This window comes from Oryza sativa, chromosome 3 (assembly GCF_034140825.1).
Source record: "Oryza sativa Japonica Group chromosome 3, ASM3414082v1".
NCBI lineage: Eukaryota > Viridiplantae > Streptophyta > Magnoliopsida > Poales > Poaceae > Oryza > Oryza sativa.
The window spans coordinates 2,127,361-2,194,758 of NC_089037.1; the positions used below are offsets into that span (position 1 = coordinate 2,127,361).

Consider the following 67,398-nt stretch of genomic DNA (forward strand, 5'->3'; position numbering starts at 1 on the left):
GTGTCTGGATTATGGCTTGATTTCGTGCGGATTTGGTTCTGTTTTGGTGTTTTATCAGCTGGGTGTTTGGAGATTCTCGGGCTCGTCGATTGCATGACGGATTGAATTGAGTCAGCGGGGGGGGGGGGGGGGGGGGATCGAAGTTGGGGGACGAGGAGTTTGATGCCACCCGGCGATGGATCGCCGCAGCTTCAGGAGTGTGTCTTGTAACGGCAGCGGTAAGAATCTGGCCTCTCCCTCGCCGGCGGCGGGATCCCGAGCACCCGCGGCCGCGCCAGCCGGCTCGAAGGGGGACGCTGTGGTCTCCGTCGAGCGCCGGGCGCTGCTTTCGGCGCATCCCGCGGGCGGCACGGCGCGGAAGGGCATGAGGGGATCGAAACGGCGCGTGCAGTGGAAGGATAGGCATGGAAAGAAGCTCATCGAGGTCAGGGAATTCCAGCCTAGGTAAATAAGCTGCCTCAATTAAATTTGTTTTGTGCATCCTTTCGTTGTGCTTTGAGAAATTTTTTCATTCTGTTGTCTGGATGAAATATTGAAATGTGACCACATGTTAACGAGACATCGAAAGAGAGATCCCAAAGCACCAATTTATTTGCACTGACAAATTATCCCCTTATATGATTGCATAGTATCAGTAGCTAGCGATACATTCTGGTGAATGTTTTCCTGTTTGGCTAGACAAATTAGCTGCACAGGGTTGTTCAGATAGGTAAATGACATGTGAGGATGTCGTCTAGGGCTAGCCAAGCCGGAAAGTGGACAAATGTTAGTTTCGGTTATTTTTCTGTATTTTGCTAGAAGAGGTTAAGCTATCAATTCACTACTCAGCAAAAGTAGGTGTTCGGCAAGATACATGACATTAGAACATGGGATCTGTTAGGAACATCTCAAACTCTAGTATGCCACCCAGCAAGATGAGCTGAATTGTTTGGCTGTAGCTTTCGATCATCTAATTTGAGTTAGTGGCATAAATCTTCGAGGCATTTGCAAATTTGCCACCGGTTTTTTCAATATTGCAAGAATGCCACTCAAATGACAGTTCTAGTGGCATTTTTGCAATTTTCTAGTGGCAGTTTTGCAATAACGATTCAAAGTAGTGGTAAATTTGCAATCGCCCCTAAATCTTTAAGTCCTTTTCCTGGTCTTTTCTGAAGTAACCTGTAGCTAGAAATTAGCTTAAGCTTATTGTGACCAGTTTACTAGCATTTTATAATTGTAGGCGTGGTCTTCAAATTATTTAAGTAAAAAGGAGCCAAGTACATTATCATAGAGATGATATCTATTCACCATTGTACATTGATGAAAACCTTTATATGAAATGATTGCATAGGACCTCTTAGAGGACTGACCTATGATTGGCATTTACGCCTTAATGTTCTTATTTCAATGTCAACTGTCAAGGATAGTCGATGGTGGCATATCCAGAATTCCAGATGAAATTATATACTGAAATAAGCATGTAAGGAGGGAACAACGCAAATGAATTAATAGTTGGAATATGCTGCATTTTCTAGTGCTGGACTGGCATTATTAACTACAGGCCTCTTTACCTGTTAAGGAAAAGTCTGCACTGTTTAGTTTGGACATAAAAGGGTTATTTGTTGATGTTGTATGTGAACTTTAGTTTAGAAATCTTTGCCCATCGGTGTGATGAAAAAAAGCAGTAGCTTTTCTAATCAAATGGTGGTGGTATATCTTTTGCGATTTCTGGATTTATTGCCAGGCTATGATCATTTGAGTTTAGTTATTCTAGATGGTTATTAAATTTTACTTATTTAGTTTAACTGAACATTAGTGGCGCATGTGAAGCTGCACATGTTAATTAACAATACATGATTGACAATCTGATACCCCCCAAAACCATTATTAAATGTAGCTCAAAAGAAGTGGTACTTAAAGCAAGTAATGCAGGTTGACATGTTACATATGTACAGTCAACTGGGCAGCTGGACATGTTGATTTAGTCACATGTACATACAATAACAAAACATTGATCAAGTGACATAATTATTGCGCTATCTGGAATTGCACAACCTGGCCTACAACTGAAGATGTACTCTGCTACTCAAAGGGGTTTTTAAATGTTTAGTGTTTCTGTCTGTGTTTTTCTTTCTAGTGGATGTATGACATAATAGATTAGTCTCTTCTGGGCTTCCAGCTCCATCCCAATCTGATTAACAGCCAACCAGAACTATGATATGATCACATCTCCAGCCTGAAGGTGGTTTAGTGGTACAAGATAGCAGGAAAATTTTGATTGTATGGTCGAACTTTAAGGAGATTGACTGCGCTGATAAACAGTACTGTCAGAAATTTATAATCCTCGCGCTACTATGTGGATGACAGAGGAAAATTTCCTACATGGGACAACATTCCCATTCCTAGACTTTGTGTATTCTCTAACATGTGTAATCCGTGGCATCAGCCCAGTTGGGACTTGAGGCCCCATTTGTAATGTAGGAGGTTCATAGATTTTTTGCAGAAATTTGATAGGAATCAGGAAACATTCACGTGCTCCAAAGGAGTGACCACATAAATTGTCAATTATTTAACTTCTTTTTACATGGGAATGTCGATTATTAAGTAACTTTGCAATTCCGGGGTTACAGTCTTGTTAATTGTACGAGCTAATTGAACCTTTGTTAATCTGAGATAAAGCCTACCATGTGCAGCTCATGTGCTGTTGGCTGCCTGTGGGGTTGATCCTGCTTGGTTCCAATTCCAGGGCCATCTAGTCTTAGTCCATGAAAAAGTTGGGAGCTAAATTAGATATCCCACCAAAATGTAAACTAAAGAATTACAGACAATTTGGCAGTATGAAGTTATGCTTATGAGCACATTTACTGTGCATAGTCACAGCTTTGCTTTTAGGAGAACCTTAGTAGTTATTTTTCCTCAAAAAATCTTTAGTAATTGATCAGTATTACATATGTGGGATTCAATCGAATAGGTTGTAGGAGGCTTCATCACAGTTGCTTGGGCAATGACAAGGGGAGCATCTCAAGTCCACTTTATATGAAGTTGGTTTAAACTAGGGAGTATTTTTGGTGGTACACTTATGTTGTTCAAGATGTTTGCTTTACCTGTTTATAGGCTTCCATGCTCGGTAACTTATCGTTCTTGTTTATTCTAAAAAAATATTTCTAAATGATGAGGACCTTTATTGGCAGAGCCATAATTTTATTGGGGGTTAGCTGACTGAGTTTTGCGCATAGAATTACAAAAGACCATCCTTGTATGCTTGTGCAAAAACTATTAGTTGACTCAAGCTGATTTTCTGCCTGGTGGCATCATTTCAATTGGAGTCAAAACACACAGATAAATGACTATGCCTAGTATCATATTTTCTTTCTGGGTGTTTGTATGGGGTTGGATGGTATAGACTTGGACGTTAGTTTTGTCTCTGTAAATGATATGCATTTTGAAATAGCGCCCTGCCTTTAATTACTCCATTTGAAGTATCAGAATTGTGCCGATCTTTGACTATATTTCAAAATCGATTTGAGAATTCAAGTTTATCTTTGCTGCAGTGCATCTATTTTTCCCTCTAACTATGGATCCTCGTTTTAATATTTTGCAGCGATACGGATGACTCTGATGATGAATACTTGGACACTTGCATATGTTCAATAATGTAAATACCGTGAAGCTTAATCTCCGGCACATCTTGCACCATGTGGAGTCTGTTGCTCTATGCATGTGTAGCAAGAGCTGTAGTGTGTCAATTTTGCTGGCTTCTGCGTACCCCTAACAGTGATGTATACATAAGCTCACTCCAGCAGACTCAAGCCATCTCTGTTCAGGAGGTACTGCAAATGTAGCTAACCTTGCAATGGAGGAAGAACTGGTGATAAACAAATGGCCTTGACGTGGAGTTTTTGGTCAGAGCCCTAAGAAAGCTACTATACCACTGGGTACAGGCGTACAGCATGTAGAAAGGAGAAGGGAAAGATACCGAAAGGTTTAATTTTTGACCCATTTTGCCGAGTATGGTCAGCAATGTGCTTGTAGAAATTATACACAGTAGCATTTATTATTTCAACTGCCAGAATTCAGACCGATTTTGTCAATAGTAATTGATATGGCAATACGATGGGTTACCATCAGCTACTAACATCCAATGGTTTTCTTCTGATTCTTAGTTTCATCTTCATGCAACTCTCATCAACTATTAAGACAGGGATTCAGTAGACGCAGTCACAGGTAAGTTCAATCTTCTGGGCAGAGAGCCCACATAGTCCATAGAGGGCGTCGCGGCCCATTTCAGCCCAGCGCGAAGTTGTCACTGCAGCCCTCGGATTCCATGCCCCTCTTGGCGGGTGGACCCCGCAAAAGGCGCTCGTCACGGTAGCCATCGGTTCCATCCATCCAACGGTCACATGCCAGCTGGGTCAACCTGACCGTTACCGCGCGCCGCTTGCCTTTTTCCCCAACGGCTTCCTCTTTCGCCTCCGTTTGCTTGCGTTGCGCCCCAAATTCCGCCTCCTCTTCTTCACTAGCTCTTCCACCCTCTCCAATCCCCTCTCCCTTTCTCTCCCTCTCCCTCTTGCCTTCGCCATGGGCTGCTTCCTTGGCTGCTTCGGGGGGGCCAAGGAGCGCCGCCGCCGCCGGAAACGCTCCCCTGCGCACTCCCCCTCCGGCCGCGCCCGGGTACGTGGCGTCAATCCCTTTCCTCTCTCTGCTCTGTTCCGCCATATCCGTCTGTTCGTTTCGGAGTTCTCCTCTAAATTGTGGTTTTGGAATTTGAATTTGAACAGGCCACGCCGCGGCTTTCCCCGAAGAAGGCTGCCGCTGCCGCCGCGTTGGATGGAGACGTTGTTTCCGCCGCCGCGCCGCTGCTGGCGACGCTCCTGGAGTTGAGGTGTGTGTTCGTGTGTGGGCATTGTGGCTGATCTGATCAGCGGGATGGCTTGATTTGGTGCGGGAATTCGCTTGATCTGGTGTGCTGATTTGTGGGGGTGTTGATGTGTGTGTATCTGTTTAGGGATTCCACTGATGACTTGTGCTTGACCGTCATCAAGAAGAAGGTGACGTTTGATCCCAACGTCACCACTTACGAGGCGGCTGCGATCCCGGAGGCGGAGGAGGAGGATGATGAGGAGGCCGAGCCGGCGGCGGGTGACGACAAGGATGAGGCGAGGTGGATGCTGGCACCGGATTGCGCGAAATCCGAGGCTTTCCCGCTGAACCACAGGTACAGCAACTGCGCCTACGGCGACAATGACAGCGAGTACGACGAGGACGAGGACGAGGACGAGGAGGAAGACGAGGACGAAGAGGAAGAGGCGGATGGGCTCGACGAGTGCGCGATCGACGACGAGGACGACGACGGCCTTCTCGGCATCGGGCGCGGCGAGGACGAGGCGTGCGAGTCGCTCTTCCTGCTTCCAATGAGCAAGACTAAGGAGAGCGGCGGCGGCCATGAAGCGGCTTCCGGCGTCACCTCGCCGGAGGCGCCGCCCGCGCCTCAACAGACGCGCGACGCGAATCCGGTGCTCAGCTCGGTGGAGAATCTCACCCAGTGGAAGGACGCCAAGGCCCGCGCCGCCACCGCCACCGCCGCGCCGAATGCTTCGGACAAGGAGAACAGAACGACGGCGAACTTGCTCCCCGAGCCGGCGATCCCAGCCAAGAAGAGAGAGTGGCAGGTGGTCTGCTCCGACTACAGCCCCAGCACGCCAAGCAAGCAAGAAGTCTCGGTGGACGCGAGCCTCTCGACATGGCTGGGCTCTTCGGGGACGCCGGAGAGCAACTCCGTCCGGTCCTTCTCGCCGATCAGCCGAGAAGACCGGCCGATCCTTGGGGCCCTGACCGTGGAGGACATCAAGATATCCTCTGCCAACTCGTCTCCGAGGAGGTCGAGGTCTCCGAGCCCGAGCCCTGACGACATGCCCATCCTGGGAACCGTGGGGGCTTACTGGAATTGCAGCTCCAAGGCTGGTGATCCGGTGACAAGAGGAGGGTTTATGAGGACTAGAACAAGGTTTGGGCAGGTAAGCTTAGTGTCACTGTCACACCTAGTTTCGATGTTGATTCTGAATTTGTCATGTACTGGAGCTTCAGTTTTACATTTTGAGCTGATGATGAATATCTTGTAGAACTTTGCAGGATGAAGTGGTGAATTGCTACTGAAAGCTTCCAAGCTGGAAGCTGGAAGAGTTTGGTTTCAGGAGGAAAATTGCAGAAGATGCATACATGCTTTTGTGAGAAGAACATACATATAGAGTCAGTGAGATTGTGGAAGTAGTGGCATGCTTTATTCAAAGATGTTGCTTGTCAAATTCTTTTATTTGTTGTAAACAATGTCCATCCATATTCTATTATGGTGATCTTTTTTTTTTTGGCGCTGTCGATATGGTGTATTGTTTCGATGTTACATTGTCAATATGGTGTATTGCACTTATGCCTTTCTACCTCCTTTCTACCTCTCTGGTTTGACTTGTTTCTTCCTTTTTTGTTCATAACTTCATATGTTGAACACAATTTAACAAGTGTTTAGTATCATGGGCAGCTGATCCTTGTGCTAAGTATCCTATACACACTAGTCATGTTATCCTGTATGAGTATCTTCATGTTGCAACAGAAGAGAAACGAGAGTTACACTTGCTTGGATAGCAGAGTTCTGAAGTTTTGTAATGGAAGCTAAATCAGATTTTTCAGATGTTTTAAATTTATTTGCTTCCAACATGAGTTCACGCACCCCACGTAATTTGAATTTGCAAATCGAAGTGTGCAACAAAGCCTAGCACTCGATCGTCACCGCCTCTTGGGAAGCTGAAACGCGCGCTTCAAGTAGTGGCTCGCCACCTCGTCGTCACGGTGGCAGAGCACGCGGAGGATCGTGTCCGGGTCCGTGCGGCTCCACCGCCATGTCGTCTCCGGCAACGGCATCCTCTGGCCGGCGGAGCTCGCCGTGCCGTTCAACTCGCACGCGATGCTCAGCTCCTCCACGAGCTGCTCCGCCGTTTGCCCCATGAGCGCCACGACGCTCTCTGCCGCCTCCGCCTCGCCGTCGACCACCTCCTCGGTCACCACTCCCTCGCCGCGCGTGCAGAAGGCGCGCTTCAGGCTCCGGAAGTCCTCCTCCACCATGCCGTGGTCCTCCTTCGTGAAGCTCCTGTCGCCGCCGCCGGCGACGAGGACGAGCAAGAACGCCTGGAACGAGGCCTTCATCACCTCCCGCACCGCCACCGGCTGCGCGCGGTCGACGAGGACGGAGAGGAGCAGCGACAGGTTCTGCTTCAGCGTGCGGAGCGCCGGGCGGATGCGGGCGTCGGCGACGCCGCCCACGTAGAGCCCGTCGTAGAACGAGTGGTGCGAGTCGAGGAAGATGAGGCGGTACGCGGCGACCTCGGCGACGTGCCCGACCGCGGACTGCGCCGCGGCGCGCGCGCGGTCGAAGTGGGAGCACGGCGCGAGGAGGCGGGCGGTGGCGGCGGACGACGGCGACGACGAGCACCTGCCGCGGGAGAAGAAGGAGAGCGACTTGTCGAGCGCGTGGACGTGGCTGAGGATGAAGTGGAGCGTGTTGAGGCGGACGTAGAGGCGCTGCGTGCCGCGGCTGGTCGACGGCCGCGGGTTCTGGCCGCCGGACGCCATGCCGCCCTGGCCTTGGTGGTGCCCGTGGGCGCGCGGGCTCGACACGGGCGCCCGGCACGGCGTCGCCGCCTTCTTCCACAGCCTGATGATCTTCGAGTCCTGGTTGCACCTCGTCAGCGGCGGCAGCGACGGGAGGTAGCTCTGCTTGCTACCTGCTCGATCGACGCACCAAAATCAAGATAAATTTCGGATTCGTGCGAGGAATGTTGTTGTAATTTGTAACATCGACTACGAACCGCAAGACGTGAGGAAGGAGATGTACTCCAAAAAGATCGCCTCCATGCCGTCGGCGAGGTCCTGGACCAAGTCATCCCTCACGGCCACCGGTATGCCAAAGAACTCGTCGACGGTCGCCTTAGCCAGCTTCATCAGCTCCACCGCCGACTGCGCGTAAGGCTCGTTCTTGGATCTCGGCATCCAGCTCTACACAAAATATGCAATTCTTGAGACTGCACCGTGCAGAACACGTGTTCGACGAAAAGAAACACGCAACAAAAAACCTCGGTTTCTTTGGCTCGGAGCATGCACTCCCTGCAAATCTTGAGCCTCTCCTCGACCCACGTCCTGAGGAACCCGAACACGATGGACTCCACGTCGTACGGCACCACCTCCCTCACCACCGACTTGCCGCCGTCGTCGCTGTCCGCCACGTCCTCCACCACCATCTGCACCAGCGCCTTCTCCAGCCTCCCCGCCGCGTGCAGCACGTGCACGAGCTCGTTGCTCAGCACGGTGGCCTTGCCCAGGTACTGCTTCAGCACGACGCCGAAGCAGCCGTGCAGCGTCACCGCGGCGATGGCGCCCGGGAACGGGTGCCACCGCCTCAGCACCGGCCCGAAGGCGTCGCGCTCGGATAGCGCGATGTGCTCCGTGTCGCCGGCGAGCCGCGCCAGGATGTCGCCCGGGTCTTCGTCGTCGTGGCGATCGATGATCAGGCTGTCCCCTTGCCCGAGTCCGTTCTCCAGTATCTGGCACACGTTTCCGCGGCAGATCAACACAAGACGCTCGCCATGGCGTGGCCAAACGCGTAGGAAGCTAACCTTCGTGAAGGCGCTTCTCGTGGAACACCTCACGTAGTAATCCACACGGTCGCCGGCGAAGCTTCCGACGCTGCAGTCTTCGTGTTCGGTTTCCGCGGTGCTGATGCTCGTGAAGATCGCGTTGTCGGAGATGATCTGGGTGGTGGCGAGCGCCAGTGACAGAGCGCCCTCCATGGCCATGGCGCCGCCGGCGCCGCAGTTGCCGTTGCCGAACCACTCGTGGTAGCCAAGCATCCTCTTCTCCGACCAGTCGTGTATCGTGGCAAGGATGCTCGAGAGCACCCGTGCGTACACGGGGTCGCGGCTCTCCTGCTTGGCGTCGGCCGCCACCTCCGTGAGCATGGCGAGCGCCGCGCCGGCGAGGTCCGGCTCGATCTGCCCGGTGACCACGTACTGCTGGAAGAGGACCCATGCAAAGCACACGTTGTGCAGCATCTTGGTGATGCCCAGCGTTGGCCATGTCCTCCTCATGAGCTCCAGGAGCTCATCGACTTCGTCGAGCACGACGGTCTCCTCCTTGAGGTCAAAGATGGCCTGGAGGAGCGACACGTAGAGGAGCACGTTGAGAGGGTAGCCGTCGGCCCAGTGGCAGGCGTCGCCGCCGGCGGCCTTGCTTCCGGGGGCGGAGCGCCAGGCAAGGGCGTGCACGGCGTTGCAGAGGGCTTGCATGGCGTCCGACGTCTTGCCGGTGTCGATGGCGCGGGTGTCCGCCGCCTGCATGACCTCGCGGAACCTGAGCACCACCGCGTTGAGGCGGTCATGCGGCAGGGACGGGTGCGCGATGAGCCCGGCCTCGAGGAGCTTCAGCTGCCGGCGCTGCCACTGGTGGTGCTCGCCGCTGTCGGCGAAGTCGGTGAGCTTGACCTGCCGGAGCAGTTCCAGGGGCAAGACGATCGTCTCGGCTTTTCTTCCCACCTGCACAAAGTGGATCACCAAATCGAACAACGTGGAGTGCGTATCAATGGCGGCGACGCGTCACGACGCAATGCAATGCAATGCGGGCACGGACCTGGCCGATGAGGGTGCGCATGAGCGTCTTGCGGAGGCGGGCGTCGTTCTGCTCCGTGACACGCATCTGCTGCCGCATGATCTCGGCGGAGGTCATCGGCCGCCTCCCTTTCCCGGGCGACACGGGCGTCGACGGCTGGCTCATCGCCCACATGGCGCGGCCGGGGGAGCCGGGCGCCGACGACGCGTTCATGGAGCTCACCCGCGCCGTGGTCGGCTGCGACGACCTCCGCGCCTTGAGCCCCAGCGCCCTCTTGACCCTGCTGTTGACGACGCTCATCCCCGTGCCACCCCGGGGGCCGGCGCCGATGGTCGGCGACACGTCGCCGCCGCCGCTCTCCCCGGCCGGGAAGTAGTTGAGCCGGCCGCCACCGGCGGCGCGGCAGGACATGAAGAAGACCTCGTAGGCGGCCTCCCGGAGGTCGGAGCGGGTGAGGCCATTGACGTGGCCGAAGGGGCAGTCGACGGTGGCGTCCGCGGCGAGGCTGCGGGCGTCGGCGTCGGTGGCGGCGGTGTCGGAGGAGCGCGCGAAGGAGGAGGAGGAGGCGGAGCGGGAGCGGTGGTGGTGCTGGAGGCGCCCCATCTCTCCGTTCCGGCCGATCGAGCGAGCGGCTCTTTCGGCCCGAGGGAGAGGTGGGGTGGTGGGCGCCACAAACGATCCCGGGGGGTGGTGGGGCCCGGCTGTCTCGCTGCCATATGGCCCCACCCGCTTCCCGCGCCGAAGTCGCGGGCGACCGCGACACGTCAGCGCGCGCAGGTTGTACTATGGGCTTCTTCGGCCCAACTCAATCCATACCCCCCGGCCGAAATGTCAGCTTCCAGCCTAATATGGCCCATCTAAACGATGTGGAAATATAGTCCAATTAAACTCCTTCATTGTCAGCTCCAGCCTAACGTGGGAATAAGCGAAACAGTGTATTTACAAACGAAAAATAATTTATGAATAAAAATTTTATATACGTGTTCTTAGCGACCTAAAAGCAAATGCTGAAAAATAAACTTAAAAAAACCCAAAATCTACTCTAAATTTAAAATTGAAAATTCAAATTTTGGCCGAGAAACATAAGTATAAGCGAAAATAAGCGAAAATATGAGGTCAGGGGTGCGTGTCGACGAAGGGGACTGGACTTAGATTAAAAAAAGGTTAGACTTTAGATGGCCATAAAACGAAACACACCCTAAGATATGGGAGATAAGAAGAGCTCGATATGAATCAATCCAATCCTAATTTCTCTCCAACTTGTTTTCTTTATCTTTAATGTCTCTCCAACTATACTCTAACAAAATCATAACGTGCGTAACAACATCACAATCTCTCTAAATAAAAAGTTCCACTGAAAGAGAAGTGATGATGCCTGAAAGTTCCGTATCAGCATGCTTTTGTAATTTGCATGTTACCGACATGCCAGTTTTCCATCGAAAGGAACTGGGATAAATCTATCAGTGAAGCCAAAAATAATGCTTGCCGCAAAAACAAAATCAGGGGGTCAAAGATAATGATTCTTCATTGGCCCAGTGCGCTCATCCACTATACCAAGTTACAACCATATCCAATAATTTGCGAATGGTCCCGTAGGAACTCACTAAAACATGAACCATACCTTGTAGAAATGGACAAGATCTTAGGTTTTCCAAGTCAATCAACTTGGCGACATTCGACGGCATCGTCGATGATAAGTAGGCTGTGTTTAGATCCAAACTTTCAACTTTTTCCATCACATCAACATGTCATACACACAACTTTTCAGTCACATCGTACCAATTTCAACCCAAACTTTCAACTTTGGAAGGAATAAACACAACCGTAGTCATCTTTTGACTAGTGGATAAGGAGGTTTCGGAGAAGTACAATGGATTCTTCTGCTCATTTGAAAATCGTGTGCTCGTTTGATCACATTACATGGGATGATGGGAATGGGCTTATTCAGACTTCAGTTCAGTGACAGTCGTTGAATCTTGAGGAATGCTCCCAGCGAGAGCCTGTCTCGTCACTTCACTTCAGGCCAATTCGCCAATGGAAAATTTGTAATGCAATATCATACTTTTCAGACTTCTTCTTTTGACCATTTAAATGATGATTGGTTCACTTGTTTAGTTGTTTCTCAGTTTCCCACTTGAGCTTTCGGGGTGTTTCTTAGCTACATGCATTGTTGCTAGAAGATGACAGCGGTATCGTTTGCAGAATTTTTCTCTGAACAACCATTGCAAAGTTATCTATTGAAGGAATCTTTCATTTTTCATGTGCGGCATCTTAGAATTCCTAAAATTATACCATTTATCCTCTTGAATGTGCTCCAAATTCTTGCTTTCAAACGCCAGGCCAATGTTGTCAAGATATTTTAAACCCGTTTGTTTATGATGTTTAGCTGAGTTAATTGGTTACACGCAAAACGATGTGGACTATTAAGCATGATTAATTATGTTTTAATATTGGAGAGTTGGAAAATGAGCTCATTTTATTTGATAAAGGCACTTCTATATAACACGTTATCTCGAAAAAATATTTAACAATTTAAAAAATATGGTCGCAAATATCTAGAAGAGTACCTAGCCCGAACCTGGCAAAAGAACGGTGCCCAAATAGGTACTCCGTAGTGCGAGCTCCCTTCTTTTGGGGCAGCACGTTTTCTTTTAGACGCCTATTGCGGCACTTCGCATCTCTGCATGCACATTGGATAAAGATGCCATCCTGTAGTGCCAGTTACAGTCATGATCTTGTTGATGTGTTCTTACTGAGATATCAACCAATTTCCAGTCAGTAAGTCTATGCAAACAACTTGACAAGTAGCTAATACTATTTGCAAACCTTGTAGAGTTGTATTTATCCTCACTGAGCGTTTTACTGAGTAAAATTAGTACTCTTAACTAAGATAAGATTGGTCATTATCCGCTCCAGTCCACTGATGACTGATCGATGCGTCGAGCTGTTGTCTACGATTCCCGTTCTGAAGAAAATTCTGCCAGTCAAACATGTCACTGAGCTAAGGAGGTCAATATCACGAAATTTATGCGCCACAAAGATCAGCTATCCGTGGACCATCAGGCCATGTGGCCATCATGTCCACTAATCCCATCCAACTATTCAAAAATCCATGAAGCAAATCTCCAACATATACGTACTATCATGTTATAAATATATTTGATACCGATTTACACCTTTTCCCCAAGAAATGATACTGACTGGAGATATATTTTTCTCCTTTCTAGAAAGGTTAACAAATTTCATGCAGATGAAGAATATTACTACCTTTCCCCTTTCAAGATTAATATTCTTGGGTATATTTTTTCATCAGGATGACTGCATGACAGAATTAACCTGAAAAGTTTATAGTCCGGACCAATCTAACTGTACTGCATGCGAGTTGCATTGTTCATAGTTGAGCTGATTTTTTTTTTACAGAGTATAATCAGTTCTGAATCTTTTTGGCTGTGTCACCCTTCACGTCCACGGCGATGTCGATCGTCTCCGTCGACTCGACCTTGTACCTGTACCTGCTGCTGAGCGCGACGAAGACGACGGCGTTGATGGCGCCGAGGACAGTGAGGAAGCCGTAGTAGTAGTCGAGGTGCGAGGCGTTGAGGTTGTTGGTGACCCAGGCGTCGCCCCGCTCCCGCGTGACGCGCGACACGAGCGAGAGGAGGAAGCTGCTGAGCACGTTGCCGACGCCGTACGCCGTCAGCGACATGGCCGTGCCGAGGCTCTTCATGCTCTCCGGCGCCTGGTCGTAGAAGAACTCGATCTTGCCCACCACCAGGAACGCGTCCGCCACCCCCATCAGCACGTACTGCGGCAGCAGCTCGAAGATGGTGAGCGGCACGGGAACCTCCGCGGCGGCGGCGTCCAGCCCGTGCCGCCGCGCGTACCCCAGCCGCCGGCTCTCCATCAGCGACGCCGTCGCCATCGCCACCACCTGCAGCAGCAGCCCGACGCCCATCCGCTTCAGCAGCGTGATGCCCCTCGGGTTCTTGGTGTACTTCCGGATGGCCGGGACGAACAGCCGGTCGTACACCACGACGGCGACGAGCATGCTCAGGGTGACGAACGCGCCGAGGCTGGCCGGAGGGATCTGGAAGTGGCGCCCGATGTGGCGGTCCATCGTCCTGCCCTGCTTCACGAATAGGGTGTTCGTCTGCGCGATGAGCGTGCACGGCACGAACATGGTCGCCAGCAGAGGGATCACCTTGACGATCTGCTTCGTCTCCTCCACCTGGGTCACCGTGCACAGGCTCCACCTCGCCGCCGGCGAGCCGTCCTCCTTCACGGCGGCCTTGTTTAGGAACCTCATGGCGTTGGTGGAGTCCATCCTGAACTTGCGCTTCCTCGTGTACTCCTCGAGCTCCAGCTCGTGCAGCTCCTTGGCGTCCGCCGGCACGGCCACGCGCCACTTCCAGACGGCGGCGGCGACGACCTTGCCCATGCGGGTGAACGGGCTGCCCTGCGGCACCTTGTGGCGGTACAGCGGCGTGCCGGCGAGGAAGATGGAGATGGAGACGAGGAGGCCCAGCGTGGGGATGCCATAGCCGACGGACCAGCTGACATTGTCCTGGAGGTAGACGAGGACGGTGGAGGAGAAGAGGATGCCGACGAAGATGGTGAACATCCACCAGTTGAAGAAGGACATCTTGTGCATCTTCTCCCGGGGGTCGAACTCGTCGAACTGGTCGGTGCCGATGGTCGAGATGTTGGGCTTGGTGCCGCCATTGCCGAACGCGATGATGTACAGGCCGCCGAAGTAGACGCCCAGCTGCAGGGCCGACGCCGGCGGGCACACGCCGCCGGCGCACGGCGGTGGCTTCAGCGACGGAATGGTCACGGCCAGCGTCAGCAAACACATCCCCTGCATCAGCGTTCAACTTATCATCTCCAGTAGCATGTGATTTTGCACAAATTGGTAGCCATACTACCATGCTTTACATCGTTAACTTTAATCATCCTTGTACATCTTCTCTTCTGCTTTGTAATTACTACTCCCTCCATTCCATAATATAGCAATCTAGTACCGGATGGGACATATCGTAGTGTCCAGATTCATTGTACTATAAGATCTGTCCAGATTCATTATACTATGAGATGTCTCATCCGGTACTAGATTGCTATATTACGGAACGGAGGGAGTAATTGCTAATATCGGTTGTACTCCCTATGTGTCAATGACGATTTGAGCAATATATTCAGATGGGAATCTCTCCTCTCCGTTATCTTGTTAAAAAAACTTTAATCATCCTTCTTATTAAAAAAACATAATTATTTTTTATTGTGTTGTGATTTATTTTATTATTAAATGTACTATAAGCATAGTCATAACAAAATAGGTGAAAATTACCAAAAAGATCCAAATATAACGAATAGTCACACACACGTCTAAAAGCTTATGGTGTCAAATTTTAAAAACCAGATAGAAGTAGCGCGATTTTGACATTACAGAAAGAAATGGTAGCGGAGGATACACGATAATCAGATCGTAATACACACGTCTTTATTTATACGTGACGTGCCATTTCACAATAGTATATATAATACTGAAGAAATTAACACCTTGATTGATACTTGTTAAATCTTGACTCATCCACATGTGTAGGCATTTTTCTAACAGTGAGTCCATCGGGGTGATACTATATTTATTACTACAAAATTTAGTATCTCTTGTTAACTCTATTAACCTCAATTATTAAATTTCGCACTATAAATATGATACCTATAGCTATCTCTCTTAACTAGTGTATGTGTATATATTGCTAGGGATGTGCTGGGCTTGGAGGCCATTCACACAAGGCACAATTGCCGATTCCCCATTTTCCATAATTTATTTCGATAGAAAAGTTGTATCTAATTTATCTATATTGAAAGTAGACCGTGCTCAATAATAAGAACTTTTGTTGAACCTAAGTGTTAATAAAAAGTTTCCAATCATTGTGATGACACATGCTTCTTCTAATCCATACATATCGGGGCCCACAGTGTCTCGTGCATTGACTTGTAGAAATGTAGAGTAAGACAACACAGCATTTCACACCCGTGGAATTGCACGTTAACATCAAACTGTACGTTAAGTCTGGCCCCCTACTAATTAACGAAAATTAAGCACGATAAGCCTTACTATAGACTTAAAGCTGCATGACAGCTATATATTTCCTACCGAATATGGCTCACAGAAGACATGCCTTAATTAGTGAAATTTCAGGCTTCTAGATTAGATAAAGTTGCTCTGTATGAAGTACATATATAACATGACGTCTAAGTGGAATCGTAATGTTGCAATCTGAATTAGCTTTACAGTGTAACTTAAAGCCCTAATAATGGACCTCGAACGAATGGTCGGCCCCAAATTCCACCAAGCTGGGAAAACATACAAAACGTGTAACTAGTACTCGCTCCGTTTCAGAATGTAAATCATTTTAGCATTTCCCACATTCATAGTGATGTTAATGAATCTAGATAGATATATATATATCTAGATTCATTAACATCAATATAAATATAGAAAATGTTAGAATGACTTGTATTGTAAAACGGAGGAAGTAGAGTTTTTGCAGGTAAGCAGTAATCACGTGAGCTACTAATCATTAGTTTGGGAGAAGCAGCGTGGTTTAATTTCTGCGTAAGTGAAACGTGCTAATTGTAAGGTGCAGCGCAGGGCAGTCTCTGACTTGGCCCACTAGTGAGTCAAACAAAAACTGCAGATCGATTTGCTTACCAAGTCCACTCTCTAGTCTAGTAACTCCATGCAAATACGACAATTCGTCCATCCATTGATGCTAATCATCTAATCTAACGATTGAGGAGACTAAAATTCAAATCATCGGAAAATCATTGAGTAATATCTGCACGGGCTACTTACCAAACATATCTTGCTAGCTAAATAGCTTCTCAATACGATGATTAAAGGCATTTTAGATTAATTTGGAATGGCAAATGATAAATGGCAAAAGTTTTGGCAGTAAAAGTTTTGGCATTGCAAAAGTAATAGTTGGTGTTTAGATGTATCCTAAACTTTTGTTATTCTAGTACTTTTTGGTGTGGGGAGAGAGTGGTTCCAAATCACTTTTTGGCACAATTTACTACTATGGACTAGCAAATGTCAAAAAGCAAATTGCCAACTTTTACTATTAGTGTTTAGATAAAAATAACAAAAAAGTGCTTCAAAATGGTACATTTTTGCCATTTTAGAGAATCTAAACAGGGCCTAATTAAGAAAATTAAAAAAAGGGTGAAGTTAGACGGTGATACCAAGAAGTATATGGCGGAGCCGGCGACGAAGGTCCAGTAGCGGCCGAGGTAGGCGTCGGCGGCGTAGGCTCCGAGCAAGGGCATGATGAAGACGGCGCCGGACCAGTTCGTGACGTTGTTGGACGCCTCCACCGTCCCCTGGTGGAGCTTGTCCGTCAGGTATATCACCAGGTTCGACGCTATCCCGTAGTACGCCATCCTCTCGAACAACTCGTACACTGCACAGTACAGTACGTTATCCATCAGCTCAGATCACAGTAATGATCAGTTTCATCTATCACTGCATCGTCCATGGCGCCATGCCACATACGGCAGCTAGCTGAGGTCGCCGGAGACATGGAAGAAGCAACTAACCTACGATGAAGGAGCAGGCGGTCCAGCCGCCTCTCTTGGAACGGAGCACGGGGTTTCCCCGGAGATCCACCGACCCGTCCTGCGTGTACTCGCCGCCTCCCTTACCCTCGCCGTTCTCCATGGCCGGCAACGGCAAGCTCTCGGTCACCGCCATTACTAGCTATAGCTAGCTGACTGACTGTCCAGCTTGCTGCTCACTCTCGGCAGCAGCTTTGCCTGAAGCTCTCACACTGATGTGCTAGCTAGAGAGAGCTGTTCCGATAGGTAGCTAGCGATACTGGGACCTGCATTTATAGACTTGTTGCCCCCCTTGCACAGTACCAATACTCGTGTGTGTACGCAGTGACGAATGTAGGATGAAAATATAGGTGGGGCTTTATTTAACGTCATAATACAAAATAATCATGTCTTTGACCTATATCAATAATATTTCAAAATCCTATATGGATAGAAAAAAATGTAGTGGATTAAAGAATGAAAGAAACTGAAGAGTGAAGAAGATTGAAAGATTATAGGTATGGGCTACACACTGACAACTACTAGAACACGAGAGTAAAAGAAATCCACATCATTTCTTTCACCCTAAACGTCTCCAGCCAATAGCCATGCATCATTGGTTGGCTGTCTGCTGTAATTAATTTTGGTGGCACTATAAACTCACTGCGCATAGATATCTGGGGTTAATCCTTGTCAGCCAGAGCTGGGGCTGGAGCCCCAACAGTGGATTCGCCACTGTGTGTACGTCGTCGATCAGTAGGCGCGCAGTCCCCACCACTGCACGGTCTACTAACTTCCAACATGACATCGGCAAGTTTTACGGGACACCGTTAGTTACCACTCTTATCAGCATAGTGGTATCAGCTTGACTATTATAGCTTGTGGAACTAAATGATATCAGGATTGAGACAGCAAGGAGAAAAAAGAAAAAGAAAAGCTAGCGATCGACGACGCATGCAGCTCTCTCTTGCTTGCCCACTGCTTGCTCTAGCTAGCTTTGCTATATGTGACATGTGACATACTAGTGCATACGCGGGAACACGGAACAGTATACCCATGTAATACTAGTGCATCGATCACTGCATCTATCTACCCGTGTAAAGCTCCACAGATCTAGCACGAGATCGGGATAATATAGTCAATTATACGGATGGTGATCTGACTATCTGAGCCATAGTGCCACACGAAGCTGGCTTGTTACAGGCCAGCCACACTAGCAGGTGGGCGGGCACGCGTGTACGCGCGTGGCTGTCGGGCTTTCGCCGTCGAGGGCGCAATACCGATCGATGGAATCGGAGTCGTACATAGCCTTCTCCGTGGCCGTATTCGCTTCCGATACGGCGGTGCACGCGTCGCGTCCGCCGTGAAGAGCTCCGCGCGGCGAGATTAGCCAACCACACCCATCGAAAGCAACACGCACGCACGCACGCGCGCGCACAGCTCGAGCGCCGTGCGTGCGTCGTGGGAGGTGAGAAGTGAGATCGTTGCCGACTCGACTCCGCGGGCTCGTGGCGTCCCCAATGCGGACACGAAAGACCGCGGCCGAAACGTGCCGAGACCCACGGTTTCTCGATCGAGTTGGCGGCTTGGCGCTAGCTCCGGTCCAAGCCCAACACGCGCGAACGCCGTGGTAGCAGCAGCATACGTGCACGCACGCGCGTACATGCATGTACGTCTTCCACTGGCATATGCATCTGCAGATCTGTAGCCTGCTTGGGGTTCAGTGGCATGGCATCGCTGGTACGTTTTCGCAGCATCAATCATCAAACAGTGCCAAACCGACGAGATGGGCACTGGTAATGTGCTTCTTTGCAATAATCCTCGGTACATATCCTTCTGATCGATCGAGGAGCAGAGCTATCTACTGTTCTACGGATTACGGCCGGGCGTGCGTGTTCACATGGATCGCGACCGGTTTCTAGCTCTAGATACTGGCAACGCATCTACCACGCGATCTCTACCTCTCTAGGTGAGCCGAACACAAATCCGGACCTGCAGTGTACTAGTAGCTGGAGTAGCTACTACCTTCCAATCCCCTCTTTATTCCGCTTGTTTTGCTGTCTGTACTCCATCATCAGACGATCGATCGATCGATCGATCACTGCTGCTTCCATCACCACCGGCTTTGTACATGTTTTTGGGTAGCGACGAGCAGAGACATATCTAGAAAAATATAATAGTAAGGGTTGAATAAACTACATCAGTATAAATCGAACCTCCAATTCTCACATCCTATGGATCCATAGAAAAAAAATTAGTGGAGGCTTAGGGGTCTCCACTGTCCGAGGGTGGTAGTGGGGTCTCAAGACCCCTCCATCTCCATTGTGAATCCGCCCCTGGCGACAAGCCCGTAGGGCCGGAGCAAGTAGCCGCGTCACCGCCGCTAGCTGCCGCGTCCGTGAGATGGGGGGGACGAAGGTGACAAGCGCCCGCAGGAAAGGGAGACCTCCCGCCGATGGATCTACCGTCGCGTCGCATACGTCGGCCGGGCACAAATCGATCGGCCATCGGTTTCGTCAGCGCAACGCGGAGCAGTGAGGGGAAACATCGTCTCGTTCCTTGGTATTCTCCCTCGTGGTGTAAATGTACGTATATCTGCTCTTTCGCTGTACGTCGGCTGACGGAAATGGGGGCACCGAAAGTCCGGAAGATTTGGTGAGGGCTCGTTTTGTTTCTTGAGATCAGTTGGTATTTCTGGAAGTAGTTGAACAGCTTTGCTTTTCCATGTCAAGAAGAAGCTCAGCTGCTCAGTTGGTGCGGCCGTTCATAGAAAGATTCGAGATTCAGGTAGGTTGTATAGTTCACGGGAGCAATCAGCAGTGTGGAAATTTTTATCACGAAACTACCAGACATCAAGAGTCATATTCTGTTTTCCAGGTTGTAAAGAAATGATATTAATTTTTCTGTCGACTTATCAGCATAAGCGCACCAGTGGTCTAGTGGTAGAATAGTACCCTGCCACGGTACAGACCCGGGTTCGATTCCCGGCTGGTGCAATTTTCGTTTTTGTCACCTGAACACATTGATCATTTTGCTGGTTTAAACATCATGGGCTAACTTTCGATCAAACCGATTTACCACGTTTCATTCCTTTTGTGATGTTACCACACTAGGCTTCTAGTACCTGTGAAATTTACTTTGGTTCCATTTTTTTTGTAAAATCTTATCAACAGTTCAACATACTGGCCAAATACGAAATATTCAGTCGTAGCAATCTCATTTGTCTTTAACCCTACGGATATTCAGCGAAATTCCCAAATTTTAGAACTACGGCTTCACCTCGGAATGGGTTTCATGGGCTCTTTCCTTCGGAATGCTCATCCATATGTATGGGCCACAAGTTTAAAGTGAAGCAACCATCAATTTTGGCCCATAGAAGCAAGGCAATATTAGGCTTTGGTACGGCCCATCTTGTGGGCGAGTGGATAATTTCACCCGCCGCGAATGCGAATAACGCAGCGGCGCCTCTCCACCGGGAACCGCTCACCGGCCGCCACACACGAGTGCAGGATGCTCCCCCTCGCCGCCGGCGCCGGCGCCGCGAGACCCTGCCTCTCCTCCTCACCGGCGCCGCCGGTATCCTCGCCCGGGGCGATTCCTCTCCTTCGCCACACTCCTATCCCTCACCACCGCAGGCGCCCCCTCGCGGCGCTCCGAACCCGCATCATGCTCCTCCGGCCTCTCAGAGCCGCCGCCTCGCCGGGGCCGGCGGCGTCCTCGCGCCCGGCAAGGGACCGCGTGATTGACTTCGGGAAGCACAAGGGGCAGATGCTGGGCACGCTCCCGCCGTCCTACCTGCGGTGGGTCGTCGCCGAGCTCGACTACGGGGACACCGCGGCATGGGCGAGCCTCGCGCGGGAGGTGCTCGACGACCCGGTCTACGTCGACCGCGTCGAGTGGGAGCACGCGCACCGCTTCCTCCGCGGGGACACCGACTACGACGGCGACGGCGAGGATGGGCCGCTCCATGAGATGGCCGACCGCTTCGGCTGGGACCTCTCCGACGAGGAGGGGTGGAGCCGCCTCGACTTCCGCCTCCTCGGCACCTCCTACGGTGGCCGCATCCCGCGAAAGGGCGGCCGGAGGCAAACCACCACCAGCTCCCTGTTCGACATCGGGGCTGAAACGGACGGCCCGCGAGGGAAGCGGGACGAGAGGAGGGAGCGGATGCGGCTGAGGAGGGAGACGCAGGTGAGGGGTGCCAAGTTGGATATGCTCGGGGTGAACGCCGGCGTCAAGGACGGCGGTGTTCTAGGGACGCCGAGGAAGGCCCGTACTAGGACGACGGCCAAGACGGACATTTTGGGATTGGGTCGGCGCAGGAGCCGCGGCGGTGAGGTGCTCGGCGAGAAGGTGTTGCCTGGTTCCGGCGGTCAGGGAGGGAACCCGTTCCCCGGCCGGCAAGCATTCCTCGACAAGGTCAGGAAGCTGAAAGATGATAGCTAGTTTGGCGACTTCAGGAGATCAGAACAATAGGGTGAATTGTACATGTAAATCTTGATTTTGGCTGAGGATTATTAGTTTACGATTGACTGAACGATTTGTGAGAGGTTGGTTATGCTGAATTTGTGCAGTTGGTTGCGAGTTTGCAATTGTGTATCATTGCGCCCTGTAATTGTGATTCACATTTCTTACAGAGTTTGAGGCTGAGGGACAAAGGAACAATTGAACTGTAGAAGTGTAGATGTTATGTGGCCTCTTGATGATAGATCATGCTCTCTGCATTACTGTAGGCTGTTGCTCCGCAAAGCAATGTGAACAGACCGTCTGCTAGTTGCTATGCATTGTGAGCTTAGCAATGTACATGCTGCCTGCTGGCTAGCAGGCAGGAGGCAGCACAGCTCTTATTTATAAATGACTTGCCAATCTGAAACACACTGACAGGAAGTCATATGTTCTTCTGATTACCTTCAAGTCTATGCTTTGATGATAACTTGTTTCTTTATCTTTCTGTTCAGAACCAAGGCTAGAGTTGGAATGATCTGTTTAGTAATGTTTCGTTTCGTTGAATATTCTGTGTTCGTGTTTTCTGGATATCATATTCAGCTCTATTTCTGGTTTTATGGATGATGCCGTTAATGGTTTATTACTTCTCTTTTGAGACCAATGTGATGCGTAATTGATTTAGATTTTACTACCTGCAGCACAAATGTGCTTTTGTACATGGCATTTACATATGTTCATATGGGGAGGATAACCAGGTAACAGAGTACTATTCCACTTCCTTTTGCTGACTTGCTGAGTTCAAAAATCAGAAGTTCAATGTGAAAACTGGCCAGACTAAGATCTGTGAGCTTTCTGCTGAATTTCTGCATCAACTGCGAATTTGTCATTCTGGATAAATTCCACCATGCAACTGTGAATGTGCATTTTCTATATGGCCAATGTGTTGTCAGCTTGAGTGAAAAAAAATGGAACAGTTGACAATGAGGGGATCATGCTACTGAACTGAGGCTATGATTTATCCTCTTGGTGACAAACAAGCTATCGGTAGTGTGCTATGGTAATTTGTGCTATTTGCAGTGAAAGGGTAGTTTTCTTACGTATACATTGTAGTCTCATGGATCATGTCGTTATTTTTTTTCTCCTTTTTGGCCGTTCAGAACTTGAGAAGTTTAGGCCGTGTTTAGTTTCAAATCTTCAAACTTCCAACTTTTCCATCACATCAAAACTTTCCTACACACATAAACTTTCAACTTTTCCGTCACACCGTTCCAATTTCAACAAAACTTCCAATTTTGGCATGAAATAAACACAACCTTATTCTTATTCTGGTTTCTGGTCACCTAAGAAATGTCATGTCATGCCTCAGTATATGACTGAAAACTTGTACTGTACGACACGAAATCTGGTTCATACAGCGATTCATATTTGCACGAACATCTTCCTTCGGTTGCCAATAAGGCTCCGATTTGAAAACAACACATTAAATTAGGTCAAACTCTCGAACATTTCTCTTGCTCCCGCGCCCCGAGTCCGGAGCTCGCCGACTCACTCACACGGGCCTTCAATTGTGGCCATAACCAGACATTACGTGGGCCAGGAAGCCCTTTTGTTCTTTTCTCTTTCCCGGTCCACTAAACCAAGCACAGAGCCGCCGCCACCTTGAAGCCTCCTCGCCCTCGGTATTGAAAGACCGTGATACCCTTACCCCGCAGCCCGCACTGCAGTGCCCTAGCTTGTACAGGGGCATTTTAGTCTTTTCGGGTGCCCCAAAACCCTAATCCTCGGATCTATAAGTAGCGACTCAAGCCAAGCCCTAGCAATCGGATCCCACCCCAGCCGCCACCATGTCGAAGCGAGGTAAACCATTCTTCCTCTTCGTTCCCACTCGATCCGTGGAATATTTTTCCATTCGATTCAACCACTGTGCTTGCAAATCTTGCGCTCTAATCTGTTTGTTTCGTGTTGCGATCTGATGGTGATGCAGGGAGGGGAGGGTCGGCGGGGAACAAGTTCCGGATGTCGCTGGGTCTGCCTGTGGCGGCGACGGTGAACTGCGCGGACAACACCGGGGCCAAGAACCTCTACATCATCTCCGTGAAGGGCATCAAGGGCCGCCTCAACCGCCTCCCGTCCGCCTGCGTCGGCGACATGGTCATGGCCACCGTCAAGAAGGGCAAGCCCGATCTCCGTAAGAAGGTCATGCCCGCCGTCATCGTCCGCCAGCGCAAGCCGTGGCGCCGCAAGGACGGTGTCTACATGTACTTCGAAGGTATTATTCACAGATGACCTCTTACACCTCTTACACCTGTTGTTTTGTTGTTGTAATTATCATGTGATGCGAAATTTGAACCCTATATTATACTTGTGTGCTTTGCTACTGTGTCTACATGTACTTCGAAGGTATTATTCACAGATCACCTCTTACACCTGTTGTTTTCTTCTTGCAATAATCGTGTGCTGCGAAATTTGAACCCTATATTATACCTGTGTCCTTTGCTACTGTTAGTTTAGATGTTTGGTTAGAGTGTGGATGACGGGAGGGCCGCCGGGCTCTCCAGCTTAAACTGGAGCAGATATTACAGTATCTGTATATTCCAAAGTAAACGTCAGAGATTAAGCCCTCGGGTGTTGAGGTTTTTGCATGAAAGATTTTTCCTTTATCCATGTCCTCCATCTGTGGGCTGCCTCATATTCCATTGCCTTGTGTAGCGGCGTTGCTGCCTTGAAAATTTGGGATTGGCCATGAGGCGAATATTCCCCCAACCTAAAATTCAAATATGCCCTATTTTTCTTGTGCTGTATTTAATTCTCTGTAATATTCATGGTAATTTTTATCTTACGTTATATCAGTGAATATCATTCTAGATGAGATCATTTTAAAATAGACATTTCTTTGCAACGTATTTATTATATATATTTGTATACTGAACTTTACATTCTGTATTATATCCCATATCCCAGGTTATCTGTGATTTAGCATTGCTGCATAGAAATATTGTGTCTAGGCCATGAGTCATCATTTTTATTGCACACAGTTACACCATTTCTCATTTTTTTTATTTTGTACTTTTTATTTCTACAAATGTATTTTGTTATTTCCATATCCAATCCTAGAGTTGTACTTTGTATGACAAATTTATAATTGTTCAGCACTCTGTTTTTGTTGTGATTAACTTGTACACTTTACTGCTTGACGGGGGGACATCCGAGTCCTTCAGCCTTTAAGGAGCAAACCTCACATGTTTGCATATTCCTAGGCAAACGTCATAAAGTAAGCCTTTGGGTGTTGAGGTTTTCCTTGTGACTTCCTCCATCTGATGGCAGACTCATATTCCATGGCCCTTGTTAGCGGCGTTGCTGCAATTAAACATTGGGTCTAGGCCATGAGGCAATCATTTTAAATGCTTCCTAACAATCATATTTTGTTCTCTGTTAGATATCTTACATTTTATTTGGAACTTCTTTTGTTATCCCATGCAACATTTCTTCTATTGACGGGGGGACATCCGAGTCCTTCAGCATTTTTTTGGAGCAAACCTTACATGTTTGCATAGTCCTAATCTAACGTCATAAAGTAAGCCTGTGGATGTTGAGGTTTTTTCAGAATTCCTCCATCTGTTGGCAGACTCATATTCCATGGCCCTTGTTAGTGGCGTTGTTGCAATTAAACATTGGGTCTAGGCCATGAGGCAGTCATTTTAACAGCTCACCTTCAATTTTCTCATTTGTATTTGTAATGCCTAAAGTTGTTGCTATTTGATGGAGGGACATCTGAGTCCCTCAACCTTTTTGGAGCAAACCTCATGTTTGCATAGTCCCAGGTAGACGTCATAAAGTAAACATTTGGATGTTGAGGTTTTCCCTAGGAATTGCTCCATCTGAATGTAGACTCATATTCCATGGCCCTTGTTAGTGGCGTTGCCGCAATTAAACATTCGGTCTAGGCCATGAGGCAGTCATTTTTACTCAGTTCATTCAATTTGGAAAATCAATTATTCCATATTTTCATATAAGTTGTTCTTGGACTGGTAGTTATTATTAGTTTGCTTGGTTTATTTTGCTACTCCTATGATAAACTCCAAAACCATTTAGCTGATTGTTGTTGTGATTCATTTGCAGATAATGCTGGAGTGATTGTGAATCCTAAGGGTGAGATGAAAGGTAACAATGCAGAACTTGACTTTCTTGATGCTGAATAATCTAAATTGGACATGTTAACTGATTATATATGGTCTATATGTTCTATCAGGTTCTGCTATCACTGGACCCATCGGGAAGGAGTGTGCTGACCTTTGGCCTAGGATAGCTAGTGCAGCAAATGCTATTGTCTGAGCTTGTTTGAATGAATTGTAAGACAGCTATATGACCTCAGGATCGTCTGCAAATGGTTTACTAGGACAACTGTGGAACTTTGTGATGCTATCGTTTGTTTGCCCGTTGCAGTTTTGTAGTGAACAGAAGTTGCCATCCATATGATATTTTATTTGCCATCTATCTTTCTGCTGTTCTCGTGTATGATTGAAATGTGTGGTGTTGTCAAATGATGCCTGCAGTTGATTTTACGTTTTGCTGTAATTATCTAGAAAAAACGTTATTTAGTTTGCTTGGGTTGTCTATTTCAATTGTGCAGCTGGCAATTTTCTTGAATTTTATTTGTACATACTACTACTGTATGGTTTCTAATGCTCCTCTATGATGTCGGTTTGATCGATTTTATGTTCCTCGGTTATCGGTTTTGACGGACTGGCCTGCGCCCTGTAGGAAGGTATCGTATAGAACTGTGTTGCAACATTGAGAATTGGTTTTTAGAGTTGTGATCTGCACTTGTAAATCTGACAAATTTGAGAAAAAGAGAATTGGTATTTAGCAAAACGGAGCTGTGTAAAGATTTATTTATGCGCTTCTCTCGTTTTGGCCGAATCAGTTTTAACAGGAGGGAACCTGTCTTTCCCCCTCCAATTCATTGAAACAAAATTTACATTAGTAAGATATATCCTAATATCCTACTCCTTCCAGCTTATAAAACATTATAGCGTTAAACAAGATTAACAATGGATATTAACAATTTAACATGAGGATAACCTGCACCTTTTCTTTATGAAACCAAAGCGAAAGGAAATATGCAAGATCAAGACATGTTTCAAATCTTCTATATATTAGACAAGACCAACAATGTGTCTTCAGAGTTTTGGATAGAGGTGAGGCGCCTGGCTGTGGATAATCGCTATTCCTGCCGAGAAGCATTGCAAAGGCGAAAGACTGGAGTCGAAGTATATGATGTGCAGGTCATCTGTGATGTTCACAAGCCTGAACATTGGTCCCTTCTTCGCACCCTGACAAACAGTAGGAAGAAGGATCAGAAAGCTATTCTATTGCATCAACACTAGATTCTAAAATCTTCAAGAAATCACAAAAAATCTACTGAAGAGCCTAGTGTTACCTTGACTGAGAGCTCTACTGATTTCCTGTCCTGTGACTGGGACTCTGCCTGAGGCGAAGTACCACAGCCATCATTCTGCAGTACTCTGATTGGGCAACCAATATCCCATCCGCCACAATCACAGCGCCCACCGGACCTCCATCTTCCGATGAGGCTGGCAGGGCTGCCGTTCTTGGAAGCCGCGCCGCCATGGTAGCCTCGGGGAAATATGGCACTTACACTCCCTGCATTATTTTTCTTGTTCTGAACATCACCATCTTCAGTGCTCCCTGGATGAGTAGCTCCAGCTTTCTCAAGGAACTTGAGCCCCCATCCACCAAGAACAGGTGATTTCCGACGTTCGCGCCGCTGTTTTCGTACTACAATTGCTGCTATCTCCTGGTTGGTAGGCAAATCATCAGCGACGAGGTTCTTGAGGACTGATTCTTTGGCACTGCACTGTTCACCTTCAGGTATTTCAGTCATCTCATCAATCTGTTGGGAGGACGATTTGCCAAACTTCCACACATGTTTCGGACTAGAGTTCAAATTGGATGGCTTCATAATGTCTGCCACTCTCTTGGCTAGCCCCTTGCCTTTTGTAACACCATATGAACTTTGCATTTGCCTCAGGTAGTCATCCGGAGAACCATACAGGACAAACTCTGTCTCCATAGAAGTAGACTTGTCTGGGTTCAGAACCAAAGAACTTGACACCTTCATCTTGCCGACAAGCCGTGATACACTGCTTGAGTTGCCTAACCAATCTTTTCTCCCTTGCTCTCCTGAATGGAACAAATAGACATAGTCAAGGGGCTTGTCATTGTCATGGGCCTTTGTAGGATTGGCAGTGTATACTGCCATAGGATTGTCCAGTGACAGTTCAAAGTGTGGAAGCCCATCCTTCCATATGCATTGTAGAAGCCCTGCACTTAAAGAAGATGGACATGAGGACAGAACAGGTTGATTTGAACTCATGGATGGTGTATCTGAGGACACCATCTTCTCATGCATGCTCAACTCAGCTGTGCTCTTCTTCAACGGCGACACGCCAGGGGAGGAGATCTCCCATGTCTCAGGAGATATCAGCTTCAGTATCTCTGACTGTGTTATGATGTGGGATTTTGACCGAGCTTTTCTCATCTTGGTTCCTGAGTGGAAGAATGAAGGACTTTTTGGCCTCGTTTTCGCATCAACAAGTGAATGCAAAGAATCCAACATCATTTTCTCCGAAGGACCAAGAACTACACTCCCTGTGCTAGCTCCATTGCTGATCATGTCATCAAGATCACTCACATTGTGGGTTCTTCTTGGGTGCCTCAGGCTTCTGATGAGGAATTCCAGTATCATCATCTTCGCAGGAAGTGTCGGGTACAAATCTGAATGGAATACTTCGCTCCTGCAAGAACATGGTGACTTGTGACATGACTGGCAGCTCCTGCTTTTCTTCTCATCTGATGGCAATGGCTGCTTGTAGATTGTCTGTCCCAAATCAGACTCAACCTCAGGTGTAGCAATGGACAGCTGTTGATGGTCAATTGCTGACCTTCCACTGAACTCTGGAGAGGTGCTATCTTCATCGAATCCATTTCTCCTTTCCAAGTAGACAAGTTCCATCTTTAGCTCTGGTAATGGGAACTCTACTACTCGTCGTGAAACGAGACCTTGATCACCTGCACAACAAAAGAGTTGCAAGCTTGCTCAGTTGACTGAACAAAAAAAAGACCACCGAAACTGAAAATCTAGGTTCAGATATAGCAATTTCTGAACACCAATGCCAGATTAGAAAGTAATTGAAAAATAGGCATGGAGTCAAGGACTTTGGGTAAATTGCAATAAAATGCCAAAACGAAATGGAATCAGCATTTGTACCACGTAACAAAATTTTGCCCATCGATCATGGAAGAAACGTGCATACGATTTTGTGGCTGGCCAATAAACTACAAAACAACTGAAATTATTGACAACTATGAAGAGAGAATGCCATGTTACTTCTTTCTTATGGAACATCCCCTCTTGCTCAAAACAAAGTCGTGGAAGAAACATGCACACTGCAGCTGGTGCAGAAATGTTTATACACACAAAATGCTTGGTATCAGTAGGATCTAACCATGAAAGGAATCTCTCTTATTCCTAATGGAAACAACCAATGATTGTTGCCAGCGATAATATTGTACCATCTCATCAGCAATAAGCTAATAACAGCACACAATTAATACTTTCTCCGTAAGATCATCTCGTACACTCCACCCAGGCACCCATAAATATAGTACTTTTGTAGTATCAGAACTCTGAATGCTTTCCTTCCAGTAGAAACAAAAGAGAGCAAGCTAGTACTAAGTGTACTTCATTGCTTAAAATGCACTGCTGAAACTGAAAGCAAGTAGCCTACTGAAGCATTAGATGTTGGATTCTAGCAAAATTAGTATCAGTACTTGAAAAACACAAGCCGTACAGGCACGGGAAACCTGATCAAGACTGCACGAGATGTACATAGGAAAAAAGGCAATACCGAACCAAATGAATTTACAAGTGTTGAATTATGCTTGAGAAACCAGAAAACTGACCTCTGGGATATTCTCAACTCTCAGTCTCTCTCACTTAATTCAGACCAAGAGAAGAAAGGGTGTGAGTGCCAAAAAGATCAAAGGAAAAAAAATAACCAAGAAGTTCTTGCTGCATCAACTATTGTGTATCAAGTCAACCGGAGAAAAGAGAAGTTGGTTAGAAATAAAACCAAAAGTTGCAGCGGCGCCCACGCTGCAAAAAGCACTACTACACTCCTAGCCCAACCAAAAAAGATGACCTTAAATGCATTCATCAACGGCTTAAAGAACGCATTCACCAGCACAACGCTTTGTTGCACCTTTTAACACGGCCAAAATGGAAGCCTAGGCACAAGAACACGTACAAAGGAAACAAGAAAGTTGAAACCATCTTTTCTCAAAGACTCAAGCAAGAGGCAAGCACAAAACAAACTTTACAACATAAACCCAAAGCTGTCAATTAAAACCAAGTGAACCTATGCTCGTTTCGTTTGCATGGTCACTCGAAGGCTGAAAAGAACAAAAGTGAACTAAAGATGATTCATCATTGAGTAGAAGTGGAGAGGGCATCAGATTCCTCACCTCAGAGCTCACCACGCAGCATCCAACGCCGGCCTGCAAGCTAAGCACTGTCTCCTGACCTCCCAACACAGAGCAGAACACCTCTTGTTGATGAGAAGAGTGTGCACTTGCAACAAAAACCTTGGGAAACAGAAGGAAAATGGACTAATGTGAAGTGTACAAGAACAGGTTAAAGAGCAAGAGGACTGGAAGGTTATATAAGAACCGGAGGCAACACTGAGATAGCCTATGACTCACCAACCGAAGGAACAAAAGAAAAACAAGATTAGGTGAAGAGGACTTAGGACCTAAACCAAGATATCAAAGGGACCAAGGAAGAATCAAGCCGATGGCACAAGAGTACCACTTACTAGAATGGATAAGAAGAGACAAAACAGTCAGCTTTTCTGCACTAGTAACAATCCCCCAAAACTAGCAATCAGAGTATCAGACGATCAGACACCACCAAAACCCAAAGGGCTCCAGGAGAAGGAAGAAGAAGAAGACGATGGAGATGGAGATGGCTGGCCGCTTGATCGATTTCCAGAACGGAGAGGAGCACACGGAGAGGCGTTAAGGAAAAAGCTGTCCTCTTTACTACTCACGCTCTCTTTTCCATCAATTCGACGGCAAATGAGCTGCCTCTCTCTCGGCAACGCGTGAGGCGTAGGCTACAGTTTCCATCCCTGCCTGCCTGCAAGCCAAGGAACAACCGGCTCGCGAAAGGATCGAAACGCCTACCACCACCGCATCAGATCAGCAAAACTTCCATAACTGGGCAGCTTATAACTCCCCTCCACCATTAATGGCTCATCAAGAACGGCAAGGAGTAATTGCGAGAAGAAGAGCAGCAGAGCGCGAGGAACAAGGAACAGGTGCAGAATTCAGGGAAGCTACTACTACTCCCACAAGCCTACTACAACTTTTGGCGCAGAAAAGGCAGAGACGAGACAGGGGAATGGCAAGATTACCCGGGATTGTAGTGGAGAAGAAGAAGAAGAAGAAGAAGAAAAGGCTCGGTTCCTACGCGCAGGCCGCCATGTGAAGAGGACGACTAGACTAGCGCACAACTAGCTGCAACTAGACTACTGCATCCAAGAAACGGTTTTTTCACTAAAATAACTCGGATTCGGCTAATTCTTTTTTGGGTTCAGTTCTTGACACGCGTGTGTGTTTCCTTGATTACTTCTAGGATAGGTTCTAAATTCTCTCGAGTTGTAAAGGGTTTGTGCGGAGATTTATTCCCCACTTCAGTCGGAAGCTGAATTGGTTAGTTTTTTCTATCATCGTGCTCCTGGCCGAACGTTACGGCACGGACTTCGGCCACTCGCCGCAGTGGAGGGACGGACAGGGACAAGAGAGCTTGGTCACGAGCGGCGGCCAAGTAGGAAAAGAAAGGAGCTTTTCTTTTTGCATGTTGCGCCTTTGGAAATTCTGCTGACTAAAAACCAATGTTCCCTTTGGCATTTTTCTGTCTCATGGTTTTAGTTTTTCTAAATTTTCTTTTTTTCTTAAAAAATAATTGAAATCCGACCTCTACATTCACACCGGATTACCACAGTCAATTCATTTTAAAAACCGAACCTTTTCATCCACACCAAAACGAAGAGAAACACCCTTTGACAACTGATCAATACATTGACATCAGTAGGAGTACTGATCGGTCTTTTGGACAGTTGAAACTGAGGCATGAAGGTACATGCAGTACATTTACTGTTAGTTTATTCTCGATATTTTTGTTGGATCAGAGCAAAATATTTTCTTCTAAAGGAAAAGAACGAGTCCTCTACTCCTCTGCCGTGTTGCCTATGCCGTATCAGTCACTGACATGTGGGGCCCAAAGCACAGTGAGGGGGGAGGGGGTGGCATACGTGTACGTCTAGTAATTCATTCACTCGTACCAGTAGCTCGTCTGTTCCTCGGCGCCTCGACCGGCGCGACGCTAACGGCCATCTCCTCGTAGCTGTTCAACTGTTTTCACCCCAACTGCTGCGCCTACGTTCTCTTTCAGATTTTGTTACTACTGTCTTTCCAGCTCTCCTCCTCTGCATCTTCTGAGCACGGCGACACGCCCAGGGAGGAGAATCCAGAGTAAAAAGTCTCACACCTTGGATTATCTCGCAGAATCTGTCCCTAATATTCTTCTATCCCCTTGTGATCGGTAAAAATTATGCACGGAGAGTAGTTCTTTAAAAAAAAATTCAGCAGCAGGGTTTTTTTTGGGTGAACCTGAAGAAATGTTGGGCAGGAGCCAAGAGAGTCCGTTGGACAGGTGAACGGTTCAGCGGGAAACTGTCAACGATTTTGAACTAGCCCTGTCTGGTTGATGACTTGTGGCACTTTGGCTGTTCAGATTTGAGACTGTTGCTTGCAAGTGGCGCGGTAGAGGTACTAGCATGACCATGTGCAATCTCTCATTTCTTCAGTTTTTTTCTGGGGAAAACACTGTTGATGATGGGTTTCACTTTGAAATTTTGGTCGGGTGGATATGATTCTTTAATACTCTTAACAAGAAAAAAAAGAACAATTGCATAAGGTGCCTACCACCAATCCAAAATTCCAAAGTGGGGCGAGGTGAATTGTGATGTTAGGAGGAGAAGACAGCCCAGACAATCCATGGTGATTTTGCCCATCTTTTGTCTTCGTCACAGTGCATCTGCATACTGCATTTCCCTTTCAAACAGGAGGTGCTAATGCAATCTCGACATGGAAAGATTCAAAATTTCACTATGAATCAACGTGAGGAGTTGGCTCCCCATTTCCCCAACGTTCACTGCAAGGCATGACGAAGGACAGTGCGTTCCTGCTGTGGTAGACAGGGACGTCTTAGCAAAGAGACAGGTAACCTAGCCAGCTCCAATTTTACTACTCCAAAGATAATCACGATCTCCATTGCGCTGGCAATGAGCAATGGCGGCCACCTTGAGTGGCTTCTGGCGCCTGTAAGTGGAAGATCTCAACTCACATTCTGAAGTGGATCAAAGCAACAGCGACGGTGACAACCATTACCGACGTGCCGACGAAGGATTTATTTACCATCAAATGCAGAGGATTTGATGGTAATTCTGACGTTGCCACTCATCCCAATGATCCAATCTGCTCTGGTAGATGGTGTGTTACCTTCAGGCTTCAGCAGATCGCCTAAACTTATCCGTTTCTAGGTCCTACACTACACCTGAAGACTACTATTTAATCAAGTAGTACTAAATTATAGCAGTTTGTGTTAGGTAAGAAACTAATCATTTCTTCTTTCATCTCTCTTGAATAGGGGAAACTTGTTCCTTTCTTGTCTTGGCGGCATTTTTGTGTTCCTTTCGTTTTCTTTCTTGTTGCTGGAGTGATGCAAGAGAAGGAGGAATTATTGGTTATGCAGTGATGATATTTCTACGTAAGTATGTACTATTTCAAACCAAAGGTTGGTGGCCAAATGAAAAGAATATGACATGAGTGTCATAGTTTCGCCGACATATCATTTCATCATTTTTCCATGGATAATTAGCCCATTTTGCAGGAGCTCGCCTCTGGGCAGACGAAAAATAGAAGAACCAAACAACTGGAAAAAGGATTGGTCCAACATCGCAGTCAATACCAGTGCACTGTTCCATGATTTCCGGCAAAAATGAATTGCATTAATACTCTGACGATATAATTATCTGGACAGAGCAAGAACAGACCGAAACAACCTCAATTTGATGTGAGAATTGTCTAATACTCTGACAAGGGATAGTAGAAATAGAATTATACATGTTGATGTTGTAGAACTCTAATATTCTGACATAGGATTGTATGAGTCTAGTTGCAAGATTAACCTGCAGCATTTGGATGAGAAAACAGATTTTCGTATTATTTCCTCACACACGTACCCCCCCCCCCCAAAAAAAAAAAAATTCTGCTCTCTGACAAAACGTATTTATCATCACTTTCATTTCTGGCCTTAACATACTCCTTGGAAAGTGGCCGAAAACTCGCAATAAGATACGAAGAACCACACATGTAGTAGTTGATGTTCCAATGCCAGAGTTTATATAATAAGAGCGGCGATTGATTAAGTTGGTTTGAGGGTTCTTCAATTGCTTACAAGTTCGTCAAAGACAAGTGTACCGGGAGAAGTGCTTTGTTACGTGCGTGTTGACCAGCTAGCTGCGTGCCAGCAATAAGTACAGGTACTACCAAGATAAGCATCTCAACCACGGTACTCGCAGCATCTGGTTCAAAGTTCAGACTTTTTCAGAAAGTCTACAGCTTTCATCAGGTATTCAGGTCAAGCATCTTGGTACCTGACCAGTGATCACCAATTCACCATCATGTATCCAGGATCAGTCACGTACTACGTGAGAGTACATCCTCTGAAGAAAACCAATCAATTGTCCGGCCATACAAACTGCTGCAAAGTCAGTCTCTGCCGGTTTTTATGCTCAGATTTGCATGTGCTATTATGTGTTGCGAGCACTAGTGCCTAACGTGAACGTGCGTAGCGTATGGCGTTAGGTATTCAGAAAGAAATGCTGTATCTGCCGGTGTGCCTGGTGTCTTGTCCGGCTGCGTCACGCAACCGGTGCCCAATGACCTGTAATGCATATTTTCCCAGTTTCTCAATCATGAAGCAACGAGATGTGGTACTTGTACTGCCGAATCGAGCTCGAAGGATATAGGTACGTGTCGTACAAGAGAGAAGAATTCTCAATACTTAGTACTCATTTGTGGTGTGCATCGTATCTTCAATCGTATGTTGGTGATGTTGAGACTGGGAAGAATGCATACTGTAATCATTACTGTATGCTTTTAGCATCAACCAGTGATTCAGTTCATTACTGTAGAGGACCCGAGTGTATGCAGGCTTGCAGCGATGGAATGGAACAGAGGTGTGTTGCTGCTGAATGCTGCTGACTCCGCACCAACTCCGCGTGTCCTGAAGCGACGACAGATTCAGTGGCTCCCGTACTCGCGAGCAGTCGTCGTCGTCGTCTTCGCCGATTGATCGATCGATCGCCTCGCCGCGGCGACGTCCGCGTGGATTCGCGGTGAAGCGGCCCAACTGCCCACGCTGAAGTGGGCCTGGGCCGGCATATGCGGACGCGGCACGCGGCATATGCGTCGCTCCCGGCCCGGTCGCTGTGCGGGTCAACACGAGAAAAATCTCAACGCGCGATGCCGGCGGCCGCCACGTCACGCGCCTCGCCATCCACTTCGTCTCTCTCGTCTCGGCTTCGCTACGTTTTTTTTTTCTTTTTTTTTTCATAGGCATTTTCGTGGCCTTTCGCCCTGGACACCTGCCTCTTCCTATGGCCTGTGGCTCGCCGCGATGGCGCCGCCGCCGCACGCGCTCGCCGCCGCCGCAACCTCCGCGCTCGGGGTAGCGGTGGGGGTGCGGCTGCTCCTCGTCCTCTCCCGCTCGCGCGCGCTCAAGCCGCTGGCCGCCGCCACGTCCGCCGCGGCGGCCGCGCTCAAGACCCCGCGCGTGCTGGCCGCCGCCTCGTCCCCGCTCGCCGCGGTCCTCGCGGCGTCCAAGGCCGCCTCCAAGTCCTACAAGGCCGCGCGCACGCTCGGCCCCGCCGCGCGCCTCCCTTCCCTCCCCTCCGACAAGCGCCTCAAGGCCGCCTTCGCCGCCGCCTCGCTCCTCCGCCTCGCCGCCGCCGCGCCGCCCCCCGTCGCGTCCCCCACCGGCGTCGCGGCCCTCGCGATACTCAAGTCTGGGTACAAGCTCTCCAAGAACTCGGCCAAGGTCATCGAGGGTTTCCTCGGCCTCCAGGTGCACAAGGGCATCAGGAATGGTGTCGACGCGCTCGGGGTGGTCGTCAAGGTCGCCGTCATCGCCTCCGAGGTCGCCGTATGGGTCGGCGGCCGATGCTGGGGCGGCCGGCGTGGGCGCTCCGTGCGATTTCTCTGCTCTACCCGCCCGAGCGGTTTACTCCTTGTTCGGTACAGCAAATCTGAAGCCCAAGTTGTGCTCTTTGATCATGGACTTGGAATAGCTGCGATGGATGGAGATGAGAAGCAGATGGAGGAGCAAGAGGGCTCTGATTTACTCTGCCTCGCGGTACCTGTGCCTGAGGCAACAAATTATTAGTGAGTTAGCACTTGGCACAAAACTGTTGTACAATTGCATATATCAGATATTGTCATGTAGAGATGGCTTTGAATTTTGATTGAATGTTTGCTTCCTTTTTTTCGTTTGTTAGTTAAGTTTGGCTAATGAAACTGTGCAACGGTACCTCAGTTCAACTGTATGGGCTACTACATCATTATGCATTATGAATCGATGAATGTTTACTGACTTTTTCTGAAAACAAAGACTATATCTTAGTGTGAAATTTTTTGGTAATGCTCACAGCTGTTCTCTAGATTTTCTATGAGGTTTGAACCCCCAGCCCTTAGGCTTGTTTGGCTAATCCCTTCCACATGGGGATTGGGCCAAATTATTCCCCCGAAATCCCTCCCAATCCCCATGGGAAGGGATTAGCCGAACAAGTCTTTAGGAGTTCCAAGCGGGGTTGGAGTAAGCTGTAGTTTGGATTTCGACACATGGTAATTCTGCCAAAACGGAGCACTGTGGCATGCTCGTGGCACTAGCTTCAAACACCTGACATTTTGGAGCATCGTTTCACCTTGCTTTGGGTATCTTTAGGTACCTTCAGAAAGAAACATGGTTTATCTTTAGATATAAACTAGCTAGGTGGCCCGCGCAATTGCGCGGCTAGCACCCAAACAAAATCATATATTTTTTAGTATGATTTTACTTAAAATTTATTAAATAGCTATCTCATTGTCTTAAGAGTTTGTTTCTAATTATATAGTTTTTTAAAAGTCATACCAATTGCTACCCGTTATGTCATCTCCTTCTTTATTTGCTTGCTCGATCTACCACTATTTCAATTCATTCTCCTTAGAACCTTTAAAAATTGGATCTTATAGTTTTTAGAGTTTATTGTCACGTTGGGTTTTGTTTTTATAATTTCTAGACGTCCCATCAAACGTTGCCATTATACTCCTCTACGACCCATCCACTGGCTCTTCTCTTTATTGTCATTGAGATTTTAAAAATCGAACATAATTATAATTATAATTATAGCTGGGTGTCCCGCGCAATTGCGCGGCTAGCACACATATAAAATTATATATTTTTTAATATGATCTTACTTAAAATTTATTAGATAGTTATCTCGTTGTCTTAAGATTTAAAGACCAAACCTTATCATAGTCATGTTTCTAATTTTATAGTTTTTAAAAGTCACACCAGTTGCTACCCCTTACTTCTGTCATATTATTCGTTATTAGCTTGCTGGATCTACCATTGTTTCTATTCATTCTCCTTGGAACCTTTAAAAATTGGATCTAAAAACTTATAGTTTAAGTTTATTGTCTTGTTGGGCTTCTTTTTATAATTTCTAGAAGTCCCTAAAAAAATTGATTTTTTGTCAAATTTTAATTAATATCGTATTGTATTCTTTTAATATTTTTATTTTTTATTTTCAAATTCAGTTGTTTCAAAATTGTATTTCTACTTGAACTCTCTTTTTTTTATAATTTTGGATATTGTTTTATTTTTTTTATTTTGAATTTTAATTAATCTCGTATTGGGTTCTTATATGGATTCTTCTTTCAATATTGCTTATTTTTAATTCTGAATTTTAGCTAATTCTAAATTGTTTTCTTACTTGAACTCTTCTTTCTTTTTTGCTAATTTCGGATTTTATTTTTATTTTTATTCTCAATTTTAATTAATCTCGTAGAGGGTTCTTATATAGACTCTTCTTTTAATATTTCTTATTTTTAATTCCGAATTTCAGCTATTTTAAAATTGTATTCCTACTTGGACAATCCTTTTCTTTTCTAATTTTGGATTTTATTTTATTTATATTTCAAATATTGATTAATCTCGTATTGGGTTCTTATATGGAAACTTCTTTCAATATTGCTTATTTTTAATTCCGAATTTCAGCTATTTTTAAATTGTATTTCTACTTGGAGTCACCTTTTCTTTTTTTTTATTTTTCTTCGATTAATGTGGGAATTTCTAGCTCCCACAGCGAATGTGGTACCTCCTTTCAAAGCTGTTTTAATAATATAATAGATAGATAGATTGTTCAGGTGATATATGTGTTGCCACGGCTCATGTTTCTAGATTCACATGAGCATGAGTTAAGTTTGAGATGTTGTAGATCTTTAGCCATTTTGTCAAGTCTCCTGAATGTGTAACACATCTGGTCGCCTCCTTCGAGTGGTTTGATGGGCACATCTCAGGCTGAAGTTGACTGGCAGGCTAAAGGCCCAGCATTGTCTCCAATATTATTCTCTCGAGGCGTCGGATATTTCATTATGTATACCTATGATAGTAATTAGTTTTTTTATCTATATTTAATACTCAATGCATGTGTCCAAACATTCGATGTGATAGGGTGAAAAGTTTTTAAGTGGGAATTAAACAGGGCCAAAGTTGCATATAGTATTGTGTCTACAGCTGATCCGGATTCCATCCAACTATACGCTGCTCAGCTGAGCCAACGATGGTTGTTTGCCACGTTTAATTCTAAACATCGTCATACAATCTTTAGTACATAAAGATGATCACCAATCAGTCTCAACTCCCAGTTACTTCTTATAATTGTCGTATGATAATCTAGTGCGCAACGGAACAAAAACTATTTTTTTCTTTTTTTAATATGTGCCAAAGCTATAAGCTATTTTTAAGTACATACAGATATCTATACATCCCATCAGCGTTGGGCTAAATAAAAATGCTACTAATACGTTTAGCATTCTCTCTTGCATATTGAATCCGGTTAGGAATGTATATTGCTTTCTACTTTTTTTAGTGTCTACTTTTGATTCCAATGTCACGGTGTCAGGATGGCATGCAGCAGATACAATGTCCGATTCAAAAATTGCAATGTGTACGATTCATAAATCTCTCTCTGAACTTTCCAAATTGTAGGAGGATGCCGAGTCATTATAATCCTATTTGAATTCTATTTTTTTTCTTCGATTAATGTGGGAATTTCTAGCCCCCACAGCGAACGTGGTGTTTCCTTTCAAGGCTGTCTTAATAATATAATAGATAGATAGATAGATTTCCACCTTAAAGCAACGGTGTATTTCTATTTCTAGTTTATGCTTTGATAACTAAAATGGAAGCAAGAATTAATTAAACAAGATGTCTACCTTTTTAGTGGCCAGTATTTACAAGTATTTAACATTACTAAATCTGTCCTGTAAAAGGTTGAATTATCAGTCTGGAATAGAATAATGCGCATTTTTCGGCATTTGAGTTTTGTAACTCAAGTGTCACTGATTTTTGTTTTTGATCTTCATCCACGATTCCATGCATAAACATTTTGAAAGTATTGTTTTTCATTTTATGCTTGTAGAATATGCCCTGTATTACTTGGATAGAGGCCAAAATGTTCTCAATACCTGTTTCTTTTATTATTCAGATTATTTCTTCCTAGTGTTGAAATTGACGTTGGACCAGTTATCTTTGTTAAATCGAGTAGTGCTGTCATTAATTAGATAGCGTACTTATGGTGTAGTTTTTTTTTCTCTATCCCCGTATGGTCGTGCGCTTGTATCACTACAATAGTGCCCAGCTCAAGTTCTGCTCCTTTTCTCTTCAATATGGGTACACTCATACTGTGTAAGTAGAAACGACAGATGTTTATGAACTTGAGTAGAAACGGCAGATGTTATGAACTGCAATCCACTTTCCAATTACTCATTCTTCTGCTGGCTTCGGATTTGTGGGTCTTCTTCCCACAAGGATGATAAGAATTAGCTGGGTTTAATCGTGCTATGAGATTATGCTGATATTACTGGTTTGTGACCATTGTGTTTTGTGTTACTTTCCCATGAATACTTCTAGTGGACCATGTCTGAATTTGTAACATCGAAAAATTGCGAGACAAATCTTGAAACTTGTTATCTCTATTATGACAAGGAAACAATTCTATTTACAAATCAGTAGTGTGCAGAAACAATAACTTGACCTAAGCACTTCTCTTGCGAATAGAGCTTCTAAAGCATCAGTCTTATTTACTGGGAGCAAGGGAAAACTGTGTTTAATGCTTGCACAATTGAAAGGAAAACACACTTTAATTTGTGTGTTTATGAGAATTATATCCAGGATTCCACAGTGCTGTTGTACTTATAGCCGTAAGGGTTCATTCCACTCAAATGTGCCAAAATATTGGAAGAATCAAGCATGTCTTCTCCCTTCATTCCCACCTGAAAAAACAAAATGATTGAACTTGGTATTTAGCTATTTTATAAAAAAATGATACGAATTTAAATCTTTAATCTATGACTGCAATGGAGAAAAATGATGAGATGATTGAATAACCATCTTGATGAATTGTCTCTAAGGCTAATGAGGTAATCTTGCCCTTGCATATTTATTTGTGATATTTTCAGCTAAATTTGGTCTATTTTCTGATAAGATAGTTAGAACACTTACAACATGTTCATATTGTTCAAAATCTTGGGAGCTTGATCTGGTAGCTTCACAGAGTTCGTCGTTCTTGGCAAACCTTCCGCGGACCCGAGGCCTGCTATCCGCCAAGGTTTTTCTACAAGCGTACTGCATTTTGTTTTACATCAGTACAATAAATTTGGTAAGATGATGCATGTAGTTATGTTCTTGAAATGTTCAATATTACCTTTATTTTTTTGCTGAAGTTCCTTTCGTTCCTTTTCTTTATGTACCTGGAGATCTTTTCCTTTCTCTGTTCAGCTGTTAGACGCACACCTTTGTAGGGGGTATCTTCCAAGCTTGAGCCTTCTGTTGAAGGCAACGTTAGTGGGCTATCATTGCATCCAGTTACCATGTGCTGGGTGTTTTCTCCCATCTGTTCAGGTAAAATAATTGGGTTAGATACTGATGGTATTTCACAAATTATTATCTGTCCGCTAATTTCTGGAGCTTTGCTCTTTTATTCATGAGAACTTCATGCACCTATTTTCTTACTATAGTAGCAAGAAGTATAAAGTTCAGTGTGTTACATAATAGTTGGGCATGTATAACACTTTTTATTTCAAAAAAATAGGATGTGAATATTACCTGCATCTCTGCAGCGTTATTAAACGCCCCATGCATCGAATCTGTGTCGCTATATGTTCTGGTCAGTCCTTCACCTTCCATCATCCTCTGGTACTCTCCAAAATTATTCAAATCCATCACCATACCATTGTTACTAGTACTATTATGGTTGAAAAATCCTACTTGTGGTGTCTCCACATTGCAATTTGGAATCATTACTCCTGTTTGGTCATACAGAGTTCCATCCAGACCCATGTACCCTCCAGCTAGTGCTGCTGTGAAACACTCGTCGTCATACCCTGAAGCTAGAGGCAGCAAGGCATTGGCAGTCCTGTTTGTTTGCATTGGGGGCATTGGTGCATCTGTATGCTCTGGAACCATTATTTGGCTGAATTGTTCTATGTTGGCCTCGGTGGCAGCTGGATAGTATGCTGGTGCAGTAAAGGTTTCATCAATGGAGGGAAGTAGCTTGGTGTCCTGGTCAGGGTTTTGCTCTTGCTCAAGGAAGGCTGAGAGGGTGGAGTCGAAGGAGAGTAATGGGGAGAAAGCTGTGTCTGCAACAGCTGTGATGTCATTGCTGTTGCTGCAGAGGGGAGGTGTGGCTGTGGACGACGATGAACCATCCTCGGAAGAGGCTGCAAATTGCTCGGAGGTAGTGGCCACTGCAGCGAAGAGATCATCACCTAGGCCGTCATCGCAGAAATCAAGAATTTGAGCAGCTATGGGGCTTGAGAGTCCCTCCTGTAAAATTAAATGGGAATGAACCTGTAAGTACCTTTTATTACCTGAAATTTTTTATTATAAGAAAGAATTATAGGAACAACAGACCATTCCAATAAATTTGCACATGTATGACTATTGCAGCTCACAGGATGTCATAGAAAAAAAAAGATCTCTGGTACTGCTGCCACGGACCCAAATCCGAAAGGTTTCATGTTGATCTGATGCTTTTGAATAAAATTTCTACATCGTGCGTTCCTTTTTCACTATAGACTTCATAATAACTATTGTATCATGTATGCAGGTATGTACTGATTGGCCTGGGGAGCAGCATGTCGTCATCTCAGTTACAATCCAATGAGCATACGCACAAACAAGATACATGAAAAATTTAAGACGATAACATAGAAGAGGCTCAGAAACATCAAGAAAAACTGAGCAAAGATCTGTGTTGACGAAACAATTACACCGATGCAATCGTCGTGAAGCATTACTGATCCTCGACGGAGAGACAAGGGATTGGTTGCATTGCGGTGGAGCTCTTTTGGACCCAAAACCGAATATCAGTGTATTCGTCCTATTTATCCTTGAGAAGACAAACCGTTATGCCTGGGGGCAGTAAAGATGGCGTCCAAGACGGTCCGAAATTGTGTGCTACACTCGCGCTCAGGAGAGGAACGAGGATAGAAACTAGGACAAAGCTAAGAATTAAGCATGTGATCGAGCATGCCGGGATGCTATTTTTTGCTCGGGGTGCTATTTTTGTGCGCTATAATGCGTCATTTGAACATATGTCAGATATAAGGAAGCTTCCTTCCACTATGTTTTCTCCGAGTTTTTTTCCTGGGTGTCTATCATGATAAATGGCCTTGTATTGATTCTATTAATCTGTTCTCTTATGAAGTTATGATATACGGTATTTGAATACATATCTTTGTAAAATGTTGACCTTTTACTTGCTATCTCTTTTCCTTAATATGATGATGCGCAGCTCTTCTGCTCATTTGAGAAAAAAAAATCAACTCCTTAATTTAGCTGGTATGCATAAACAAAGATTTTATAAAATAGGGTATGATGTTGCCGGTATTAAATCATTAAAAAAGGTGCCCCTACCTGTCAACACCAATCAAATAGTTAACAAAATAACTTGATTTTTTTGATGATGTAGAGAGTAATTTCACAATTTCAAGTCAAAATAATCTATATATGGATAAAAAAAATCGAATTAGGCGTAAATAAAACTGAAGCTCTTCTTATTGATATATAGAGTTGGTTTAGGGATGAGATTTTGCACCAAGGTGTGAGTGCCTGCTGTATTAATGGAGCTAATGTTTCCCAGAACTATTTGCAGAGCATTTGATAAGCTCCTGTTGGGACACATGTCCCCTAAGGCTAAAAACCCGGATCTGCAATATATGGACATCATTTCTATCCTTACTAAGGTTCAGGCGTTCAGCCGAATGGCAAATATTATGCGTCACTATATTCAAACTAAGTAGGGGAGCACAATATTGAAGTTCTTGCGCTGATGACAATAGTCGCTGTGCCTAACAAGGACTTCCATTCAGATTTGCTAATCAGAAACAAAATAAAGTTGATCCATGCAAAATGTTATGCAAAAGAACATGGTAACTCAAGGAAGCATAAATAGATTTTTAACTAGAATAATATAAGGGGCAAGCATTGCATGATATAGTAATCATTAATCAATTATAGTTTGTATTTTTCTTACTAGGAGTTATTTGCACAACTATGCAACTAGTGATGAAGGAAGCAAAATAATAAGGCTAATAACCAGGGGCCATAAAAATTAACAAAGAACAGAAATGATCAAGATAACAATCTCTACAAATAAAAGAAGTGCAGGTAGCAAGGGTGAAGAAATTACAATGCATAGCTGGTCTGAAAACATCGGTCCGCTGTTCGTATGCGCCTCGAACATCATCATCTCTCTAATGGCCATGTCCGCCTCGAACATCATCGCACAAAACACCCAAATCCTCAGGTATATATATGTATGTTGATGTAGGTTACGTAGTATGGGCGTGAGATATCGTGTATCAATAGAAATCTAGCTAGGAGATGGTGGCGAATTGAGGCTAGAATTTAAAGCGAGTTGTATATATAGCGGCTTCGCAAGCTACCGCGAGGAAGAAGAAGCGTCAAATTAAAGGATTTCGTCGCCGAACCATGGCGAGTGCAGAAGCCGGTTATTTATAGGTGGGTGAGAGAACCTTAGCGAGGGACAGCATGGTCACCCTTTGCTATCTTTGGTGCCGTTCCGGTGCGATGAACAAACCCAAACAGCTCAGCAGGGAACTAAACCTAAACAAGGCCACCTGTGTTGATTTGATTCAGATGCTTACTGCTAGTTTCAGTTATGGTAGGCAAGCTAGGTGCTGTTTCTTCAGTTGATTACTGTTGTGATTATGGCTGATGCATGGAAATGGGGAAGAAAGGCGGCCAGCTGCTAATTAACTGCGTGTTGGACTGTAGCTTGTGTTTAGCAAACACAGTAAACGCGCGACAATGCAGCTATCTGCGAGCGGAATCTGGTCGGGCTGCTTTGGCGTCACCTCATGTGTCAGGCTGTGTTTTTGCTACTCCTAGTACTAGCTACCCAGTGCCTAGAGGCTCGACAGACAAATCTTCAGTTTTAAGGATGAGCACCAATGCTGCTGCATGCTGCTACTGATAAAAAGTGACCGTAACCCAGAGCATCGTACGGTGGTGAGTAACATGCTTTGCAGTCAATCTACTACTACTACCCGGCACGGCGATTCACGCAGCGTATCGTCCAGAGATATCGGCGCCGGGGCATCCAAAACTTGCGTGACAGATTCTGATCTCTCGACGGGACGTACGGAAGATTTGCGTCGCCAAAACATATAGACTCGTCTCAATAATACATGTAGTAGTACTACGTACAATGTGTGCATATACGTGCAAAAACATCACAGTTTTTACGCTCTCGTTCTCTAATTTTTTCTCCTGTCAGTCGACAGCTGTTGACACAGCACATGGTTCGATTCGATCGATCGACGCGATGTTTTTGCGTGTGTTCGCCACGCTTAATTAGTTCGCTGATTGATCGGTCAGTTCTACTTCTACTTGTAGCAAAGATGCACTGATGTATTGAGAAGAAAAAAGACAAGTGCATGTAGTAGTACGTCCTAATTCGATCCCAAATAACGTGTACCCCGGCGAGGAAACGACAATTAAGCTGGAGTAGTCCAAGCACGACAGTGTAGGTACGTAGGAGTACAACGTATCTTTCTTCTTTTCCGTAGTCAACATTCAAACAAAAAACCTAGCTATATCTAGCTTAATTCCACCTCCAGGAATAATGTGGCCACTAGCGATCGATCGAGTGGTAGCGATTGGCAGACGGCGAAGAACGTTACGGGTGCCGCTCGCTGAGAAAGGCAATCGATCTATCACGCGATCTCCAATCATGCAGTGTCAAAAGCTAGCTAGCATACAAGTCAAGACTCGAGGAGTGTACCAGCGACAGGAGAGGCCCCTCCCGTCCAGCTCTGACAGGTTAGAGTAATACAGGAACAAAGGTGTCCGGGCCGGCTCTGGCTATGAGATAGGTTAGAGAAATACAGGAACAAAGGCGAGAGCCGAGAGGGTCAGGCTGTGTGAACTGTGAAGCTTAACGCACAAGTGCAGACCCACTCACCGAAATGGAACTAATGCCCATCAGTCCCAAAAAGCCCAAGCCAGGTCCCAAAGGGTTTAGGGCACCACGCCTCGCTGCTGCTGCTGCTGCTGCAAAGAATCTCTCTAATCTACTCTATCTCTATCTATCTGCGGCTACTAGCATAGGCCGAATCCACCTCGTACGTAGTATATGGTGCTTGTTTGTTGTATGTTCCGGCACGGGTAGCGCGAGGGGCAAGGCGTCCTCACGCAACTTACATCGCATGCAGCAGATGGGTCGATCGACTTGCCATGCAAGTGGGGGATAAGGAAAAAAGCGGCGGGCGGCGAAGCCGATCTGGGCCGCGCTTCGGGTGTCCCCGCTTTAGTGGTACAACGGCGCGACCCGGCGATTCCGTCGTCGTCTCGCGCGCGCGCGCGTCTCCGCCGCCTTTTCGCCCCGAGAAACGCCGAAACGGCCGTGTGATTGATTCAGTTCCGCGCGCGGGTACACTACTGTACTAGCGGGCTACGGGCGGGGACTTGGAGGCCGTGTCGGTTCGTCGCGGGGCCGCACGGGCGGGGGGCGGGGGCCACGGAAATCGCCGCGCGCTTTGGCTGGCGCCGGTCCGGCAGACATGTTCCGATGGCGCGACGGGACGGGAGATTCACCCAGCCCGCTACGGCGCTACCGCTACCTCTCCCCGCGCGGGCCTGCCTCGCCTGGACCTGGTCTAGTGGAGTCAGGGCGTAGAGCCGTAGACACGCTGGAGATGGATTGTAATACTCCAATAATATTTCTTTTAGAAAATTATTAACAAGATAGTTATATATATATATATATATATATATATATATATATATATATATATATATATATATATATATATATATATATATATATATATATATATATATATATATATATATATATATATATATATATATATATATATATATATATATATATATATATACACTAGAACAAATGCCCATGCGTTGCAATGGGTGAAGTCTATTTTAATAATAATATTATTATATGGTTTAGTTAAGATGAAATTCACTGTGAGAGTTCGTTTGGATATATAATTTTTTTAGAAAATCATGAGCTGCAGTTAGGAATCCGATCATCTCAAACTAACACGTGAGTTTTTTTAAACTGATTTCTTATATAATTCCTTCTGTATTACCAAAAGTGAACGATCTTAAAAACCGACTCAAATACGGATATATATTTCCAAAAGCAAACGAACTTAAAAACCGACTCATACACGGATGACGTACCAAAATACCGGCAAAAATATCTTCAATTTTTATAATAGTAGAGATAGAGACTAGAAAAAATATCCTTGCGTTGCAACGGTGAAGGCTATTTTAATCTTTTTATTGTTACTAGCAAAAATGCCCGTGCGTTGCAACGGGTGAAAAAATTCTAATGATAATCGTTTTTCATGAATAATCATGTCAATAACAATGTTTGTATTTTAATGAGCGGCTTGTTTTTTTAATAAACGGTGTTTTTTTCTTGCGCGATTTTCTCAAACCATTCATTCAGAAATGACACATTTCTTTCTAAAAGTTTTTTTTAGCATTTTTTTTTGCTTTTTTACTTACAACGAAAACCATATTTTCTCCCTTTTTTGCTTTTCTTTTCTCATGTGTTTTCTGCCTTTTTTTACAATTATTTTCTCACGCGTTTTTTGCTTGTTTTTTCTTCAAATGTTCTTTTTTTTGCTTTTTTCCACTACAGGACTTAGGGGAAACAGAACTTTTGTTGTTGTTGTTTTTTTATGCACATTTATGCTTTTGTTCTCTCTTTTATTATTATTTTTATCAAAAATGACATTAAGTACCTTATTGTAAGATTATAGGGACTCAAATGTAAATATAAAAATTACAGGGACTCAAATGCAAAAGTACAAACCTAAAAATTAAAATAATATAAAAATGAAATGCTCTCGACCTGTAGGTTCCGTTTTTGTAAACAGATCTTCAATCCGGCACATCATTTTGTTTCACCAAGATGTGAGAGATATCACGGTATAGATTAAAACCGAGGAGCGGTGGCTGGTATTCGGACTCAAAAGGAGTGGCACCTTTTATTTTTCGGGGGAATCGGATCTATAGTCGGACTTTTTTTCATTTCTGAGAGGGAATCAGATAGGAGTCGGACTTTTTTTATTTTTTTCGCTATTTTTTTGTTTTAACGGAGATTTTTTTCGCCCTTTTTTTGGCACTGAATCGGATTATTTTTTTTGCCCCTTTTTTTTATCGGACAGTTACGGTTTTTTTTTCTCGCTTGTCTGGTTTTTTTAGCCGGTTTTTTGTCGCCCTTTTTTCCAGGGGATCGGATTATTTTTTTTCGCCCTTTTTTTAATCGGACAATCATGGTTTTTTTGTCCAGTTTTTTTCTCTTTCGCCCGGTTTTTTGGCGGTTTTTTTTGACGGATGATGGAAGCATCTCTTATTTTTTAAGTAGTAGAGAAGAGATATGGTTTAGTTAAGGTGAAATTCACTGTGGGTATTTGTTTAGATATATATTTAGAAAATCATGAGCTGCAGTTAGGAGTCCAATGAGTTCGATCACCTCAAGTTAGCATGCAAGTTTTTTAAAGAGATTTCTTATACGATTCCTTATGTGTTACCAAAAGCGAATGAACTTAAAACTCGATTCAAATACGGATATGTATTTCCAAAAGTGAACGAACTTAAAACCGACTCATACACGGATGGCGTACCAAAGTACCGGCAAAAGCATCTTCAATTGTTATAATAGTAGAGATGAAGATATATCACTTCACAAATATATAAGTTTTAATCCAAATTTTATAAGTTGTAGAAAATTACAAATTAAATTCTAACTTGTGTACACCGTTATCTATACGATGGGGAGAATGGAGTCCATGCAAGAGAGCGACTACAACGAATTTAGATATGTGCGATGGATATCTGAGGGCCTAGCTATATTCTGACTACGATATTTGTATAATATGAGGATCGATGGAACTAGATTATACGAGAGATTGAGATAAAAAGATATGAGATAAGAAATTTTATATAGGTTCAGGCCTCTTAACTGATAGGTAATAGCCATACTCCTGTTGACCAAAACCAATATTGACTTTATGTATTAGTATTACTCGATTACAATATGTGAGACAACCTAATATAGTCTTTGTCAGCTTGGTGGCATGGAGCTCTAGTCGACTAGTGTAGTTTTTTTTTTAATATGAACTCGACAAGATTGAAGGTAGCTCTAGATTCCTAGTGTCGTCCTTTGTAGCTTCAGATTGGGTTTATCTAGACTTGTTTCGGTGTATGTTGTCTTGTCTTGGATTGTCTAAATCCGTCTAGACGTGTCCTCCTCTTCTCAGATCTTGTGTTTATACACTCGGGTGTCCCCCTTGTCCAAGTAAGATTAGGGAACCAAGTATGGATATGATCTGAGTAGTTCTTGTTGTGCCAAGTAGAACATTGCTTCTCCTTCCTTATCTGGAACACTTTCCACATGTGAGGCATGATTCCGTAAAAAACTTGGTATATATATGGTGGGTCCCACCAAATCTAACCCAAGACTATTCGGTATGCCTTTTTTAACACTAATAGCATCTATACAATAAATTAGTATGTTTAGGGCATATATTTGTGTTAGTCCTTTTATACCCATTTATTACTATGATTAACTAGAAAATAGGTATATATTAAGACCAACCAAATTGAGATTGAGTTAGGACTGCCACGCCAACAAAATTGTTGTCACATGTGTGTTATGTAATATCAAAACCGATATGGATCGAGTTAGAGAGGTAATTTGTTTCGGTCGAAGAGTTTAGAGTTTAAAATGTCTGTTTTGTAATTCGACGGAGGTAATTTAGACTGTTGCAATAGTTTAGGAGGTAATTTGGTTTTTTTTTTCCATACTTGAAAGATATTCCATCCGTCTCTAAATATAAGAGATTTTGGTTAGATGCGACGTATCCTAATACAACGAATCTGGACATACTTCTGTAGGATCGAATCATAAGAACTAAGCCAACCAGAGGGGGGGTAAATGGTTGATATACCCAAAAACCAAAACTTTTAGCGGAAATAAAAGTTACCCTCAAATTCGATGGATCGCGGTCTGACCGAAGTGAACGCACCGGTCTGACCGCCTGATGAATGTTGGTCTGACCGATGTAGATCGATCGGTCGAACCGACGAAATCGCCTGCCGCTGCCTGCCTACGCCGCCGGTCTGACCGCCGGTGAGATGCCGGTTAGACCGCCGAAACCCGGTGAAACACCAATCGTACCAAATTTGGACTCCTTCCAAATTCGACTCCACATCCCATACGCACACAATACCTCCATCGTATGCCATATGGAATCTTCACCAACCACGTGCATCAACTCTAGCCTTAGTATCCCACATGATATCTGACCACCACGGACATCGTCTTACCACCAAGCCGACTCCCGGTCCATCACCGCAAATACTCTCCCGAGGCATCGAGTCACCTACACATGAAACAAACAAAGAAACCATATTCCGAGACCAAGCTATCCCCAACTTGACTCATTATTAGCAAACAACAGTATTACATACGTATAGTATCCATCTAGAAGCCATAACGATGAAACAATCACGGATATCCAAAGAAACAACCCGAAACTGAAACCGACACAGCGTCGGCCGGTCAGACCGCGGGCCGGCCGGTCTGACCGCTCAACACAAGCCGGTCTGACCGGCAACCTCCGCCCGGTCTGACCGGTCACATAAAATATCAGTAAATCCAAAACCACTTTGTGAATAAATTCCAAATATCAAAACCAATAATCACAGATGCCAATTGTTCATCACAGAATAAGAATCAAAACACACGTTGATCTTACAGCTTCATGTCTAGATTTGTTGTAATAGGATGTGCCACATCCAACCAAAATCTCCTATATTTATGGACGGAGAGAGTAGATAGTTTTGAAGTTAAATTTTGATACATTGGTACATATTTTTAGCGCTGAAGGAAATATCAGGGCATTACGGAAATTGAGGTATGTCATGACGACACTGTAAGTCTGTAACCTTGCTTAGAGAAGTAAGGCAGGTAGAACAAAGCCAGAATGGGGATAATTTAGTATCCGCTTCCCGCGGTGATACCAAGAGCAGCAGGCGCCAACGAGACACAAGATGGCACGCTGTGCGGAGCAGAGGAGTTGATTCCCATCGATCGATGGCAGCTAGCTGGTTCATGTAGCTAACATTAAGTAATTTTATCTTTCCAATACCAATATATCATTCATGATGCAAAAATCTTGGAAAAATTTCAGTGAAATCACAAGCACTGTTGCTAACATCGCCCGCCTGGCCGCCTCATCTTACTACTCTCGCTCGGGTATATTAATACACCTTATACACGTGTGGTACTGCAAGCATTCACATGATCACCGTGACGCCTCCTTTGTTTTGCATTACGCGCGTACGAGCAACCGTACAAGCAGTCAAAGCAATGGCTTTCTCTTCCATTCTCCAGCTCACGCTCTGTTTCCTCTGCTTTAGCGTTTTCTACTACTACCACATCAAATCAAAGAGGAAGAACCCTGCCATCCCAGTGTGTTGGCCGTTGGTGGGCATGCTCCCTGATCTTCTCGTCAACCGTCACCAGCTCCATGACTGGATCACCTCGTTTCTCACCGCCTCCCAGCTCAATTTTCGGTTTATCGGCCCAACGATGTCGTCCAACATGCGGTTCTTCTTCACCTGCGACTCGGCCAATGTCCGGCACATCTTCACCTCCAACTTCGCAAATTACCCCAAGGGACCCGATTTCGCCGAGATCTTTGATGACACCTTAGGTGATGGCATCTTCAACGTGGACGGCGACTCGTGGCGCCGGCAGCGAGCCAAGACCCAGCTTCTCATGTACAACCACCGATTCCAGTCTTTCGTGTCCCGGTGCAGCAGTGACAAAGTGGAGAATGCGCTGCTTCCGCTGCTATCCCATTTCGCGGGAACGGGGGAGAGATGCAACCTGCAGGACGTGTTCATGAGGCTGACATTTGACATGTCGACCATGCTGGCGTCCGGCGAAGACCCTGGGTGCCTTGCGATCAGCTTGCCCATGCCCAAGGTGCCTTTCGTGCGCGCGGTGGATTACACGACGCGTGTGCTCCTTGTCCGTCACATCATCCCGCTGTCATTGTGGAAGTTGGCGCGAAGGCTAGGAGTTGGATTTGAGCGGAAAATGGCAGAGGCATTGCGCACCATTAATCAGTTCATATACGAGACGATCGTGAAGCGGCGGGCAAAGAAAGCAAACGAAGGGATCGAGGACTCGGAGGATCTGCTATCGTCCTACCTCAAGGACGACGACGAGAACGCGGACACCTTTCTCCGTGACACGACCATGACCCTCATTGCTGCCGGCCGCGACACGATAGGCTCGGCACTATCATGGTTCTTCTACCTCCTCACCAAGAACCCTCATGTGGCGTCCAAGATCCTAGAGGAGCTTGACTCCGTCGAGCGCGCCACCACCACCCCGGACGGCATGGTGACCTTCGACCCGGACGAGCTCAAGTCACTCGTGTACCTGCACGCCGCCGTGTGCGAGTCGCTTAGGCTCTACCCACCTGTTCCGCTGGACCACAAAGGCGTGGTTGCCGCCGACGTGATGCCGAGCGGGCACAAGGTGCGCCCTGGTGACAAGATCGTGGTGTCCATCTATGCGATGGGTAGGACGGAGTCCGTGTGGGGCAGCGACTGCATGGAGTTCAGGCCGGAGCGGTGGATCTCCGACGACGGCAAGCTGCGGTACGTGCCGTCGTACAAGTTCACGCCCTTCATCACGGGGCCTCGGACCTGCCTAGGCAAGGACATGGCGTTAGTGCAGCTCAAGGTCGTGGCGGCTACTGTGGTGAAGAACTTCGAGATCGAGGCCGTGCCAGGACATATCGTGGAGCCCAAGCTGTCCATGGTTCTCCACATGAAGAATGGCTTAATGGTCAGGGTTAAGAGAAGGTAGGTAATCAACAACGTTAACTAATCGATCTGCCAGATAATCGAAGATCTTTGTTATGCTGTCGAGCTTGCAATCAGCTAGCAATAATTTGTGATAGCGTGTGGTGTTCTGTTTTATCCAGTTTGCTGGGACCGTCTTTCAGTTCATGTTTAGATCTCATTGGCTGCACCCGTGCTTTATACTTGTACCTACAAAAATTATTCGTGCGTTGCAACGGGTGAATGTTATTTTAATCTTATTATTGTTATACGGTTTAACAAGGATGAAATTCACTGTGGGAATTCGCTTTTAGAAAATCATGAGCTAGAATTAGGAGCCTGACTTTCATCTCAAGTTAGCGTGCAAGATTTTTTTTTTAAAAAATTCTTATACAACATCTTTTGTATTTTCAAAAGCAAACGAATTTAAAATCTGACTCATACACGGATTTGTATTTCCAAAAGCGAACAAAGCATGCAAGTTTTTTAAAAGAAATTTTTCATACGACTTCTTTTGTATTTCCAAAAGCGAACAAACTTAAAAATCGACCCAAATACATATGACGTACCAAAATACCGGTAAAAACATCTTCAATTTTTATAATAGTAGAGATATATACATCTGCTCTATATTTGTACGCATGCTTATAAGTTAAATTTTTTTATTTTAAAAATTAATTTTAAGTTCATTTTGTGTTTTTTCATTATAATTATTTTGCAATATTTGCTTTTCAATAGCTAAATACACATATATAAATGTTTTATTCATAAATTATTCTTAAATTACTAATAAGCAAGCACAAGCATGAACAAAACAATAAGATCAAAGATCGAAGAGTCAAATAATGTAGTCTTACTGCCATTTATGTTTCGTTTTCTTTACAGCATGCAGCCATCCCTGGAAACACTGTCGCGATCTCAATGAGAGGAGATATGATCGGGAAAAGTGCCACTCCTAACTAACAGCTACTCCTAACTAACAGCTATCAGAGCAAATACAATAACATGCTATAAACTAACTACAATGATGATAGTAGCAAAGGGGGCAACCGTGCCAGCTCCCCCACTCCTCCTAAATCTGGCCGGATAGAAGGTGGAGGCCACCCTCGGCAATAGAAGCAGAGGACGCAGTGTGCTCGCTCTCCCACTCTCTTCCCCTCCCTCTCCCACATCTGGCTCGAGGGGGTGGATCCTTCGGCGGCCAATGGTGGCTCGTCGACGGCGGCTTTAGCAACATCCAAGGTCCCTAGTGAGGTTATCCATGGCGGCTAGGTTATGGGATTTGGTTTTGGGGAAAGAAATTATTGGGGGGGGCTAGAGTTCCTGGATGTGAATTTTTGTAAATGCTTGATGCGGAATTCTGTGAATTTTTTTTTGGAGTTCTTGGGTACATTTTGTAAATTTTTTAGCTAAAAATAATCACAATAAGAGGTCCGCTTGCGATTTTAGCACGCCGTTGTGGAGCCGCCCGTAAAAATCAACTATTTTAGCCTATCGTTACTAGTGGTAGCTCCAACTGCTAGCGTAAAACGGATCGGAGCTCATTGTGCACATCAGAGATACATACGAGGTCCACTTTTGTCACGCCCCGAACTAGTCCCGACCGGAACTAGCCCGTGACGCTCCAAATTAACCTGTTAATCGATACCAGTCCCAGGAAACAGTGCTGGTATCACAGGAAGACAGAATATCACAGCAACAGAGGTCTCTTTATTATAGAGTAGAGGTACAGTCATGTTGGGCTGCGGACAGATCCCGAGCTCACAACTGCATTACAAAAGGGAAACGGAAGCCAGGACTTGGACCAAACAACACAGGCGCGACTTGGGAACTAGGCCGAAACCCTAAAAAGCATCGTAGCCGGCTTGCTCCTGGAAGAACTCCTTAACAGCAGGATCCGCTTCATCTTCTTCAGCAACTGGGGGGATTATTTATATAGAGCAAAGGTGAGTACGAGAGTACTCAGCAAGCCATGGGAAATAAGTGTTTAATGCAGGCTTCAGAGAAAGGCTGTTGTTTTTGCAATTGATTTTATTTGAACTCTTTTCTAAAAACAACTAAGTGAGTGCTTCTCAAACGACGCGGATGAGACAGTGCGTCTCGTCCGGTCGGAGTATGTGCAACACCCGGCCAACAGCTTTTCAAACGGCCACTCGGGCCAACAACTTTCAAACGGCCACCTGGGCCTAGCTGATCCCATCAGCTGCAGATTTTTCAAACATCGAACCCCTTTCCACAACAGCAATTTCACAAGCAGTAGTCAACCAAAACTACGCTAGGAATCACCTCACATCCGCCCATGACCGTGGGCACGGCTGTTCGAACAGATTGTTAACCTCTGCAGAGGGGGCACACTTTACCCACACGACATTACTAACCCGGATCACCTAGCCCGTGGGGATCAGCCACGTCGGGAGACCTCCAAGCTTTCATGACAAGGCATTTCCAAAGCCGACACAGGTTTACCATATGCCGACGAGAGGGGTCCCAGACCAACAACAGGTTAGGTCCCAGACCATACTGTGCCAGGAAGCCCAGGGGTCCTCCCCGACACCACCCCGGCGAATCCACATGTCTCTCGGCATCAAGGCTCCCCTGATAAGCTAGTTATTCAGCCAGGGGTGTCCCATTCCACCCATGTGGTCGTACTTGTCTTATGTTTGGATGAAATTCCAAGGAAACGGTCCTTAAGTGCAAGAGCGGGAAACCGTACACCCGGTACGTTCCCCGGTCCGCGGTTTTGGGAAATTCATTTAGTTCGCAAGCACCGACCCAGGTGTCGGGTTTTCCAAGTCTTTTGTAAAACCCAAGTTTTACCCAAGAAGTTTTTCAGATTTTAAGTTTGAAGGCGGCCGTCGATACTCGTGCAGAGTGCACGATTTCCGAGGCACAACTGGGTGGTTACAAGGGAACATGGTATAACAATTAACAAAGGAAGGATCAAATGCAACAAACTAGGTAGGTCCGCCAATCTGCCTTGCAGACGGGACAAACAGATTAAGTGCGATCCTATCAATGCTTAATATTTTTCAAGCAACATAATTAAATTTCAAATATAGGCTCAAGATGTTCAAAGGTGGCTTGCCTTGCTCGAGATCTGGAGCTTGATCCTCGAAATCCTCGCACCGCGGGTCTTCGGGCTCCGAAACTACACGCGAAACGGGACAACTCAACAAACGGCGAAAATAAAGCCCTATTAATGACCTCTAAGCGTGCCATTAGATAGATCTCGAGATTTGAGAAATTTTGGAAGTTGAACGGAGTCAAACGGATTTACGGTTGGGAAGATATTGAATTTCTAAGATTATTGGATTTTTGGTCTAAAGGAAAAGGATTTAATTAAATCCTTTTTGGAAAAGAAAAAGAAAAGAAAAGAAAAAAGGGAGGGAATATAGACTTTTCTTGGGCGGCTAGGGCGCGGCCCAAGGGAAATGGAGCGGACCGGCCGAGCTAAATGGGCCGGCCGGCCCAAGGCGCGCACGCGCGCGGGAGGGAGGAGAGAGAGAGCCGGTGGACCGGGCTCACCGCGCGCGGTCTCGGGTGGGACCCGCTTGATGGTGACTCGGTTCACCGTGCGGAGCGAGCACGCGGCGTACGCGCGCGGGCGGGGGAGGGACGCGGTGCACGCGCGCGGTTCGCGGAGGAAAGGATGCGGCGGGCCCACGCGCAGCCTCACGGCTCGCGTTGGAACGCGCGCACGGGAGGGGCTGACCGGGGTCGGCCCGACCCGATTTCGGCCGAGCTGGCGCCGACGTGGCGCCTACGTGGCTGCCACGTGGGCTGGCGGGAGGAAGACGAAGGCACCGGCCGCGAATGGACGGCGGGCGGCGGCGGTTTCTCCGAGGCGCCTTGCGACGATGAGGGGCGACGGGGCGTACACCGGGATGACGAGGGAGAATGAGAGGGAGCGAGCCAACGGCTTGGATTCGCCGGAGGGAGTCCGTCGGCGGCGGATTTTGGCGGCGGTAACCGGCGGAGAGCAAAAGGGGAAAACGGCGACGAGGTCACGAGGGGCCAATTCCCGGCGGTGAGAGCATCTACGCGGCCACGGGAATTCGTTCCTAGCGTCGGATTGAGCGGAGCTACGCCGAGCGAGGCCGGCGACGGGCGGGTGCTACGGAGCTCGGGCAGCGACGGCGGCGAGCACACGGCGAGCGGCGGCAACGGTCGGGGCGGCGCCGGCTAGCTACGGGGAGGCTACTCGAGCTACTACCGAAAACTAAGGGAGGGAGATGGAGCGAGGAGGAAGAACGGAGGGAGGCATTACCGAGACGAGGAGGGCGCTGTGACGAGAGGCCGACGGCGCGGGAGTGATCTCTCCGGCCTCGGGCCGGGGAAGAGGAAGGAGAGGGCGCGCCCGGAGTCCCCTTCCGCGTCCTCGCTCGTGCCGGCTCCTCCGACGCGCGCAACGACGAACGGCGACGGCGAAACAGAGGGGCGGCAACAATGGAGATGGGAGGAGAAGAGAGGAAGGGCGCCTGGGCTTTAAGGGCGGCAATGTCGGTTTGGAACCGACTTGGGCGGTCAAGGCGCGAGCTGGTGCTCGGCGCTCGCGTCCAATCGGCGACAGGGCGGAGGGAGGGTGACGCCGGCGGGAGGAAAAGGGGAAAAGGAGGGAGAGAAAGGGGGCTTGCCCCTTTCTTCTTTGGGAAAAGGAGGAGGGGAGCGGGGGCGTCGCGGCAGAGGGAGGAGGGCTCTGCCTCCGTCCCTTGGCGGCTTGCGCGCGGAGTGGCGGGGCCGAGGCGATGACGACGGTGATGACGGCGGGGCGGTGACACGGGCGACAGGCGCGGGCAGGCGCTGACGATGGTGGCGACCAGGCGGTCGGCCACTCGGCACGCGCGCGCGGCTTGCAACGGGAGGCGCGGCGGATAGAGTGGCGCGGCTCTGGCACGCGCGCTGGCTGCGGGGCCGAGCGGCTGCAGGCGCGGCAGGGCAGCGGGGCCGGGCGGCGCAGACGCGACGCGGGCGACGACCACGCGGGCGCGCGCGCGAACGACGCGCGGGGAGCGGCAGCGAGGGAGCGGAAAGGAGGGCTCGGCTCGGCGCGGGCGGCTCACGCGCTTGCGCGCGGGCAGAGCGGAGGGGGAGGGAGGCGCTCGGCGCGGCGGCTCACGCACGCGCGGATAGAGCGGAGGGAGCGGAGGAGGGGCGCTCGGCGCGGCTCACGCGCTCGCGCGTGCAGCGCGCGGGCGGAGCGGAGGGAGAGGAGAGAGAGAGAGAGCGAGAGAGAAAGAGAGCGAGCGCCGGGAGGGAGGGGGAGATGGGCCGAGAGAAATTCGGCCCATCGACCCCGGGGGAGGCAAAATAGACTTTTGCGGAGGAATTTGATTTGGAAGGATTTGGATTCGGAATTAAACTCGACGATAGATCGGGGATTTGAGATCTGAGATGGCACGGACACTAGACAACAAGCAAAGAAACAAATTTCGCAATTAGGGTTTTTTTTAGAGATAATTTTCCCGCTAGGCGCCACGACGGCGGAACGGGCGCTACAACTTTTCTTGGAGAACATTGGGTCTATTCGGTTAAGTTAGATGGTGGCTGTACAGCAGCAGTGCTGCGGCTCTTTTAGTATAAATAGAGGATGCCCAGCGCGTTGCTGCGGGACTTGGTTAACATCAATTTGTTAGATAAAAGGTATAATATTAAGAAGAAATAGAAGAAACAAATAGCTTTCTTGGAGAAATTCTTTTTAGCAGCCTTATCAAAAATTTATAGATAATTTAGGTAGCACATATCAACTGAAGGAGCGTTCAGCCATAAAGCTCTTTTATACGGATTGACGGGCTGATATATGTAGATGTATGTGGAGATGGGCCAATGTGTTCATGTGAGCTATATTTGGCACTGAGGAGGCCAAGAGACTCACCCGATCGGTGACTAATGGGTTAGGCTCTATGCTGCATTCCATCCAATGTCTGAGAAGCAATCTAAATACATTCATCCAATGGTTCATAATTTGATAATGATGTGGAAGCACGGGGTTTCAGTTTTTGGTTTTAACTTTATAGAAAGAAGGGATTTGCTTGGTAGATCCTGTTGCTGTGCCTGCAGGCCTGCAGCGCTGCCACTACCGAACGGAACACAGCCATTAGTGACAGCCAAAATTGGATCCCTACCGTTGGTAGTGCGATCCGGTACTGATGGGCTCAACGGAGTGAGCAGGAAATTTGGGCCGAATAGAAGCCCATATATATTATGGAGAAGCTAAGTAAATGGCCGAATGGAAAGCCCCACATTGGATTGCTACCATTCGTAATCATTGATAGTGTAAAAAACTTTTGAATTTTCTAAATGCCAAATCTTTATTTGAACTTCGTTTCCGATTTCAGTTTTTATATTTTAATTTGGGTATATGTAGAGGGAGAACTAATTGATATCCCTGGCATGAACTTCAGTGTAACACTTTTCAAATGGAAAATTCAGAAATTAAATTTTGATACAGTGGTACTGATAACGCTCGAGGATATATCCAACCGTTACAGGAATTGACGTATGTCATGACGACACTGTAACCTTGCTTAGAAAAGTAAGGCAACTAGAACAAAGCCAGAATGGGATATTTAGTTGCCTACGGGAGACACTAGTCAAAACTCTGTCCAGATGTGATGTGATTTAGCATCCAGAATGAGTAGTATCCACTTCCCACGGTGACACCAAGAGCAACAGGCGCAAGGAGACACAAGATGGCGGCAATGTGCAGCGGTTAGGAGTTTATAAAACTTAAAAGGCAAAGCTGGTTTCCCATCCATCGATGGCTAGCTGATTCGAGCAAATGTATTAGCTAACATTAATGAATTTATCTTTTTTATATCAATATATGATACATATCATTGTGACAAATTTCAGTCAGAAATTACAACACTGTCTCTAACATCGCCCGCCTCATCTTACTACTCGCTTGAGTATATTAATACACGTATGGCACTGCAAACGTTCCCATGATCACCGTGACGAGCTCGTACGTGCAAACTTTACAGTCAAGTAATGGCTTTCGCTTCCATTCTCCAGCTCGCGCTCTGTTTCCTCTGCTTTAGTATTTTCTCCTACAACCATATCAAGTCAAAGAGGAAGAACACTGCCATCCCAGTGTGTTGGCCGTTGATCGGCATGCTCCCTGATCTTTTAGCCAACCGCCACCGCATCCACGACTGGATCACCTCCTTGCTCACAGCCTCCCAGCTCAACTTCCGGTTTACCGGTCCACCGAGCTCCAACATGCGGCTCTTCATCACCTGCGACCCAGCCAATGTCCGGCACGTCTTCACCTCCAACTTCTCCAACTACCCCAAGGGTCCAGACTTCACCGAGATATTTGACATCTTCGGTGATGGCATCTTCAACGTTGATGGTGATTCATGGCGCCGCCAACGAGCCAAGGCCCAGCTGCTCACGTGTAGGCCACGGTTCCGGGCCTTCGTGTCCCGGTGCAGCCGTGCCAAGGTGGAGAAAGCGCTGCTCCCGCTGCTCGCCCACTTCGCGGCAACGGGAGAGTCGTGCAACCTGCAAGACGTGTTCATGAGGCTGACGTTTGACACCACGACCATGGTGGTGTCCGGCGCCGACACGGGGTGCCTCGCGATCAGCCTACCGGAGGTGGCCTTCGCGCGCGCGATGGACGACGCGACGCGCGTGCTCCTCGTCCGCCACATCTTCCCGCTGTCCTGGTGGAAGTTGGCGAGGAGGCTGGGCATCGGATACGAGCGCACCATGGCGGAGGCGTTGCGCGCCTGCGACCACTTCGTCAACGAGACGATCGAGAAACGGCGGGCGGAGAAAGCCAAGGGAGAGGCCGATGGCTCGGCCGATCTGCTCTCGTCCTACATCAACGACGACGACGAGGAGGAGAACGCGAGCTCCTCCTTCCTCCGTGACACGACCATGAACCTGATTTCCGCCGGCCGAGACGCTTCCGCCATGGCCCTCTCCTGGTTCTTCTACCTCCTCACCAAGAACCCATGCGTGGTGTCCAAGATCCTAGAGGAGCTCGACTCCGTCAACGGCATCACCACCCCTGACGGCATGGTGACCTTCGACCCGGACGAGCTCAGGCCACTCGTGTACTTGCACGCTGCACTGTCCGAAACACTCAGGCTGTACCCGCCCGTGCCGTTGGAGCACAAAGGCGTGCTTGCCGCCGACGCGCTGCCGAGCGGTCACGACGTGCGTCCCGGCGACAAGATCGTGGTGTCGCTGTTCGCGATGGCGAGGATGGAGGCCGTGTGGGGTAGCGACTGCAGGAAGTTCAGGCCGGAGCGGTGGATATCGAAGGACGGCAAGCTGCGGTACGTACCGTCGTACAAGTTCATGACCTTCAGCTCAGGGCCACGGACCTGCCTCGGCAAGGACATGGCGTTCGTGCAGCTCAAGGCCGTGGCGGCGGCCGTGGTGAAGAACTTCGAGATCGAGGCCATGCCCGGCCATGTCGTCGAGCCCGCACTCTCCATCGTACTTCACATGAAGAATGGTCTCATGGTCAGGGTTAAGAGAAGGCATGTGCTTAACAACTAATTAATCCGCCAGATGCAAGGCCCGGGTTCGTAGCCTGGGAGCACCTCAGTATGATAAATGCTGAACTCCCGTTAAGCTGTCGAACTGTAATCAGCTAGCAATAATATGTTTTCTCACGATGTCATTTTCTTGTTTGCTGGGCGTGCTCAGTTGAGAACTAAAAGATGAGTTTCCACTGCCTAGACATGAACTTTAAACTAGTTAATGTCTGTGCGCGTTTGGACGGTCTAGATCACCCCAAGTTTAGACAACAATGGTAGTAACTCAAACTTACTTCTGCCCTATCAAGAAATATAGAGTAAATTTCACTTCGGGCTACCTTTTGTTACCGATGTTTCACTTTGGATCAACCTTTAAGCAATATTTTCACTTAGGACTGGGTAAACTTGCCTTTGTTTCACTTTGGACCACCCAACTCTCTTCTCAAGCATATGAACGATCTTGATTACGCTGTCTGTAATATCCCGGCCTAAGGCTTAATAGGATTAATAGAATACTCATATCAACAAGTTGCAACTTCTTTTCCGGAAGCCAATCTCCAAAGAACTCCAGAGTTAAGCGTACTTGGCTTGGAGCAATTTGGGATGGGTGACCGACCGGGAAATTCTTCCCGGGTGGGTGTACACGAGTGAGGACAAAGTGTACAGAAAAGACATGTGTTGGTCTGTGAGGGCAGTCTATGACCTATGAAAGCTATCAGATGTAAGTGGGCTCGGCCTGGGGGAAGGCGGGATGTTACAAAATGGTATCAGAGCCGACTCTCGCGGTTTCACTTAAGGGCCCGGCCTGGGGGAAGGCGGGATATTACAAAATGGTATCAGAGCCGACTCTCGCGGTTTCACTTAAGGGTTGATCGACGGGGGCGTCGATCTCTCTTAAGAGAGTGAGGGTGTAACATCCCGGCCTAGGACTTCTTTTCCGGAAGCCAATCTCCATCTCTCTTAAGGGGGTGAGGGTGTAACATCCCGGCGGTGTAACATCCCGGCCTAGGACTTCTTTTCCGGAAGCCAATCTCCATCTCTCTTAAGGGGGTGAGGGTGTAACATCCCGGCGGTGTAACATCCCGGCCTAGGACTTCTTTTCCGGAAGCCAATCTCCATCTCTCTTAAGGGCTTCTTTTCCGGAAGCCAATCTCCAAAGAACTCCAGGGTTAAGCGTGCTTGGCCTGGAGCAATTTAAATCATTTTGTGTATCTATCTTACTAATGCTGGCGGTTTTCACTGCCGGCCAATATTACCACGTGGCTCAATACTTTCTCAAAATAATCCCAAAGTTATCTATTAGTAAAAAAAAGAATAATCTAAAAAAAATTAGACCTAATCCAGAACCTTCAAAACCATTTTTCTTCTTCAATTCAACTAATCGCTCCATTAGGAGGACAAGTGAGATCGTTCATAGATTTAAAATGTTACATAAAGTACAATTCCAATACAAGATTAGGATTTAGGAAAAGGAGAAATGACGAATAAAGGAGGAGGAATTATATTAGAGTACACTGCTTTGAGTGAATATTAGAGGGACTAAAATCACATAAAAAACAGGATAAATGTAACGTTTCGCCTATCCCAGGCCGAGCCCGCTTACATCTGACAGCCTTCATAGGTCATAGATTGCCCTCACAAACCAGATCGGTCATCCATCCATAAATTATTCTTCCCGATCGGTCACCCATCCCTAAATTGCTTCAGGCCAAGCACGCTTAACCTCAGATTTAGAGATCGGCTTCCGGAAAAGAAGTTGTAACTTGTTAATATGAGTATTCTATTAATCCTATTAAACCTTAGGCCGGGATGTCACAATAAAACAATTTGATTATCTACCTCCTGTTGATTCTTATTTATGAAATTCACATGGGAGTGTCTAGATTTCAGGGGACCGAAACTTATGAATTCCAAACACCTTTTTTTTATCCCTTACATGACAATCCAGTTGTTCTCATTACCCCTCCTTTTTTTCCTCTATGTAAAAGGTAGTAGAATAATATATTTCTATGTAAAAACTTTTCTGGGCGAAGGAAATGCACGTGGGTTTTCTTTTTCTTTTTTTGAAAGGAATCATCACAAGATTGTGCTATTTCATTAGATATAGGCGTAAAAAAATATATCCCCTAGGGGCAAAAAAAAAAAGAGCTGTACAAAATTACATAAGCACTATGGTTAAGTTGGTAGGAATTCTCCAAGTCACCTTGCGCCTGCCATTATCCAGATTCTTGCCTCTTCCTTTATTTTTGCCATAAGATTGGGGGCTGCCGTTTCCTTATGCTCGAAGATCCTTTGGTTCCTTTCTTTCCAGATTTCCCAGGCTATGAGTAGGATTAAGGATCGCAGCCCTTTCTTGGGCACTTCCCTTTTGTTGGCTAGCAATAGCATTTCCCACCATTTGTGTACGCTTTGGCATGGCTCCCAATTGCTCGGATCCAATTGCTGATAAGCCACCCAGCCGGCCGTCAGTCTCCAGATCCTTCTGGTGTATCTACAGGAAGCTAAAAGGTGGCATGCCGTCTCGTTCGTCATACGGCATAGGGGGCACTCTCCGCTATTTAGCCATCCTCTTGTAGCTAGTCGATCGGAAGTTTAGACTCTATTTTGAATCACAAGCCACGCATAAAATTTGCATTTTGTAGGGGCCCAAGATTTCCAAATTAGGGGATTGAAGTTGGTGCCGACTGTTCCTAGACACTGAGCATTGTATGCCGAAGAGGCCGAGTATTCTCCATGATTCGAGAGCTTCCAGACTATGTGATCTGACTCATTTTGGTTTAGCATGATGTCCTGGGTTGAGCTCCATAGGGATACAAGCTGGCTGATCAGGTCCACTGTAAAAGTAGTGTTCCCATTTAGGTGTCATTTTCAATGCCTTCACGTAGCGATTTGCTTCTTTTCTTAGAAATTGCATAGACGAGCAGCATGCTGTCCTTTAGTCTTTGCCCGTCCAGCCAGGCGGAGTCCCAAAAGCGGATCGTGTTTCCATCTCCTATTGTTATTTTGGTAGCTTCGGCGAAGAGAAGTTTGCACGTGGGTTATCTGTGTACATGGATTCCAAAATTACAAGTGGGCCGAACGCATGTGCTGGATTGTCTGAAAATGGAATAAGTTCACTTCGTGACCCTCAAAAGTGATCGAAATCTAATTTATGACCCTAAACCACAAAACCGGATATCTTGACCCCCAAACTCTTAAAACCGGTACAATTTGACTCCCTCGATGGTTTTGGAGGGCGGTTTCGCTGACGTGGCGCCTACGTGGGGATATTGGCCGAGTCTTTGTTTCACGTGGCGTTGACGTGGCACTTACGTGGCATTAGAATTAAAAAATATGTGTAGGACCCGTTTGTCATTCACACACATTAAAAAAATGTGGGGCCCATATGTCAGTCCTTCTTCCTCCTCCCTCTCCATTCTCTTTCTCTCCCCATTCTTTCCCTTCTGGCGATGGCGGGGCATGGGCAGCGGTGTGGTGCCGGCCGGTGGGAGCTGAAGCGTCCCCAGCGGTGGCGCTGGACCGGTGGTCCCCGGAGTGGAGGATTCGACGATGGCGAGGCCAGCGCTCGGCCGCGGCGACGACGGTGAGGTGGGTGGCTGCCGCCTGCCGCTGCGGTCCCGAGGACCTCACCACCTACGCTGGCGCTTCCTGCCCCGCGAGTTCGACGGCGGCAAGGGACCAAGGGACGACCATCCTCCTACTCCCTAGCTCCATCCAGCGGGGACTGCCCAAGCAGAGCCGTAGCAGGGCGACCGCACGACTCTTCCTTCTTTCTCTCTCTCTCCCCTTCTTCCCCTTCGGCCGGCGGCGGGGCATGGGCCGCGGTGTTGTGCTGGCAGGCGGTCCTCGGAGTGGAGGAGTCGACGATGGCGAGGCGGCGATGGGCGCTCGGGCGAGTGTGTTGCCATGGATTCAAAAGTCGTCGGCGGGCGCTCAAAGGCCGGAGCGGCGGCGGCGACGGTGGCGGGCAGGCAGCTCGACCCTGCTCCAGCTCAGAGGGCTGGAACTTGTGGCCACCGCCACCGTCCTGCTCATCTCGTAGCAGCCCCAAGTGGCCGCCTCCCTCTTCCACGCTGGCACGGCTGCGCCGCCGGATATCCAACTGACATATGGGCCCCACATGTCAGTGGGCCCTATATTTTTTAATGGATGTGAATGACAAACGGGTCCCATGTATTTTTTTAATTCTAATACTACGTAAGTGCCACGTCAACGTCACGTGGAACAAAGACTCGGTCAATATCGCCACATATGCGCCACATCAGCGAAACCGCTCTCCAAAACCGCCGAGGGAGTCAAATTGCACCGGTTTTAAGAGTTTGGGGGTCAAGATATCCGGTTTTGTGGTTTAGGGTCATGGATTAGATTTCGATCACTTTTGAGGGTCACGAAGTGAACTTATTCCTCTGAAAATTGGGAAAGGAGGGAGCCTAGGAGGAAAGATAGACGTAGGCTTCCGCACGCACGTGGGCCGGAGAAGGGAGGTCGCTGAGCCTATTTGTGGCCTAGTGGGTGCTGTTGGAACTTGGAAGCGTTCGCGCGGGCGCGACGCGCACAAAGCTTCACGCATTCGACTTGGCCGGTTGTTGATTGATTACAATTTGTATCGCAAACAAATATGCGTTGCCCACAAATTTGGATCTCAACGGATTAACTGCATTTCCAATTTAGTATACTCAAATATAGATGGCAGATTCCTCTAAAAAAGATTTATGGATGGCAGATAATGATCGAGATCCAAGTTTGGCCAAAAAAATTATTTCGACCCAAGTATGGCCTACAAAACTTACGGTAATCAAGATCGGCATTTGGCCCATATAACTTCTGATCAGACAAGGGAAAGTGGCGCCCATCATAAATCATTATTGGGAACAGCCTAGATCGCCAACCTAAATTGGATTTGGATTTGCTAATCCTCCCGTAGTCCCGTGGGGATCCTTGTTTCCGCCGCCTGCCGGAGCTCCTCAACGTTGCGACTGCTAATCCTCAGTTCACGCTCTGCGAACCATGATCTGTCTATGTAGAACTTCTAATTAGTCCCCTCGACCACACGGGTAAAATATTGGTGTTATAATTTGTTTTTTAAAGTAAAATTATTACAATCTCATAGTACAAACTTGTGCTCCAGACTTCTGGTTGTAGAGCACAAAACAGCAGATAGACAGGTTAGCTCCAGACTTGGTCAACAAAATGTGATGCATGCTTAGAATTAATGAATCATACACGTTCCACTGATTACTTGACGAACAAAACGCGAGAAATCAACTAGTGATGACCATGCGTCCAGGTACCACCAGAAAAAACTTCTTTTAAAAACGGAAAACAGCACAAGAGTGTGCGTACCACCAGAAAAACTGTTGCCTTCCATCCTTCTCCGTCGGTGGCAAAGGCGACCCACACGCACGCACGCACCGGTGTTTTCTGCTGTTACGCACAGAGAAGGAGAGAGAATCATGGGCCCAACACAAAAGCCCTCACCGGCCGTGATCGCCTGATCGGTAAGATGCATGGCCGCCACGTGATGCACGCACGGCACGCATGTACCGGGAGATGACCAGCTCCGCGCGGTGTCGCCGCCGGCGCGCGCGCACACAGCCCTGCCACACTTCTGTTCGGTTGGGCTTGGCTGCGCCGTACGTACAGTAGAGTAGACTAGTCGTGTTCGTTTTCGCTAGCGCGGATGCGAACCGGAGGAGTGGGACTTTTGCTGCTGTCTCCTTAGCGTGCGATGTGATGCACGTGGTACAGCAATACTAGCCCAGACGGCGACCTGCTGGGTCTTGCTCAGCAATAATAGGGATCTGTTTAGATTTCAACTTTTTTTTTAAAAAAATTAGCTTTTTATTTTTATCTTTTTACATATATAATTTTTTAACTTTTTCATCACATTATTCTAATTTTTTTTAACTTTTAATTTTGATATGAAACTGAACCCATAAGGCCTTGAATTGCAACAATGAGGGATCGATAGTAGTACTGTATAACGGGTCCACATTGCTGTCATTTCCAGATGTTACTTCATCACATGGGTATGTCTCTACTGATCGAACGAATGATAGACCCTGGACAGTGATGCTCCACCGTGCTACTCCCTCCCTCAAAAAAAAAAAAAAAAAAAGAAGACAAACCCTAATTTTCATGCCCAATATTTGACCGTCTGTCTTATTTAAAAAATTATAAAAAAAATTAAAAGACAAATCACGCATAAAATATTAATCATGTTTTATCATCTAACAACAATGAAAATACGAATTATAAAAAAAATTCATATAAGACGGACAATCAAAGTTGGACATGAAATCTCAGGGTTTATCTTTTTTTGGGACGGAGGGA

General features: G+C 46.8%; 10 protein-coding genes, 1 long non-coding RNA gene and 1 other non-coding gene across 18 annotated transcripts; 8 read left to right on the forward strand and 4 right to left on the reverse strand.

Moving 5' to 3' along the window:
• The first annotated feature begins 4,453 nt into the window (after nt 1-4,453).
• LOC4331558 (uncharacterized) lies at nt 4,454-6,418 on the forward strand. Of its 2 annotated transcripts, none has more exons than XM_026023832.2 (4): nt 4,454-4,650; nt 4,758-4,861; nt 4,985-5,993; nt 6,099-6,418. In XM_026023832.2, exons 1-4 carry the CDS (start codon nt 4,558-4,560, stop codon nt 6,111-6,113), a joined length of 1,221 nt encoding a protein of 406 aa, XP_025879617.1. In that variant the 5' UTR covers nt 4,454-4,557; the 3' UTR covers nt 6,114-6,418. The 2 variants fall into 2 exon arrangements, with proteins under 2 accessions (XP_025879617.1, XP_025879616.1); XM_026023831.2 differs by having other exon boundaries at nt 6,109-6,418.
• Nucleotides 6,219-10,328, reverse strand: LOC9271469 (protein unc-13 homolog). The gene is made up of 5 exons (XM_015774897.3): nt 9,649-10,328; nt 8,640-9,554; nt 8,100-8,567; nt 7,836-8,022; nt 6,219-7,751 (listed from the first exon to the last, which is right to left on the reverse strand). The coding sequence occupies exons 1-5, from the start codon at nt 10,228-10,230 to the stop codon at nt 6,757-6,759; spliced, it is 3,147 nt and encodes a 1,048-aa protein (XP_015630383.1). The 5' UTR covers nt 10,231-10,328; the 3' UTR covers nt 6,219-6,756.
• Nucleotides 10,329-12,740: 2,412 nt separating this feature from the next.
• On the reverse strand, nt 12,741-17,512 carry LOC4331559 (protein NRT1/ PTR FAMILY 5.2). Its single transcript, XM_015777400.3, has 3 exons — nt 17,230-17,512; nt 16,876-17,093; nt 12,741-14,485 (listed from the first exon to the last, which is right to left on the reverse strand). The coding sequence occupies exons 1-3, from the start codon at nt 17,381-17,383 to the stop codon at nt 13,055-13,057; spliced, it is 1,803 nt and encodes a 600-aa protein (XP_015632886.1). The 5' UTR covers nt 17,384-17,512; the 3' UTR covers nt 12,741-13,054.
• Nucleotides 17,513-20,151: 2,639 nt separating this feature from the next.
• Nucleotides 20,152-20,222, forward strand: TRNAG-GCC (transfer RNA glycine (anticodon GCC)). Its single transcript has one exon. It is a non-coding gene; the product is annotated as a tRNA-Gly (tRNA).
• Nucleotides 20,223-20,645: 423 nt separating this feature from the next.
• On the forward strand, nt 20,646-22,103 carry LOC9271320 (uncharacterized). Its single transcript, XM_015773626.3, has one exon. It carries the CDS (start codon nt 20,671-20,673, stop codon nt 21,670-21,672), a length of 1,002 nt encoding a protein of 333 aa, XP_015629112.1. The 5' UTR covers nt 20,646-20,670; the 3' UTR covers nt 21,673-22,103.
• Nucleotides 22,104-23,494: 1,391 nt separating this feature from the next.
• LOC4331562 (large ribosomal subunit protein uL14) lies at nt 23,495-26,166 on the forward strand. The gene is made up of 4 exons (XM_015775306.3): nt 23,495-23,529; nt 23,657-23,941; nt 25,792-25,833; nt 25,922-26,166. The coding sequence occupies exons 1-4, from the start codon at nt 23,517-23,519 to the stop codon at nt 26,002-26,004; spliced, it is 423 nt and encodes a 140-aa protein (XP_015630792.1). The 5' UTR covers nt 23,495-23,516; the 3' UTR covers nt 26,005-26,166.
• Nucleotides 25,920-30,956, reverse strand: LOC4331563 (uncharacterized). 3 transcript variants are annotated; one of them, XM_015775302.3, is made up of 3 exons: nt 30,220-30,956; nt 27,113-28,764; nt 25,920-27,005 (listed from the first exon to the last, which is right to left on the reverse strand). In XM_015775302.3, the coding sequence occupies exons 2-3, from the start codon at nt 28,706-28,708 to the stop codon at nt 26,853-26,855; spliced, it is 1,749 nt and encodes a 582-aa protein (XP_015630788.1). In that variant the 5' UTR covers nt 28,709-28,764; nt 30,220-30,956; the 3' UTR covers nt 25,920-26,852. The 3 variants fall into 3 exon arrangements, with proteins under 3 accessions (XP_015630788.1, XP_015630787.1, XP_015630791.1); XM_015775301.3 differs by having other exon boundaries at nt 26,597-27,005; nt 28,964-30,956; XM_015775305.3 differs by lacking the exon at nt 30,220-30,956 and adding an exon at nt 29,659-30,103 and having other exon boundaries at nt 26,597-27,005.
• Nucleotides 30,957-33,152: 2,196 nt separating this feature from the next.
• On the forward strand, nt 33,153-34,041 carry LOC136355759 (uncharacterized). The gene is made up of 2 exons (XR_010740106.1): nt 33,153-33,359; nt 33,467-34,041. It is a non-coding gene; the product is annotated as an uncharacterized lncRNA (long non-coding RNA).
• Nucleotides 34,042-35,435: 1,394 nt separating this feature from the next.
• Nucleotides 35,436-36,489, forward strand: LOC9271987 (uncharacterized). The gene has a single exon (XM_015773541.3). The coding sequence runs from the start codon at nt 35,501-35,503 to the stop codon at nt 36,263-36,265; it is 765 nt and encodes a 254-aa protein (XP_015629027.1). The 5' UTR covers nt 35,436-35,500; the 3' UTR covers nt 36,266-36,489.
• Nucleotides 36,490-40,086: 3,597 nt separating this feature from the next.
• On the reverse strand, nt 40,087-44,126 carry LOC4331566 (uncharacterized). 3 transcript variants are annotated; one of them, XM_015774568.2, is made up of 5 exons: nt 43,836-44,126; nt 41,249-41,968; nt 40,848-41,036; nt 40,646-40,768; nt 40,087-40,416 (listed from the first exon to the last, which is right to left on the reverse strand). In XM_015774568.2, the coding sequence occupies exons 1-5, from the start codon at nt 43,926-43,928 to the stop codon at nt 40,306-40,308; spliced, it is 1,236 nt and encodes a 411-aa protein (XP_015630054.1). In that variant the 5' UTR covers nt 43,929-44,126; the 3' UTR covers nt 40,087-40,305. The 3 variants fall into 3 exon arrangements, with proteins under 3 accessions (XP_015630054.1, XP_015630055.1, XP_015630056.1); XM_015774569.3 differs by lacking the exon at nt 43,836-44,126 and adding an exon at nt 42,415-42,616; XM_015774570.3 differs by lacking the exon at nt 43,836-44,126 and adding an exon at nt 42,056-42,499.
• Nucleotides 44,127-51,080: 6,954 nt separating this feature from the next.
• On the forward strand, nt 51,081-52,595 carry LOC107275644 (alkane hydroxylase MAH1). 2 transcript variants are annotated; one of them, XM_066309080.1, is made up of 2 exons: nt 51,081-51,356; nt 51,471-52,595. In XM_066309080.1, exons 1-2 carry the CDS (start codon nt 51,081-51,083, stop codon nt 52,593-52,595), a joined length of 1,401 nt encoding a protein of 466 aa, XP_066165177.1. The 2 variants fall into 2 exon arrangements, with proteins under 2 accessions (XP_066165177.1, XP_015630301.1); XM_015774815.1 differs by having other exon boundaries at nt 51,081-52,595.
• Nucleotides 52,596-59,560: 6,965 nt separating this feature from the next.
• LOC107280402 (cytochrome P450 86B1-like) lies at nt 59,561-61,108 on the forward strand. The gene has a single exon (XM_015774792.3). It carries the CDS (start codon nt 59,561-59,563, stop codon nt 61,082-61,084), a length of 1,524 nt encoding a protein of 507 aa, XP_015630278.1. The 3' UTR covers nt 61,085-61,108.
• Nucleotides 61,109-67,398: the final 6,290 nt, after the last annotated feature.

Excerpts from the sequence above, each read along its gene's own strand:
- LOC4331558 (XM_026023831.2), top strand. The coding sequence starts at position 4,558 with ATGGGCTGCTTCCTTGGCTGCTTCGGGGGGGCCAAGGAGCGCCGCCGC. Across the intron at positions 4,862-4,984 it reads GCGACGCTCCTGGAGTTGAG|GGATTCCACTGATGACTTGT; the intron begins GTGTGTGTTCGT and ends GTATCTGTTTAG. Across the intron at positions 5,994-6,108 it reads CTAGAACAAGGTTTGGGCAG|GATGAAGTGGTGAATTGCTA; the intron begins GTAAGCTTAGTG and ends AGAACTTTGCAG.
- LOC9271469 (XM_015774897.3), bottom strand. The coding sequence starts at position 10,230 with ATGGGGCGCCTCCAGCACCACCACCGCTCCCGCTCCGCCTCCTCCTCC. Across the intron at positions 9,555-9,648 it reads TGCGCACCCTCATCGGCCAG|GTGGGAAGAAAAGCCGAGAC; the intron begins GTCCGTGCCCGC and ends CACTTTGTGCAG. Across the intron at positions 8,023-8,099 it reads TCCGAGCCAAAGAAACCGAG|AGCTGGATGCCGAGATCCAA; the intron begins GTTTTTTGTTGC and ends TATTTTGTGTAG.
- LOC4331559 (XM_015777400.3), bottom strand. The coding sequence starts at position 17,383 with ATGGCGGTGACCGAGAGCTTGCCGTTGCCGGCCATGGAGAACGGCGAG. Across the intron at positions 17,094-17,229 it reads CGCCTGCTCCTTCATCGTAG|TGTACGAGTTGTTCGAGAGG; the intron begins GTTAGTTGCTTC and ends TGTACTGTGCAG. Across the intron at positions 14,486-16,875 it reads GCTCCGCCATATACTTCTTG|GGGATGTGTTTGCTGACGCT; the intron begins GTATCACCGTCT and ends ACGCTGATGCAG.
- LOC9271320 (XM_015773626.3), top strand. The coding sequence starts at position 20,671 with ATGCGAATAACGCAGCGGCGCCTCTCCACCGGGAACCGCTCACCGGCC.
- LOC4331562 (XM_015775306.3), top strand. Across the intron at positions 23,942-25,791 it reads TGTCTACATGTACTTCGAAG|ATAATGCTGGAGTGATTGTG; the intron begins GTATTATTCACA and ends ATTCATTTGCAG. Across the intron at positions 25,834-25,921 it reads TCCTAAGGGTGAGATGAAAG|GTTCTGCTATCACTGGACCC; the intron begins GTAACAATGCAG and ends ATGTTCTATCAG.
- LOC4331563 (XM_015775301.3), bottom strand. The coding sequence starts at position 28,985 with ATGGGCAAAATTTTGTTACGTG. Across the intron at positions 28,765-28,963 it reads GGGCAAAATTTTGTTACGTG|GTGATCAAGGTCTCGTTTCA; the intron begins GTACAAATGCTG and ends TTTGTTGTGCAG. Across the intron at positions 27,006-27,112 it reads CAGTAGAGCTCTCAGTCAAG|GGTGCGAAGAAGGGACCAAT; the intron begins GTAACACTAGGC and ends ACTGTTTGTCAG.
- LOC9271987 (XM_015773541.3), top strand. The coding sequence starts at position 35,501 with ATGGCGCCGCCGCCGCACGCGCTCGCCGCCGCCGCAACCTCCGCGCTC.
- LOC4331566 (XM_015774568.2), bottom strand. The coding sequence starts at position 43,928 with ATGATGTTCGAGGCGGACATGGCCATTAGAGAGATGATGATGTTCGAG. Across the intron at positions 40,769-40,847 it reads ACTTCAGCAAAAAAATAAAG|TACGCTTGTAGAAAAACCTT; the intron begins GTAATATTGAAC and ends AACAAAATGCAG. Across the intron at positions 40,417-40,645 it reads TTGAACAATATGAACATGTT|GTGGGAATGAAGGGAGAAGA; the intron begins GTAAGTGTTCTA and ends TTGTTTTTTCAG.
- LOC107275644 (XM_015774815.1), top strand. The coding sequence starts at position 51,081 with ATGGCTTTCTCTTCCATTCTCCAGCTCACGCTCTGTTTCCTCTGCTTT.
- LOC107280402 (XM_015774792.3), top strand. The coding sequence starts at position 59,561 with ATGGCTTTCGCTTCCATTCTCCAGCTCGCGCTCTGTTTCCTCTGCTTT.